Below are 72,089 nucleotides of genomic sequence, written 5' to 3'. Positions count from 1 at the left end.
AATTACCTTGAGTACCTTGACTGTGAATATCCAGTCACCCTTGTTATGATGACTTCCGAGATGGTTATTATGATATTCTCATTGAGATATTCAATTAAGGCAACTATAAGAGGAAAGGCCTTGCTGGAAAAAATACCCCTTATTCGAAGAGCCTTGCCAAAAGGAGGATTATATGATTTATACCTGTACAAAATAAGGAGCACTTGGCTTCTGTCATACACTCATACCCAAAGCCATCTCCTTTTGGAAATCCAAATTAATAAATTTGCTCTTATCTACAGCATCATTTAGATAACATTGTCTTACAATTCTACATCATTCTTGCAGGAAACACTTTCATCTGAAATGGCAGATAGGTGTGAACATACTTCTATGTTCCCAGATTTGCATTGGTTGTATCACTCTCCTAGATCTCCTCACATTCTTGGCAGCACCATTGTAGCTCAAAATTTATTCAGAGATCCCGCCCTGTTGGTACATAGATATTCGTTACAACCATCCCTAAACATATCTTCCTCTTCTGTGATTACTCCAAAGAAGCAAGTACACCCAAGGGAACAAAATCCTAGGTCGTATGCCATCCTGCAAGGAATGTCTCAGGTTATTTCAGCCTCAGTTGTGGCTCCTATTGAACAGGTCTATAGCCTGATGCAATGTCAGAATGAGATGCTAAAATATGGTCATCTTTCGACTCCTTACAAAGGAATGATGGGTTGCTTTAGCAGAACAATAAAAAATGAAGGTGTCCTTTCTCTTTGGCGGGGTAACAGTATGAATGTGATCACACCCTTGACAATTGAGGTGATTCTCCAATTCTCACCATCTATTTTTTGCTGAACAGGCACAGCAGCGCAGCAGAACAGAAATAGCAGCACAGCAAACAACAGAGCAGCAAGTTAGCCTGAACACACAACAACACATCAGCCAGCAGAGCAGCCACTAGCACAAGGCAGCCTGAACAGAAGCAAAACGAATCACCCAGGCAGCTTGAACAGAGCAGAAACACAGCGACAGAAGCAGAACAGCCACAGCCATCAGAGCAGAAACACAGCCACAGCCAGCAGAGCAGCCACCAGCACAAGACCAGGACAGCTAGTTATATGAAATGCAAGAAAGGTCGATCAAAGATAAGTCTAGATTATTTAATTTTTTTTTGGACGAAAATTGTAATATTACAGCCTTTTTTAATGAAAATATGTAACTTTATATATATGTTAATGTTTCTATATCAATTTAAGTGAAAAAACTGCAAAATTTTTTATTTTTTATTTTTTTGGGGTATTTTTGGCACCGGTTTGTACCAGAACCGGTGCCAAAAGTTTTTTTAAATTTTTTTTAGACTTTTGGCACCGGTTCAAAGCAAGAATCGGTGACTAAAGTGGGGTTTTTTGCACCGGTTCTTGCTTTGAACCGGTGCCAATAGTATTGAAAATAAAAAAAAAATCGCGCCATGGTAGTTGGCACCGGTTTAAAGCATGTAGTTGGCACCCGTTAACCGGTGCCAAATCATGTAGTTAGCACCGGTTCACCGGTGCTAAATGCTTTAGTTAACACCGGTTTTGAACCGGTGCCAAATTTTCATGGATTTGGCATCCCTCAAATCCCCTACGGTTCAAAATCGGTGCCAAAGGGGGGTTTAAACCGGTGCCTTTTTACCTTTTTTGTCTAGTGTTGTTTATTTATGAGTACTCATGACAATGGTTTCTATTTATAGCTATTATTAATAAAGAAAGAGTTTGAGTTTCCGTTGCGAAGTATTGGTTTTGGTTAGTAGTTTTGGTAGCCTTGCGTAATCACGCGGCGGTAATACGCCTAAGTCTATCTCTGCGGTATAATTATACGTATTATACTAGTATTTTCATAGAGGGAGATTTGAGGGTGTTACATTGGTTATGGAAACAAATAAAAAAAATACATTATCATCTAGCAACAATAGTTTAGGCGACTTGTTTCTAATGGCAACAATTCAAAAATTCATTGCCTTTGTTTGTTTCTAAATCAATACAAATAAAATATCAGTTGCCATAGTTTGTTGCTATATGGAAACAAGACAAAAATATGATGCCATATAGTAACAATTAGTAAGACAATAACACCAACAAATCAAAAACACGTAGCTTATTAAAAAACTAAAGCATAAAATGTTGCTTTTAATTAGGCAATGAAAAAATTATTTTCGTTGCTATTTAGCAATGTTTTAAAAATCTATTGCCAAACTTAGTTGCTAAAAAGCTTTCATTTTTGTTGTGTTGTATGTATTAATTGACAATTTGTCCCTTGAGTAATAAAATGGCACACCTTTCCTAAAATTAAAAGGCTCACTTTCTTAATTAGCTTCTCGCTTGGCCAAGCTAATATAATTATATATTTTAGCTTCAATAGTTAGCTAAACACTTTTGGTCTTATAACAAGACCTTATCTACACAACCACTAAAACTGCTCTTATTTCTATTAAGTTGTCCCAATTAATGAGCAATTTCCCTATAAAATGTTGATAGACGACTAAGTTATTGAAATATGTTAATTTAACCAATATTTCCCTACATATTGTCTACATTTGCATATTTCATAAGTCATTTTTTTACACGAGTTAGCTAATGGGTAAATTTGTGCCAATGTGAAATACTCATAATATGAACATTTTAAAATTTTATAAATATATAATTAAGGTCATTAATTGGCCAAAGTAATATAGTGACATACTCGAAAATCAAAATGTTGCAAATTAAATAAAAATAAATAAAGTCAAGGACCAACTCCGTAGATTAAAAGTGATAAAATAGTATTTGAAAATATAAATCATCTACTAGCTCTTATTTCGTTTATACGCAGTATATAAGTTTTTCCACCGATAACGTGTCAAATGTTTTCTCGACTCGAGAAACTATAAATTAAGGTCTCAACACCAATAAAAAATCATTAAACTCACAAGTTTAAGTACAAGATCTGATTTGCAATTGAGCCCTGATCTCTTCACCTTAAATAAAAGATAGTAAGTAAAATAAGTTAAGTTAGTAAAAATATGTTAAGCTTAGTAAAAACAAGTTAATTTTAGCAAAATTAAGTTAAGTTCAATAAAATTAAATCTTATTCTAGATTCTAGAAGTTCATAGAAAAAATATAATGACAAATTAATAAAAATAAATTTAATTATTAAAAAACTAATTTAATATTAATAAAAATAACTTAAATTTCAACAAAATTACAGTAAATTGAATTACAGAGTAGACCTCTCCTCTTCTCTTCTAGGGTTTTTTAAAAATTCTTAGTCGTTTAGGCCGAAAGTAGTCTAAGTTCTTCCCTTTTCTTTAGTTTTGCTCTTTAAGTTTTAATAAATCTACACGAGTAGTGTAGATATTTGTCCGTCTTCCTATGGTGGAGTAGTTAGTTTTTATTGGTTTAGTTGTTTGTTTATGTTTAGTTTTTTTTTTATTTTTTTTTTTTTTTTTTTTTTTTTTTTTTTTTATGTGTTAGGGTTTACTAAAAAGGAAATCATCTTTTGCCCTATTATCAGCTCGTTAGTGAAGATTTGTTCGAAATCGCGATGGTTGTCAAGTTTTCAAATATGTTCACGTGAATCAGATGAAAATCATCCTTACGACTACAACAAATTGTTAGAGGGTCTCTCTGAAAATGCTGTATATTCTAGCGATGTGTGCGAGAGATGTATCACAGTGCAAGATCTATTCAATGATTGTAGCTTTGATGAAAAAACCCTTATTTGATTCAATCTAATATTATATAACTAATATATAAAGCTAAACTTTTAGCCAGGTTACGAGACAGTGACACTTGGCGTTTCAACTTTTCACCAAGTGTCGCGCCACGTAGGCAAATATTAATAATTATTTGACATGTAAGATAAAAAAGTTTGATAGATTTTTAAGATAAGAAAGTTAGTCAAGAGTTTTATTTTCGATAAAATTTGGATAGATTTTTAGAATAAAATGGTTGGTTTAAAGTTTTATTTTCGATAAAATTCATATACTTCATATGTTTAAATTAAATTATAAATTTTAATAAGTTTCTTATAAATTCATTAACTTCTCACCATTTCACACACGATAAATAAACATTAATGTGACACATTGATATGTATAATAGTCAACGAAGTATAATTTCAGACAAAATAAAATCAAAATAAGAAAAAAGGTAGGTTATCAAGCTAAAGATTATTGACAAATTGGCAATTATAGTGGAGGATATTGGAGTGCTTGACTACGAGAGATTTTAAGGCAAAAGGGAGGTTTCATGCACAAAGGGTTTATAATTTAAATGTAGTTTTTTTAGGCAAAGATGAGTATAATTTGTGAGTTGGGAGAAGCTACATACGTTGCAATTGTACTAATACTATAAAGTTCACCACCGATTGTTATATTTTACTTCATAATTATTTTTAAATAATTAGTGATTATTATTAAATTAAATCAAGATCCGCCAAAGTTTGAAGATTTTTGAGGGAAATTAGTCATACATATTTATTCCAAATTCATATCAATCTTCCACTTAGTACCATATGGGCAGTCGTATTACCCGCCTGTCAAAATGAGTATAATTAAAAACATTAAAGACAACATATTCTAGAAATATCATTCAATAACATGAAAATAGGTGCAACTCCAAACTGATCGATTTCTTTTAATTGCTGTGACCATGCTACTTGCGTCACTTTCAAGAGCGACTAGATAACCCAAAATCTTTCCCAAAACCACCCACAACTTTATAAGCGGTATTATTAATTTTTATTTTAAAAGTATGATTGTCAAGTGATTATTATTCCATGAGTAACAAAATTCGAATAACATAGATATTTTTTTTTCATAAAGAGCATATATTTCCATAATATACATTGCACTCTTACATATATCAATGGTATCGTACGTCAAAATACCCTAAATCTAATACATAACATTGTTTGTATTTATGATATGTTTTAAAATTAGCTATATAAATAAAAAAATATATTTTAAGATTCAATAAACAACTCGGGTATTGCACGGGTCACAAAACTAGTATATATAAAGGGGAGTTTTTTCCCGAGTTTTTGGAGAGCCACGTAGGATTAAATTTTCTTAACGCGCCATGTAGGATTATAAATTTTAGTTATAGCCAATTAAATAAGAGATTTTTAAATTTTTTTTGGAATTAAATAATTCAAATGTCACGTAAGCAAAATTAGAGAATGAGATTTTAAAGTTTAAATTAATTAAATGTACAATATTATCTTTTGAGATTAGGAATTTTATTAAACTATATAACGTATGAGAGGCAATTCACAATTTATTTTAAAATAAAAAAAATTAAAATTAAATGATATCCTGCATACAACGATGAAAAATAACAAATTTTATCATATAAATACAAAAAATATTTGATTTTAAAAAAAATAATACAAGTAAATCGTGCATCGCACGAGATTCATCTAGTTTTATGTATTTGTTAATTTAGATTTCATTTATAGATATCGTATAACTTTTTATTAATGAATTAAAAAATTACGCAACTAACACCTGGTTTAAAAAATAAATAAAAATCTAACACCAAATGTGGAATTGAACTACCAATCTTATTGAACCAACTCAAATGTTACCCAAAACTCCATAAGGCCCAACGTGATAACTATGCAAAAAGTGTTACTCGTAACAAAGATTAAGCCCAATGAAAAAGATAACGTCTATTAACTATTACTAAAACAAAACATGCTGGTGTCATCAATCCCTTAAAATGTCTTACGTGTCAAACTCTTATTAAAAGTTTTCCCTCCAAATTTACATATGATGTCATCATTTATTTGTTTATTTTTATTATTTTTGTCCTTTCCTTTTATATGCTAAAAACTAAGGACTTAGTTAGGTATGAAACTAAAAATATGAAACTTGACTTTCTCTTCCATTCTAATATTTAATAGATATAGATATTGATTGCTAATTATACTACCTCTAGTCGCTATTATTTGCAACTTTGGAATATTTTATATCTCACAAATAATGCCCCAAAATTGCAAATAATAGCTGTTTCGGGGGTTTTCTGATGTCCTGCGGGAGAGTTACAATTCCGAGACTAGAACCGGACGCCTGTACCTGCAAAACAACGGAGACTCCTTGTGGTGGGAGCTCCGCCTCCAACGGTCAAGTTAGTACTTGATTAAGGAGTAATTAATGCGGAAATTAAAGTGATTGGGTCTCTCTAGGTGAGAGTGTTTAATGTGTGTAATCTGCGTTTTTTTGCGTCCTCTCCCTTAATGAGGATTAAGGGAGGTATTTATAACCTCGGGAAACGTGCCAATCTAGGTTTAGGTTAACCTTGGGCTGATTGGGCTTCCCTCGGAAGTTGGGCCTAGGTGACCGGCTTCTCCATTAGGCATGGAGTATGCCACGTGTCATGACATAATAAGTCCATGGTGGACGAATAAGCGTGTGCCACGTGGCAAGCCCTGAGAGGTCCAACTAGGGGACACTTGGCAGGACCTGATTGGCCCACGTGGCGCATTCCGATTGGTGGGAGCAAAATCCCCTAATCATTTGCCCCTCACAAGTGGCACGTGACTGGTCACGTGTTACCTGTGACAGGTATCGCCCTGTAACAGGCGACGGCCTGCTACAGGTGTCACTCGGCGAGAGGCCGAGAGATTCTCCCGCCAAAATTTTGAATTCTGGAAGTGACCCTTCGCCTATATAAAGGAGTGTTGACTTCGCTCATTTTCACACTTGACAACTTTGTGAGAGAACATTCGGACCCCTGAACTTGCTCTGACATTTTGGACCCTTTCTGCCTACCGCCTGCTCTGACAAGCTGACTGCAAAGGATTTTCAGAACTTCATCAATCGTCACTCGTTCAGGTAACCGTCGGTTCTCTTACTCTTAATTTTCTCTTTACTTTATTCTTTTTTGAAATGGCACCACGGAAGCACCCGACACGACCTAGGTTAGTGATCAGCCGGTCACCGGGGACGGCTGAATCTAGGACTAGGAGTGCCGCCTGCCCTTTTCTGGACCCATCTTTGCCCTTTATACAAAGTCCGACTGTATCTGTGTCTATGCAGAGCATGATGGCCAGAACAAAAAAGACTGCCAGGATCTCAAACTCAGACGGCTCCTCCCACAAGGTGCCGATTAGTGAAACATCTTACCAGGCGCTAGATGTGGAAGTGAAACAAAGCGGCTTGAAAGCCGGCAGTTCTAAGGGAGGAGTCGAAGTGACCCCTTCCCATTTTACAGTTGACAATTCTACATTCTCTCCTGCTCCTTTTAAAGGAGAGGAGGCGGGCCCCTCCGGGAGAGGGGAGGAGTCGTCCTCTTCGGACTCGTCAGAGGACGAATCCGAGTCTAGCTCTTCTGGCCATGCTTCTCTGGACACAGAAGAGAAAAACAGTCGCCTACAAGAGGCGAGGCTTTCTCACGCAGTTGAGAAGGGGGACGATTGGGCGGAGCCATCCGCCTCTCACCGAGAGCAAACTACCCCCTACTACTGCACGGTACCTCAGGGCCGGATCACAGCCATGCAAGAGAAAGTGGAGAGCTTTATCGCAAACCACACAATGGGCCCCGGCTTTTTAGTGTTCGTGCCGGATCCAGAAGACACAGTCGTCTGGCCGGCTGGTACCAGTTATGATGGCGCCTGCTTTGGCTGCTACGAGGCGGCCATCAAGGCTGGGCTGCGCTTCCCACTACATCCGGCTGTTCAACGGATCTTGGATGGGTATGAGTTGGGGTTATGGCAGTTAGCCCCGAACTCCTGGGTCAACGTACTCGGCTATGTGGCCGGGTGCGAACTGCACGGGGTGGAGCCGAACTTCGAGGCTTTCGCCCACATGAACTACCTCAGCCGGACCCCTAAGGCAGGCGGTACCGACTGGTATCAATTGACGAGCCACAGGGGCTACCTCATGACGAGAGGTAAAGCAAACAAATGGAAGGACTAGCGGAGCACCTTCCTTATCATTGAGAGTTCAGACACAGAGCTGAACAAGCGCTTCAACAGGTGGAACAGGAATCCGCCCCTTCTTGCAGGCGGACGCAGCATGCCGCTTGTTCCCCCCAAGGCTAAGAAAGAGATCTTGGATAAAGGACTCTTCAAAGTAGAGTCGAAGGTGAACTCTACTTCAGGGGTACGAGAGCAAGTACCCCTGCACTGCGTCCCGAGCTTCAAATAGCTTTACGACGAGTACTTTTTGGCCGCCTGTGGCCTCAGCAGTCGGTGCTCAAGAGGTAGCCGGCCTGTCGAATACTCTGTTGTTCCGTGCATTTCTTGTTATGTCTTTTATTAACTTTGCTATTTGTTTTCGCAGCGGACGCCATGAGTAAAATTACCGCCTCCAAGACTGCGGCGGCCATGTTGTGGGCCTCCATCATGCAACAGTCTTCAACCGACTCCCCCAACAAGGGGGCACCCTTGGTGGGCTTCGAAACTTTCACCCTCTTTTTGGAGTTGTGTTTATGCATATACTGAATCTTTTCTTCTTTTTTAGACGGGCGCTCCAAGAGCTTCTTCTTCCCAACAGCCGGACCCCAAGGCCCGGAGGACGACTGTTGCGAGCTCTCCTGGTTCTGCCAGGAAACATGCGGCGGCTAAGAAACAGCCGGCCACTTCTTCTAAAACTCCAGCTGGGCCACCTAGAAGTATGAAATTGTCCTTGTAAATTTTAGACTTGCTCCCTCCTTTACTAGGTCTAATCCGTTTATTTATGCTTGATGCAGCCGGCCCTCAGGAGCCTGACTTGGTCGAAGTGGCCAAGTCTATGATCAAGACTGTACCTCCAGCTGAAAGGGAGGCGGTCAGGGGTGTCGGCACCCTTGACCTAGACGGGATTGCAGGGGTCCTTGCTGAGGTATACTTAGCATATTTTTGAGTATTTGAATTCCAGGACGCCTGTTTTCTTTTTTGTTTGGAAACTGACGCCTGTTCCCCTTTTTACTTAGGCCCTGCTCCGAGTGAACGGCCTTCGCAAGCCGCTTGACCGGAAGAACAAAGAGGTAAAGGCTGCAAAAGCTATGGCTGCCTCTGACTGTGATAAGGCAATGTTTCAAATTGCCCAAAATGAAGTTCTGACAATTGATATTCTTTATTATCAGGTGCAGGCTACCGCCGCTATCCAGGCTCAGTTAGAGGCGGCCCATAAGAGGAATAGCGAGCTGGAGGCGACCATCAACAACCTCAAGACCGAGCTGAGACCTCTTCGCCAAAAGATGTCCTCATACGAAACCTTGGAAAAATCCTTGGCGAGCGTAAAGGAACGCTTGGTGACTCAGGAGAAGAGTCTTACTCAGGAGCTCTCGGAAAAGGCCGAGCAAGAAAAGAAAGAGCTGGTCCGGGAGATGATGGAAGACTCTGCTCAAATCCAGCGCATGACTTGGGGCCGCCTCTTCCCCAATGTCGACTTTGCTTCCTGGGAAAAAACGTACCGCCAGTGTTCTGATTGATATAATCAAGAGATCCTGGCGGCTGCTGAGGAAGAGGCGTTGGAGGAGGAGGATCAGCCGGTAGTGGCGCTTGTGCCGCTTGGGGCTAATGCATCGAAGAAGGATGCAGCTGAAGCCGAGTCCAGCAAAAAGAGTGCTGACTAGGCGGCAGCTGCTACTATTGAAGATCTTCCCCCTTCATAAGCTTTATGTCTTCTTTCCCCGGCCTGCGTGCCGTTTGTTTGTATTTACCCGGCCAAGGGGCCGGGGCTCTGAATATTTTGCCGGTCTTTAATGACCGGCTTCCTTTTAATGAATATTTTTGTTTTGCTTCAAATTTGTTTAAGTATTGAATATTCTGATATCCAATTGTACACTATACCGACTGTTTTACATGGCCGATAGTTGCAGACAGGTACGGATAGTTAGTCACGCCGCCTATGCCCCTGGACGACTGGTTGTCTATTTCCAGGCTAGACGATCAGTCGGCCATTTATCCAATCGGTATTCGAACCATTTTAAAGACTGGATCCCCTTTAGGCAGGCGGTCCTGTCATTTGTAAAATTAACCAAGTAGGAAAGTGGTTTTCTACTTGTCATGTTTTTAGGCTAGAGACTTTAGGCCGTCTAGGCCGACTCTTCCCCGCCATATTTAATCTAGTGTGAACAGGTGCTGTATGAACACCTTTTTAGTTTCATACTAAATTTTTAAGGAGTGACCAAGTAAACATGATTGTTACCTAGTCGCCAAGTAACTGAGTAGTAGAGGTATCAAGCGGTGGGTACCGGTTGTTCCCCTTTATTCGCCAATGTTTGTTGGCTTTTAACTCATAGGTTGTTAACCTAGCAGGAGTAGTGGTTGAGAGCCCCTGTTTGCTAAAAACAGGCGGACGACTCATACCTTTTAGGCTCCATACTAAGTTTGAGAGAGTGACTATGAGTTAACTTTGGTGTTACTCAGTCGCCGTCACTCCTGCTTGAGTAGTAAAGGTACCAGGCGGCGGAGGCCGGCTGAACCTTTTGATTCGCCAATGTTTGTTGGCTATTAACTCAAGAGGTACCCCCTGCATTTATCCCAAGTAATACAGGCGGTCATCTGACTCAGATGTCAACTGCTACCACTGGTTTGGTTAGTGATAGAGTTATCCTTGTCTCAAAAACGGCTACGTGGTTGCCCTTGGGGACAGTCGTATAGGTGCCGTGTAATTAGTTTATAGAGCAATGTTCCACCCAAAAGGGAGCTGCTCTCTGCGACGAATTTCATCCGGAGGGATGCCGCCGGACGCCTGCTATGATGTTGGGACAGGTCGTATTAGTTTTGAAGATTGGATCAGTTGGCTTGGCGCCTGGTCTGATCATTCGGCTTGTGGCCTTGGTTAGTTCTTGGTGAACGTAGGTGCTAAGTAAGAGGAGGGTAGCCGCCTGTTTAGGCACAGGGTCGGCCAGGCCCTGATCATTTTTAGCTAAGTATAAGGGGGGTGGCTGTGTGCTTTGGAACCAGTCGACCCTCTTCTATGGAGAGTAGCCGACTATATATCCAGACGACATGCCCCTATGGTGATAGAGTAAAATATTCAATGGAGAGTAGCCGACTGTAAAGGTACAGGCGGCATGCCCCTCTGAAGATAGAGTAAAATACTCAATGGAGAGTTGCCGACTGTAAAGGTACAGACGGCATGCCCCTCTGAAGATAGAGTAAAATACTCAATGGAGAGTAGCCGACTGTAAAGGTACAGACGGCATGCCCCTCTGATGATAAAGTGAAATACTCAATGGAGAGTAGGCGACTGTAAATGTATAGGCGGCCTGCCCCTCTTAAGTAAGAATAAAAATTAAACATGGAGAGTAGCCGACTGTTTGTCAGTAGGCATGCCCCTCTTAAGTAAAAATGAAAACTGAGTATGGAGAGTAGCCGACTGTTTGTTAGTAGGCGTGCCCCTCTTAGTACAAAATTGAATATTAAGTATGCAAACTTTTATTAAGTAGCCCTTGACTATTTATATCATTCAAAAGAAATATTTCTTAAGATTATCTACATTCCAAGTTCGAGGCAACGGTTGGCCGTCTGGTGTTTCCAGACGGTAGGTACCGTCCCTGACCTCTTCACAGATTCGGTAGGGTCCTTCCCAGTTGGGAGTTAGTTTGCCAGACTCATTAGCCCTTCCAACTGCTTCCATTTTTCTAAGTACAAAGTCCCCCACTTTGAGTGGACGCCTGTGTACTTTTTTGTTGTATGATCTAGTCATTCTCAGGCGGTAAATTTCATGGCGCAAGACAGCATTGCCCCTCCTTTCAGGAAGTGAGTCTAATGTCAGGCGCATGGCTTCCCAGTTTGCCTCTTTGTCATATAGCATTACTCGAAGAGTCGGCTCGTAGTGTTCTATTGGAAGAACAGCTTCCGCACCATAAGTTAGGAGGAATGGAGTTTCTCCAGTCGCCCCTTTTTCAGTCGTCGTGATGGCCCAGAGAACATGTGGTAATTCATTCTCCTATAGGCCGCCTGCTCGTTCAATCTTTTTCTTGAGACCGTCTGAGATGATTTTATTAAAGGCTTCTACCTGGCCGTTTGCTTGTGGACGGCCGACAGATGCAAAGTAGTGTGCAATTCCTTGGTCACCCAACCAGCTTTTGAGAACAGGCGTCTCAAATTGGGGACCATTATCAAAAACCATAGACATGGGAACCCCGAACCGAGTGATGACATTTTTCCAAATGAATGAAATTACATCCTTCGTCTTGATTCCCTTTACAGCCTCCGCCTCTACCCATTTAGTGAAGTAGTCGACGGCAACAAGTATGTACCTCCTTCCGCCTGTAGCAGGCGTATATGGACCCAGAATATCCATGCCCCTTTTAGCAAACGGTAGTGGGCTATGAATGGTAGTGAGGTCAGTAGTCGGACGGTGAATTAGCTTGCCAAACCTTTGGCACTTGTCACATTTTTTCACCATCTCCATCGCATCTGCTTCTAAAGTAGGCCAAAAGTAGCCCTGCCGCCTTTCCCGTTGAGCAAGCGTCCTACCGCCTATATGGGAAGCACAGTAACCAGAGTGAAGATTATCTAGTATCTCTCGCCTCTTTTCTGGAGTAACACACTTTAAGAAGGGTTGAAGGCCCCTTTTGTGAAGTTCTCCCTTTATTATTTCAAAACCGGTTGCTCGTTTTTTCAGTGCTGCCGCCTGTTGATGATCATCCGGCAGGGTACCGTTTGTCAGATATGCCCTGATTGGATCCATCCAGGTTGAGCTTCTGTCTAAGATTCCAATAGGGTCTTCCTCAATGCTTCTCCTCTCCATTACTTCCCAAAAAACAGTTCGAGGAGTATCACAGGAGGTGGATGATGCTAATTTTGAAAGTGCATCCGCCTGGTTGTTTTCTGATCTCGGCACTTGGGTCAGATGGAAATCCTCAAGGGAGCCGACTGCTTGTCGGTCCGCCTATAAATACTTGATCATGGCCGGATGGGTTGCTTCGTATTCGCCATTGTACTGACTCACTATCAATTGTGAATCGGAACAGGCGTCTATTTTTCTTGCCCCTGCCGCCTTGCACATGCGGATTCCGGCTAGTAAAGCTTCATATTCTGCCTCGTTGTTTGAGGTCTGAAAACTGAAGCGTAGAGCATACTCGTACCTGTCGCCCTCTGGCGACTGACATATGACGCCTGCTCCACAACCATTTGAAGTAGAGCTTCCATCCACATATACCTTCCAGACTTGGTCTGAAACTTGAGAGTCAGGAGGACGAGTCATCTCAACAATAAAGTCAGCAAAGGCTTGCCCCTTCACTGCTTTTCTAGGCTCGAAGGTAACTTCGAGGCTCTGTATTTCTATGGCCCATTTGATCATTCGGCCTGACGACTCCATGGTGGTCAGTGGCCGCTTGATAGGTTGATCTGTATACACGACGACTGCATGTGCCAAAAAGTAGGGCTTCAATTTTTTAACAGCCATGAAGAGTGCAAGACCAAATTTCTCCACTAAGGGATACCTCAACTCGGCATTTTTCAGTACGTGACTGACAAAGTAGACCGGGAGCTGAAAGCCGTCTCTTTCATCAAGGAGAACAACGCTTAACGCCTGATCAGAGACGGCCAGGTACATGTAGAGTACTTCTTTGGGCAAAGGGCTGACCAGCCTCGGCAAGGAATGCAAGTGAACTTTCAATTTCTGGAAGGCCGCCTCAGCATCCGGCCCCCATTCAAACCTTGCCTTTTTCTTAATTGCCTGGAAAAAGTATAGGCATTTGTCGCCTGATCGGCTTAGAAATCTTCCCAAGGCCTCCAGACAACCTGTTAACTTCTGAACCTCTCGGATGGTACGAGGCGACTGCATGTCGATGACCGCCTGCACCTTCCCAAGGCCTCCACCTTTATTCCTCTCTGATTGATAAGGAATCCGAGAAATTTCCCAGACTCAACTCCAAAGAAACATTTCTTGGGATTGAGCATGACATGGTGCCGCCTGAGTGTGGCGAAAGTTTCTCGGAGGTCCGACAGATGATCTTTCTGAAGTTTAGACTTGACAATCATATCATCAATAAATGCCTCGACATTTCTCCCAATCTGATCAAAGAACACAGTGTTTATCATTCGCTGGAAAGTGGCCGGGGCATTCTTAAGACCAAACGGCATGACCGTGTAACAGTATAACCCCTGATCAGTGACGAAGGCCGTCTTCTCCTGATCTTTCTTCCATAAAGGAATTTGATGGAAACCAGAGTAGGCGTCCATAAAGCTCATCAAAGCATGGCCGGCTGTTGAGTCGACCAGGTTATCAATTTTAGGCAGAGGGTAACTGTCTTTGGGGCACGCCTTGTTTAAGTCTGTGTATTCTACACACATTCGCCAGGTGCCATTCGGCTTTTTAACAAGCACCACATTTGCAACCCAGTCTGGGAAGTAACATTGCCGAATGAACCCTGCATCAAGTAATTTTTTAACTTCGGCGGCTGCCGCCTGACTTCTTTCTTCGCCATGGTTCCGCTTCTTCTGCCGTACCGACTTATTTTTCGGATCCAGGGCCAGTTTATGTACCGCCAGATCAGGACTAATGCCTGGCATTTCATGGAATTCGAATGCAAAGATGTCCTTGTATTCTTTCAATAGTTTGTGAAAGTCGTCACCCAGGTCCCTTAGAGAAGTCGTCCCAACCTTGATTGTTCTGCCAGGACACGAGTCATCTAAGATCAGGTCCGTATGCTCACCAGCTGGCTGAGGGCGGAATTCATCCGACCGCTCCTCTGCCAATGATTGCTATTTTCTGTCTTTTCTTGCGGCCCCTGTCTGGGATGCCTTTCTCTTCTTGCCGCCTGCTTCTTGAACAGGCGCACTCTCCTTGACATTGTCAAGGTCTATTTTTCCACCTCTCGACCCAGTGGCCATAACAGTGGGCTTAACATCCGAGAGATAGCACTCTCGGGCCATCCTCTGATCTCCCCTTAGGGACCCGACTGTTCCATTATCCCTCTCAAACTTGAGCAACATAAGAGATGGGATTATAACAGCCTTGGAATTATTCAGGGTTGGTCGTCCCAGAATCATGTTGTAGGCCGAGAGTTCTTCTACTACCAGGAACCGGACTACCATGTGTCGTCCTTCCCCTTTTTCGCCCAGGCGGATGGGTAAATCCACTCGTCCCACTGGGTGGACGACTTCTCCTCCAAACCCTACTAAAGGGTGGGATGCCGGATGTATGCAATCAGTCTGATATTTTAGCTTCGACATACATTTGCTACTGATGAGATTTGAGGAGCTTCCGGTATCTATGAGGATTCGGCCAACTCTCTGGTTGGCCACTTTACATTCAATAACGATAGGGTCGTCATGCGGCCCTCTTACCCCTCCTAGATCTTCTTCAGTGATGACAATCTCAGGAAATGAATATTTGGAGGGTCGTTCTTGGTGAACGGAATTTACATCTAACTGTCTGATATTGTCTTTGTTGCCCCTAATAGTGGGGTCGCCTCCTGAGAAGCCGCCTACAATGGTGTAGACGACTGCATCATCTGTATCGGAGCTGTCGGCCTGTTGATTCTTTTTGGTCGACCGCTTTTTCGAGGAAGTGTTCCCCGTAGATTTCTTGACATAAGTGTCAAGGTCACCTTGCTCAGCCAGGCGGTCCAGATACCGCATGAGAGTGATGCATTCATTGGTGTGATGACCAACATCTTCATGATAATCACATAAATTTTCTTGGTTCCGGTTGTTTGCAGAACCCTTCATGGGGACCGGCTTCTCAATTGAGATCCGTCCCTTGATTTCCTTTAGGATAAACTGCCTATCCTTGTTAAACGCATACTTTGGGGAGTATGGTTTGAATTCTTTTTTCTTCTTCTGGGCCGGCTGTTTAGAGGAATCAGCCGCCCAGACCTCTTTTCTCTTCTCATCTTTGTTTGACGACTGTTTCTGTCGTCCTTCTCTTTTGTCGGACCTTCTCCCGTCTGACTGTTTTACCGTACTACAAAGATCAGTCGCCTGTATATAGGCTTCCGCTTCAATCAAGGCCTCTTGAAGAGTCGCCACCCTCTTTCGGACCAAATCAAATTTGAAGGTCGACCCATCTTTGAGACCTCTGAAAAAGTCAGTATAGGCTACTTCATCCAGTAACCCTTGAATCTGTATTCTCATCAGGTTAAACCGCCTGATGTAAGAACGAAGCCCCTCCTTCTCGCCCTGCTGAATTGTTCCTAAATCAAGGGTCGTCTTCTTCGCAGGGATGTTCATGGCGAAGTTGGAGGTGAATAAGTAAGCAAGCGTCTTGAAGTTATTTACACAACCAGTCGGCAGGTTGCCGAACCATTGTTGTGCGATTCCTTTGAGAGTCGCTGGGAAACACTTGCACCAAGTGGGATCATCCAACCCTTGAAGGTACATCAGGTTGGTGAATGCCATCAGATGGTCTTCTGGGTTAGTAGTGCCGTCATAGGCGCCTACTAATACATTTTTCACTTTGGCCGGCTGAGCGGCTTCAGTAATTTCCTTGGAGAAGGCCGACGGCTGTTCTGCAAGTCTAAGCAACCGTAGCTGCCAGTCCATAGGTTGGACATTTTTTGCTGCATGTCCACCAAACGGAGGTGGCTGTAAAAAATACTGTTGTTGCGGTACAAACGGTAAGTTTGGTACCGCCTGGTCGCTATGAAAGCCAGACTGACGGGAGGTGCCGCCTGACTGACCCTCATGATACGACTGAGTATGCCTCAGCGAGGTATTTCGCAGACTGTCTTGGAAGTTTGAAGTAGAGGCCGACTCTGACAATCGGTCACTCTTCTTCTGCTCTAGCAGTAGCCGAGCGTCTGTGTATGTTTTCCTCGACCCGTTCGCCTGAATATGACGAACATGTTTCCTATTTCCCGGAGTAGGAAAACGGTATTTTGAGAAATCAAGGGCAGGTGGCTCCCACTTCCTAGATTTAGGATGAGGGGTCGCCTCTCGCCCTTGAACTGGCTTCCTCTTCCGTGAAGTGGAGGGTTTCTTAGCCGACTGCTCCTTGTCCAGAGCAGGCGGCTTCTTGTTGATCAACTCTTGAATTTCTCCCTTGAAGTCCCTCATGAAGGTCATGAGTTCGTTCCTTGTGATGGGAGCAGACCCATCAGTCGGCTGCTGCCGAACAGGCGGTGCGCCTGCTGGCTCGCTTCCAGTTTGAAGATGTTCCCGTTCCCTCCTTTCGGTATGACGGGTACGTCGGGCCCTTAGGGTCCCGTCTGAAGCTGTGTGAGCTTCAACTTCAAATTCATTCTCAGTATCGTGGTCCGACTGAACTTGAGGGTCGTCTAAGGGACGCCTCTCTTCAGGAGTCGGTACAGACGTGGATGCCATCTCAGAAGTACTCTCCCCACAGACGGCGCCAAAATGTTTCGGGGTTTTCTGATGTCCTGCGGGAGAGTTACAATTCCGAGACTAGAACCGGACGCCTGTACCTGCAAAACAACGGAGACTCCTTGTGGTGGGAGCTCCGCCTCCAACGGTCAAGTTAGTACTTGATTAAGGAGTAATTAATGCGGAAATTAAAGTGATTGGGTCTCTCTAGGTGAGAGTGTTTAATGTGTGTAATCTGCGTTTTTTTGCGTCCTCTCCCTTAATGAGGATTAAGGGAGGTATTTATAACCTCGGGAAACGTGCCAATCTAGGTTTAGGTTAACCTTGGGCTGATTGGGCTTCCCTCGGAAGTTGGGCCTAGGTGACCGGCTTCTCCATTAGGCATGGAGTATGCCACGTGTCATGACATAATAAGTCCATGGTGGACGAATAAGCGTGTGCCACGTGGCAAGCCCTGAGAGGTCCAACTGGGGGACACTTGGCAGGACCTGATTGGCCCACGTGGCGCATTCCGATTGGTGGGAGCAAAATCCCCTAATCAATAGCGACCGGAGGTAGTATGAGTACTTCATTCCTTTAGCTTCATTCTAAACGTTTATGCTCAATAGATAAAACATCATTAAATATATTTTATCAAACCATTATTTTTGTATATTTTCAAATAATATAGTAAATATTATGATGTAGTATTAAATAATAGCAATTTAAAAATGACAATGCACATATTTTTTTTACTATATAAATAATTGAGCAAGTTATTTTAAAAAGTTATCAACAAAAGAAAAAAAAAAATGAAAATTTACTTATTATCACCGTACAACGTGCGAGTACTAATCTAGTAAACATCAATTCTAAACTCAAAGTAATACAAGTAGTAGTTTGTAACCAGTTCCAAATCAGTCAAGTTCAACTATAAAAAGAAAAAAAAAAAAAAAAAAACAAAAGTCCAAAACAACCCGAGAAATGAGGCGAACCTCAGTAACAACAATCACTCTCCACCTCCAATCACCAAGACCCACACTCATGACTTTCAACACTTCATCATTTATTACCATCATCATTAACGGTAACCGTAACAAACCGTAACGGTTACATTTCCACCCCTCCCACCGTTACATCTCATCCAACACTTTCATTTACCCTTCACTAAAATAAAACGGATCTTCTATTCTTCCTCACCCCAAAACTAACGTCGTCTCACGTCGTCACATTCTCATCCCCACCTTTAATTTTTTTCTCTCTCCTAAAAAATTCTTTTCTCTCTCTAAAAATGGCCGACGATTTCTCTCTCCTCACCGCTGCCGCCGACGACCACCACAACCACCACCAGTCCAACTCCCATCACCATTATTTACACCCGAAATTACCCTCCACCGCCGCCGCCTCGGAGGTCTCAAACGACGTCGTTAAGATCTCCGGCGCCGATGGAAGCTCCGACAACGGCGTTGTTTACGAGGTCACGTATGAACCGTCGGAGTTCGAGTCGGTTCCGGATCTTGAGTTGGATCCGAATCCGAACAATTCGTCGATTAACATTATGACTGAATCCGCGGAGAAAAGGAAGGAAATTGACAGGGATGACGTCAGCGAAGGGAGTTATAAAAAGACGAAGACGACGGCGGAGATCGCCGGCGCCGGCGAGTATAGGAAAGATCGAGAAGAGTGGAGTGATACGGCGATAGAGTGTTTGCTAGATGCGTACACGGAGAAGTATACGCAGCTGAATAGGGGGAATTTGAGGGGGAGAGATTGGGAGGAAGTGGCGGTGATTGTGAGTGAGAGGTGTGAGAATCAGCATAAGAGTGTTGAGCAGTGTAAGAATAAGGTGGATAATTTGAAGAAGAGGTATAAGTTGGAGAGGCATAGGATGAGTAGTGCCGGTGTTGCGGTTAGCCATTGGCCGTGGTTTAAGAAGATGGAGGCGATTGTGGGGAATTCGGTGTCATTTAAGTCGGTTTCGGATGATGATAAGGTTAGTGGCTCTAGTGGGAGTGCTACTAGGCAGCAGAAGAGGTATACTACATTTTGTTCTTAGCAATTTTTGAAATTTGGAATTTTTATAGTTCTTGTTTTATTTGTTTTCAGGAGTTACTTTGTATGTGACATCAGCTTAAATGAATAGGTAGAGAATGTAAGTAGAGGAGATAGTTGAAGGAAAGAATCTTCAATTAATTAAAAAGGAGAAAAAGGTTTAATTGTGTGTATTCTCTCACTTGAATCGGGTTTTTAACATGGTGGTGGGGTTTATAATGTTCATTTGCTTGAAAGACAGAAGGTAAAGGAGGGATTGAATAGATACATGCTAGAGAATTCTATGGGTCTACCATCACCACAACTGTATTTGATTAATATATTTTCCCTTGAAACTAGCAAATCAATGATAGTGGAAGAACAAATAGGAGTTATACTTTTACATAGAGCATCATAGCCCATCCCCGATGTTGAGAATTGAGAAGAGATGTCAGGGGTGTGAAGATTGAATCGACCAGTTGAACCTTTTGAATCTCTTGCGATGCCAGTAGTTACTAGAATGGGGTCGGTCTATTCTTCATGATAGCATGGAATAGCTTTATGTTATGTGAAGTTTAGGGAGGATGAAACATTAGTATTTCTCGATCATGTTATGTGAAGTTTAGGAACGATGAAACATTAGTATTTCTCGATTATGTTATGTCCTATAACATTGGAACTCTCAATTTCTCAATTATGTTATGTGAAGTTTAGGAAGGATAAAACATTAGTATTTTCTTTTGGGGATGGAGTGGTCAGGGTACTGGGTGTTGATTATCCATTCTGTAAAATATTAAAATGCTTATTCTCTCAGGTATCACAGATTTGTATGTACGCCTTTGAAATATACCCTGGACCTCTTTCTTCTTCCTTGAGATCTAGAACATGTATAATTGTCTTTTGTTTCATTTGTATTTCGAGTTTTATGAGGTAATAATTGTTGGATTCGGTTTTTAACTAAACATTTCGACGTGGGCAGATATTCTGTGGGAACACCAGGCTCGCTTGGTCAGGTCAATAACATGAAGTCAAAATCAATACCTAATACGAAATGGCAGAGAGTTGTTTTTAAGATCAGTGGTGCTGCTTTAGCTGGCAACGGTCCTCATAACATTGACCCTAAGGTTTGTTCCAAGATCTATATTTATTCTTGCTAACCTCACAAACTGCTTAATGCTGTAATAACCCAGCAAATGTTAATATTAGTGTATAATATAGAGAAGGAGGAGAGCCTGTTTATACACCTATATTTAGTTTCCCTATCATGTCTAGGCAATGACAATCATTTCCTTGTTAGCCTGCAGTGGAGTGATTTGGTACTTTCATAGTGTTTTGGATTGACACTGGTCTTTCTAGCTAATTTGTTCTATTACCTTCTCTAATCACTCATTAGGGGCCGTTTGGTTGGGGGTATTCAACAAAGGGAATGGGAATCGACGGGAATCATTCCCTTTGTTGTTGTTTGTTAGGCCACTTTTCCAATTCCCTTTACCCCCTTCATTCCCCCAAATCCCTCCAAGTTCATTCCCCACCCCCCCAAGGTATTTCTATTCCATTCCTTGGCCACCACCATACCACCACCCTCCTACCTACCCGGATCACCGGAACCACCATCACCGTCGTTGTCGCCCTCCCCTCCCCCAAACCACCATCACCGAAACCTCATTCCCCTCCCCTCAAACCACCAACGACACATCACCGGAAACAGCTCCCCTCCCCAAACCCTCTGGCTACCTTCGTCACCGTCGTCGTCGCCCTCCCCTCCCCCAAACCACCATCACCGAAACCTCATTCCCCTCCCCTCAAACCACCAACGAATCTGAACGTTGGAGCAATGGGATTGATACGTCGTCAGAGTTAGGGTTTTTTACGTGGTGGGTAGGAGTCGGAGAAGGGAGAGGGAGCGGTAAGGAGGCCGGGGTTGGTGTCGCCGGCGCAGGGGAGGGGGCTGGGTTGCTGGCAGGGGATCGCCGAAGGCCCGGGAGTGGGGAAAATTTTGATGAAAGAGATCAACAGTGGTGGTGGTGAATCTAGTGATTCCCATTGTTTTTTTACAACCAAACAACATACTACATTTGAGGGATTTTCATTCCATTCCATTTCATTCCCTTTGTTCATTCCATTCCGTTTACCCCGTGCAAACCAAACGGCCCCTTAGTATTTTTCATATGTCTAATTTACTTTGTTGAGTATTTAGTGTGATGACTAGGTGTTCAGGCTATGTTAAGTTCATCTAATTTGAATTTCTTTGATTTGAATCGGTCTATTATAACTAAACGCGGGCCTTATTTTTATACCAATCCTTAAAGGAAAAAAGTTTTCAAATGAAATTTCGTTAGATCTGTATCAATATGTATTTTCCAAACATGAAAAATTCTTAGTTATTTTCTATTATGTAATCAAAGATACTTATCAATAAGCAAATATTTGCTTAAATAAGTAAATAGAACATTTGCTAAAACTGTCGATCTGGGCACTTCCATATAATGTATTGCCCCTACTTCCCCTACAAACAAAAAAGGACTAATGATTTTCAAAATTGCTGCCTTTTGGTATCAGTAAAACCCAGATCATTGTTTTTACTTTTTGGTTCTGCTGCTGGAAATTCTGAAACCTTGGAGACTACTAATCAACTTAAATTGGTGTTACTGTTTACTCAGTCCTGTATACTCATTCTACTAATCTGAAGAAGCATTAGTAGAATGAGTATACAATTCTGAAACCTTGGAGACTACTAATCAACTTAAATCTTAAGAGCCACCCTCATGTGGCCTCAACGAGAGGATCCTAACACATACACCCCTGTTCTACTAATCTGAAGAAGAACGAGTGATAGGCATGCTGGAAGCTAGGCCGAGGAGGGTTTGGCTCTGATACCAGTGATACTGTTTACTCAGTAAACCAAGTCTGACTCTAGGATACTAGAATGGAGACCCGAGCAATTATCCCAGAAAACTAGCCAATATAGAAAGAAGGGCAGTTTGTTGGCAATAATTGAATAACAATGAAGTTAAGCTGATTAACAGAGAGAAAAGAGAGGTTTTGAGAGAGGAAAGGGAATTATATCATTCGTCATAATTTATCTTACATCACAACTTGGCTTATATAGCCTTGATTACAACCACTACTGCTGACTCACATATATGACAAAAGACAGGTAAATGGACTAAGGACATGACAAATTAACGGCTACTGGACTTGTACTAATTCCCTTGATTATTCCCTCCTGCAACTTCTGCACCTTCCTCTGTAATTTCCTGCTCCCAGTCAGCATCATTTTCGATCTTATCTCCCTCTCCTTCTGACTTGTCAGCTGATTCAGCATTCTCAGCATCTCTTGCCAGCTCATTGTTCTGATTGCTGCCACTCTGGCTCTTCAATAGGATAGTCCTTGTATCAATTGGAAGGTCCAATCTAAGTAGGACCTCTACTTAGTGAAATCATCTGCCTAACGAGGCAGATGACGAGTTACGCTTCTTACGTTCTTGAAAACAGATTGTAAATTAAACAACCGATAAGGAATAAATCAGAGCACATATTCTTTTAGCAATTGTTGAGCACTTGTGTTTAGCCGCCTGCTATGGGCACTCTCTCGCAGGGCACAAACTAGAACTTCGGCATCACTTTATAACGGCTCCTTTGACCAAGTCTCATTCACTGCAAATTTCAGCGCTGTTTTCCCTCCGCTGCTTCAGCTAGTTCCTTTGTATTTTTCCCCCTTTGACTTAATTTTCTAGTTGTATCTTGTAGTACACGTGTTTCATTTATTTGTGCAATGTACATATTTGAGTCGCCAAACTTGCAAAACATGATTGAGGGCATTTTTTGAATGCTGCGAGTAGTTGATGAAGGGGATATATATAGATTGGAGAGGAGGGTGGTGTGAATCGTATATTTATAATTTGTTGGTCTTTGAATAATTTGCTGTGTATCTGGTAGCATTATTCATTTCAGCATCTGAATGACTGTTGAAATTTTTAGGTGGTAATGCTAATTGCTAGAGAGGTTACTGTGGCTTGTCGCCTTGGAGTTCAGGTATATATCTTGGTGATTTAATCTCTCGTTTTCTACCACCCCTCCCTACTTTTGTTTTAAGTATTTTTAGTGCTTACAGACTGAAAATTGCTGTTGTGTCGTAGGTAGCAATTGTGATTGGTGGGCGTAACTTTTTCTGCGGGGATACCTGGATAACTGCAACCGGTGCTGACAGATCTACCACATATCATATTGGGTATCCTAAAGACCTGCTAAACATTTAATTTATTCTGTATGCTTTAATAGTTTCTTCATTTTCTTCTTTACCTGGTTCCTGACAATTGGAGTGTACTAGTATGCTGGTTGTATTTTACTTTACTGATTTGTTTCTTCGCACTCTCTGGCTCTCTGCTGTGTTTGTCTCTGGGTGTGTTTGTGTATGTTGAAGGCTTGAAGTGAAGATGATCTGTGTAAAACGCTTGTGATGTTTAGTGTCTTATAGTTATCATTTGTCTGATAAACTGAGGTGGCTGCTTCCTTTAGTCTTCCCATAGGTCATGCATGTTATAGCTCATTTGCATATTATGCGCAAACAACCCTGATACCTAACCCTCTAAGTTCTCTTTTGGATGTTGTTAGTCTCCCTGAAAGACAATTTGATGCTGTTTGAAGTATTTTGCTGCCATTACAGTAAAGATTTATCATGAGAAGGGTATTATTAGGATTAGGTTTTTTATTTATTTAAATTTTTTTTTAAAACATTGGATTTAGCTGACTATTAGATTTAGGTTTATCTTTTTTTTTTTTTTTTTTTTTTTTTTTTTTTTTTTTTTGGCTCAATAGGAGGTGAAAAGCTCATACTGTTGTGATGTGCTTTGATCAATTGTGGTCATTCAAGAAAGAATAACAACTCAAGGTGCTTTAAATTGAAGACGCAATTGTGCTTGAATCATGAAAGGATACGAGGAGAGGAATCCTGCACTATGGCCTCCCCCCCCTCTTATTATTATTTTTTTTCCTTGCAGATTTCTTGAAGCAGTGCTTTATAATTATGAGTACCGCAATTGGGGGAGTTATTTATTGCATTGACCTCACTTCACTAGTTTATTCAGGAGTAGTTCTGAATATACCGTCCAAGTGGAATCTTTTGGTCGTGGCAAGATTTTGGTTTGCTGTTGAGCTTGTGAATTATAGATATTAAAATAATTTCTTTGGCATATTATATCTTGCTACACCTGTACTATGGCATGGCCTGTCTAGCATTTGTAGGAAATGGTCTAGTAGTCACCTTGTTATTTATGTTCTTACCTTAACATTTCCTTATATGATATGTTCTCTGCTGTGTTTGGTAGTTGTCAGTCTTGTCACTCAAGTTGTGAATTTTTCGGGTTGAACTATGTATACTTTAATGTTAAATCTCGTAGTCAGTATGATGGTTGTGAATTATTTTGTCTCACATCAATTGCTCACCCTTGTCAGTATGATGGCAACTGTGATGAACTCAGTGTTGCTCCAGTCAGCCTTAGAGAAGATGGGTGTTCAGACACGTTTACAAACTGCTTTTGCAATGTCAGAGGTGGGTGAGCCATACAATAGACAAAAGGCAATCAGACATCTAGAGAAAGGCAGAGTGGTGATCTTCGGTGGAGTTGGTGGTGGTTCAGGAAATCCTCTCTTTTCAACTGACACAACAGCAGCTTTACGAGCAACTGACCGTATGACTTGATCCTCTCCTGTAATTTTGCTAAAAATTTATGTTTTGGTCATTGCCTTTTGGGGTTGGTGTGTATGGTTCACTGTAGCTTTACAGCTTGGTTCATGTCTTAAGTGTAGTGTTTTGTCCCCTTTCTTACAGTTGATGCCCAGGCAGTTCTCAAAGGCACCAATGTTGATGTTGTTTATGACTGTAATTCAAGTGGCGTTACATTTGAGCACATATCCTTCAGAGAAGCTGCTTCCCGAGGCCCCTCATCTATGGGCGTGATGGCATTGACATTCTGTGAAGAGAATGCTATTCCTGGTTAGTATACTCAGCTTAAGTATTTACTATTCAACAAGCTGATTCATTTATATCTTCCTCCGTCCCTTTAACATTGCAACATAGAGGAGTTGCTTTCTAAAGCACGATTCAAATCTAACAAGAGCCTACATGACTATATTTACCCTTACACATTAATTACAATATGTGATTAAAGAGGAGTGTGTAGATAGTGTTTGCAGACGGTGCAATATCTAAGGAATGGAGAAAAATATGCTGTAACTATCATTAAGGTGACAAACTTTGCCCATTTGCAATAAATGGGTAACCATAAGTTCTATTCATTTCCTCGTGAAAAAAAAAAAATATTATGGTGACAAAGTTCATTCATCGACTAGGTGATAGTATTACTTAAATTTGTTTGCTTTTACTGATTTTATATGATTTTGTAATTCTGCTTCTTATCTTTAGCTTCTTTATTAGACTTTCTTTTATTACTGGTTAACTTCTCATTGGGTTATATATGTGCCTTTCTTATTCCTTTATTTATTTTTAATATATTTAATTTTTGCATCTGTTTTTCCAGTCAGTTTAGATAGTTATCATCTTGTGATTACTGCATTTTTCTGGAAAAAAAGGCCAACATTTGGTGGGCAATGCCTATGCTGGTAGTTATTCAGTGTCTTAAGTTTGGCACATCTTTCTTAAGTAGGCCACATGCCACTTTTAAGGAACGTTGATGGGTTTGACTTGCCTGATTGGCACATGGATGATCGATTGGGATGCTGGGACCAAGTAAGCTGGCTAAAAGCCTAAAAGGCCCCAACTCGGTTGGCTTGGGTTCAGCAGGGGTGGACCAGCCTGATCAAAGGTCAATCTGACAAAGTGGTGTACAAATTGGTGTGCCTGTGTGCCAAATCATGGCATAGAAAGGGTTATCATCTATGTTGCACGGACTCGAGTTTGGGTGTCGTATCCAAGTACGAATCGGAGGATCCGATCCTTCGATTCAAAAAATAGCCGATACGGGGATAAGGTCAAAAGAGTGTCTTGATTAATTTTTAAGACACGGTTGACATATAAAGTGTCGGAATTTTTTTTCAGATACTTATATAAGGAAAAAGAAAATCTATAATATTATCATTTGTACCAAAAAAATAAAAAAGGGTAAACAGTTTGAGAGCAAATAGTAGTTAACAAATACGTAGTATATACAAGTAAATTTTTTTCCTTAGAGTACACAAAACAGTTGTCATTACTCTCACCAAGTCATGAAAAGATATACCTTGTGTACTGACTTTACCTTTTCATAACTTAGGTGAGAGTAATGACAGCTGTTTTCCATTTATTTTTTGTGTACTTAAGGGAAAAATTATACCTTGTATATACTACGTATTTGTTAAATACTACTTGCTCTCTTACTGTTTACCCTTTTTTATTTTTTTTTGGGTACAGATGATAATATTATACTCCCTCCGTCTCATAATATAGTTCCTGTTTGTGTTTTTTCACGGTATTTAAGAAATAGGAGAAGAAAGTGGATGAAGTACATTAATAAAAGTGAAAAGTACAATAATAGAGAAAAGTTACAGGGAGAAGTGGAATAAAGTACAAGGCATGTTTCAAAATTCAAGGATAAATTAGGAAGTACAATGAATAAAGTTAAAAAGTGAGGGTATAATGGTCTTTACATACTATCGAAAAATAGAAACAGGATCAACATTTTGGATCTCCAAAATAGGAAAACAGGAACTATATTATGGGACGGAGGGAGTAGATTTTTTTTTTCTTTTTTACTAACTATCTGAAAAGTTCCCGACACTTAATATGTCAATTGTGTCTTAAAAATTAGTCAAGATACTCTTTTGACCGTATCCCCGTATCGGCTATTTTTTGAATCGGAGGATCGGATCCTCCGATCCCTACTTGGATATGACAACCTTACTCGAGTTTGTGCAACATAGGCCATACCCATCCTCTTCCTCTTTCGTCTTCATATATCTCTCTTTGTTTGAACCTAGGTTTGGAGTGAAAAACAGCCGAAGATTATTTTTGATGTCAAAACTACTCCGTAGAACTTTATTTGCATTGACTTCGAGAGCAAAGGAGTGACAGGTTTTTTGTGGGAGTTGTGGAGATTATGGTGGGAAAAGGAAGGTTTTGAAACTGGATAATGGGCTGTGAATTTTTTTGGCAATGCAATGGTTGCTTTTTGTTAGGTTGTAGATAATACAAGGTTAAATGGAGATGATAATTTGAATGGATTGGTGTTGTGCAGACACAAAACCGCAAAGAGGGTTAGGAAACTTTGGGTGTAGTGAGGAATTGACAAGTTTGGAGCTCTGGGGTTGTTTTCTTTGATTTACAACTGCTGGTGGATGATGATCGTCTGATTGATGTCGTTGTGGGGGTTATGACTGAAGCAAGAAAGGACGGGGAAGTTTGGAAAGGATAGAGAAGAACAACAAAGGGAGGTTTAATTTCAAACGAACGGTTTTAATTTTGTCACATTATATTTTGATTTCAGCAATTATAAGTAATGTGTGTTTTTTCTTTTGTGGAACAGTAGTAGCTCTCGATATTCAATTGAATTGTCAGGGAAGATTGATTTGACTAAAGGTTAAACCTCATGATTCAAAGAAAAATAGTTGTTTCATGTTTATCTTGTGAAAGTATAGCACATATAAGAAACATATAAGAAAACATTCTTTTCTGCTGCATATGCGGAGCTTTTGCCACATTTTTGTGCTTACATCTTCCACTCAATCTGTCTAATTTGTTATCCTAATATAATGTGAATTGGCTAGTCCGTGATCATAAACAAATTGTGTTGTTCTGTGCAGTTGTGATTTTCAACTTTCTTGAACCTGGTAACATATCGAGAGCCCTTTGTGGTGAACAAATTGGTACATTAATTGATCAGACGGGAATGATTAGCTAACATCTATAACATGATATGTATTTTTCCTCATTACTTGTTGTAGCTTCTGTTTGTAAGTATATATATATAGTCGGAAACCAAACCACAAGCCTCTGCCCACTCTCATCTATGCTGGGGTGATCTTGGTTATGTAAAATGCTTGAAGCTACAGTAGATGACTGCTGTATTTAGGGATGGAGCAAATTTTTTGTTGATGTACTAATAACTTATCATCCTTGACCTTGACATACAACTTGGGAGGCTGGAGCTTGGGAGGCTGCCGCCTACTAAATTATGAACCATAGTAATCATGGTTACTAATGCTTCATTTACGGCAGGCTGAACAGCAAGGTATATTAACTCCTGTAGAATATTTCCTTCCCCCTGCCTGTAATTTTGTGGCGTATCTGTATTTATCAATTATACTTAGTATAGGTATTGTGGGGGACTCGTAATGTTGTAGTTCGGCGATGTATAAGTCAAAATTTTGTAACTAATAAAGCTTCACAGTTTTCCTGTTTATGGCAACAATACAGTTTATTTGTGGGGGGTGGATAGGATATGGAAGTACTTGGTATATTTTACGGGTCGAAGAACTAAAGATCTGTTTATGACCTTTTTCAAGATTCAATTGTAAAGGAAGATGGCATTTTTTGTATCAACTATTTTTGCACAAATGCTGTTTTGCTGTTCAGATAGGCATATAATTTATGATTTGTACTATGTATGATTTGTACTATGTATCTCATAGTAGAAAAATTGTTATAAACTTCCAGTGAAATATACGAAGTAATTTCCTTTTCCATAAAAAAAATAATTTCCATTTTTTGCTCCTAATAAAAAAATAGAAACATTATTATTATTCAGATGGTGTTTAGCAGAACTAATAGAAATATGGTGTATGTTTATGCTCCTTTCCGTTATTGAATTATTGATCATAAAGATGATTAAAGGCCATCACAATCGAAGTAATTGATTATAAAACCATTTTTTTTCTTGCAATATGAAGTTTATAGCACACGAAATACACTTAATGATTATCTTACAAAATGTAATTCACATTAGCAATTTGAGTGAAACCTAAGAGAAGATAAAAGATGTTTGCATGTAGATAAATTTTGAGCTTCTTTCAAAAAAAAAAAAAAAAAAAAAAAAAGATAAATTTTGAGCTAGGGGCATTTATTCAAATAGAACGAGTTGAAAATGAAACAAATACACATGGACTTGTGAACATTTGTGCCGGATATTAAATATGGGAGCACACTAGCACTGTCAAATTTTAAATCTAAATCGTTTAACCATTTGAAACCTTTTGATTTAAATGAAAATCGAATTGATAAAAAATTGATTATTTAAAATCGAAAATCGACCACTAATGTTTATATATTGTCGTTTGTAAATACCAAAACCACTAATGGTCATATATATTTATATGGTGCAAATATTATTATTAAGTGATTATTAATTCATGCATAGTACATTGAAATAATATAAGTACCATCTTACTAATATCGTCGATAATTATCTATTAGTATGACATATGGTGTTAAGTAAGCAAAATTAGATAAATTTTTTAGGAAAGAAAAGTTATTTTATAGTTTTATTTTTGATCAAATAAATGGAAAAATTGTCAAAAATAATACAAAGTTTAAGCGGTCCACCAAAAACAAGTCAATCTTTTAATTATTTTTGAATAATACAAACTTTGGGAAGTATCCGTTATAAACAGGTAATAACCAGTTGGTGACTTGATTAGTAGGTATATGGGGCACATGTCGTTATTCTATTGGTTTGACACTTTATTTATTTTTTTATTTTATTTAATGTCTTTAATATTTATTTTTGTTATGTTATCAATATATTTATTTTTTTAAAAAAAAACCTTTACTACCAGCCACCCTTTCTCCTCCTTGCCAACATCCACTTTCCCCCTCTCCCGGGCCTCCGGCAACCCCCTGTCAGCACCCCAGCTCCCTCCCCTGCGCCGGCGACACCAACCCCGACCTCCTTACCGCTCCCTCTCCCTTCTTTAACTCCTACCCACCACGTAATAATCAACTGCGCGAGTCACCGCCACACGACTCGCTGCCGGAACTCAAATCGGAAACGCCACGATGATGATGATTTCCCCCATGAAATCACGGTAACCAATCGTCGATACTTCGGCGAGTGAAAACCCTAACTTTGACGACGCATCAATCACCATTGCTCCAACATTCAGATTCTTTGGTGGTTTGAGGGGAGGGGAATGAGGTTTCGGTGATGGTGGTTTGGGGGAGGGGAGGGGAGGGCGACGGAGGTAGGAATGGTTGGCGGCGAGGTGACTGGCTGGCGCCGCCGGTGATTTGGGGTACTAGTAGAAAAAAGTAAATGACAAGCGGTTCAAACCCCCTAATGGGAGGGGTTTTGAACCACTTCGGCTTCGGGGGCTTCCCATTGCCCATTTAAATGCAAGCGTGTTCAAACTGCTTCCCATTTGTAGTGAATGGAAAGCGGTTTTGGCGCCAAACGCTTCCCATTTTCATTTCACACATGATATGTAAAGTGTAATGGGGAGCGGTTTTGGCGCCAAACCGCTTCTCATTTAGGCTTTTTTTTCCACATTATTATTATTAATAATAATATGATAATAATATTAGTGACCTGTCATAATAATATCAGTAACCTGTCACAATAATATTAATATTATTAATTAATAATAATATTAATATTATTAATTAATAATAATATTAATATTACAAACAATAATACAATAATATATAACATGAAATAATTATATATATCAAAAGTAACATCATTAATATGTTTAATTAACAATAATAATATGTAATTACACCAAAATATATAAAGATAACATTCACAAATACTACGTACTAATTATAATTAATGTTAATATATAAAAACATAACTAAAATGATGTTCATAATACTAATAAGCTCAAGCTCACTAATTAATTTGGTGTGTGTGCACCCACTCCGACAGTTCTAGATGCCATCAAATGTCACGAAAAAAGCCCACATGTCGCGAATTTCATTAATTTTTTTTCTTGTTAACGGGCCTTCCCTTTGAATCTTGCAAACCTTTGGGGGAAAAAAAAACCAAACATTATCATGCGTATTACAAAAAATTCAAAAAATGTATGTCAAATATTTCATAATTAGTCACTAAAATTCGCAAACACTTAGGCATACAAATTCACAAACAAGGCAATATCCTCTCTCTCTAAAAACGAGAGCTCCCCTCACTAAAAGTGAGTCCTTTCAGCCTACTAGGGCTTCTTCCATCTCCTTCAAGGAGGTCGTCCATTCTCCGGATTAGATGTGCTTGTCCTCATAGTATTGTATGAGAGGTTTCTTAGCTATCTTCTAACCCTATTTTGGAGAAATATCAAGCGTTTTCATGTGTCCGTGGCTCTTTTTATCCTCCTTTTTCTTCTTCCAAGACAATCAGGTTCTTGGTTTTGTTGTTTTTCCTCGTTTCCTTAAAAGGTGATACCCTTTTCAGCAGCCCTTTGGTCTTCTCGAAACGGTAGAGGGGATCTTCCTTTGGTTTTCCCACTGTACTTTGCTTCTGGTAGTAATTAACTTCCTCTCATTAGTGCAGTAAGTGATAGCTAGAGGCGGCTATCCTATTAAGTTCATTAATTCATCCAGGTCTGCTCCCCATGCGCATTCTGCTTCTAATTCCAAGAACAGAAGTCCCTCTCTAAATGCAGGGAGTTTAAGGCCTGCATTTCATCTTCCATCTTACATCCTCTTGTCTTTCTTTCTGTCTGTTCTTCTTTCTTCGTCTTGTCTGTTTTAAAAATTCCAATCTCAACCTAATTCTTATTTTGTCTTTTCCCCTTTATTCTTCTTGCATAAATCATGAGCAATAATAGTAATCCTCATGATGAACATCAATTCCAAAATATGCGGGGGGGGGGGGGGGGGGACCTTTATTCCAGCCCCAGAAAATTTTAGTCTTCTCAATATGACTATTAACTTTAACTCGTGTGTTATAGGCTCTTTCATTGGACCCAACCCTCCCTCTGAGCATTTTGTGCAACATATTGTCAACTCCCGTTGGATAAGGAGGGGGGAAATAAGAGTCCATAGATCAGGACAATATTTTCTGTTTGAATGCAGAAATAGTCAAGACCTTGAGGGTCTTATTAGTGCAGGCACATCAATTTTTGACGGGAGAATTATCAATTTCAGAAGGTATCAAGCAGACTTTGTTCCCCACCAAATGAGCTTTACTCTTACGAGGGTATGGGTAAGAGTTTACGGGCTACCCCTGGCCTACCTTACCTCTAGTTGGGCAAGACAAATCCTCCGGCATGTGGGATACTTGGAAGAACTTGAGCAGGAAGGAAATGAGCTCCCTAATCAGGCGGAGCTTAGGGCTAGAATGCTGATCGATCTCTCTATTCCTCTAATCCCGGGGTGCTTCATACCCTTATAATTGAAGGAAATAGAGTGATATGGGTTTACTTAAGATATGAAGGCATCTACAGGTTTTTCAAGTCGTGTGGGTGCGCAGGCCACTCCACATCGCGTTGCACTCTACATGCTGTGGTGGCGAGGAGGAGAGTGAGGCGTAGGTTGGACGAGGTGGAGGCCGATGGTGTGAGGGTGCTATATGGGCCAACGGAATACTCGTTTTATTCGAATTTGATTCGTGGTTTACCAAATTGGTATCGTTTCCGAAATTCGGAGTTAGACCTACACCCTGTTGAGAGACAACAAGACCCTCTGTGCATAGGAGAGGTCCTAGGGTGGGTAGGGATTTTGAAGAAAATCATCATCAATTTGATGAACACTCATCATCACAAGAGAATGTTGATAGTGAGGGGTTTCAGACAGGCGAGGAGGAATGGTCAAATGAAGGCTCGGTGCTGGTTGAAAAGGAGGAGGATCCGGTGAGGCCAGACCTTGTGCTATCTCCGGGAAGGCGTTTTGGTTTAAGTGGAGATCCTTACGCTGATATGGTTCAGGAGGGGCTTCTAAACCCTAATTTCAGCGCACATGGAGGTGGGAACAACCAAGCTCCTTGTGAAGATCAACTCCTAGAATCCGATCTTCATGTGATAGTAAGGGGAAGGGAGGGCTCAAGCCCAGTCAGGTCTACGGTGGGAATGGGTCAGCCTATGGGTAATGCAAACACCTTAGCCTCTCCAACTAGGCCCTTTTTCTTGGGCTCTACGTTTGAGGTTAGAGAGCCTTCGGCACCTCAGTAGGCAGGCAGACAGGGTGGAGGACCAGGAACTATATTCCACACCTTAGGAATTTCAGAATGGGCCTCCTCCCCCTTAGGTTTCGAAAGAAATAATGAGATGGAATACAAAAATATGGAAAAAGCTAGCATGGCTATGACTATCCCTTCAGCAGTAATATCGCAACAAAGGATGGTGAACTCGACAATCATGGAGGCTGGAGGAATAGAAAGGGGGGAACAAATTGAAAGAGGGGAGTATGCGAGCATCATGGAAGAAAGTACGATTTTAACTCTAGGGATCCGAAATGCACGAAGGGATGAAATTCAGGAACTTCATCGCACAGTAAGGGCTGCAACTCCGCCTTTTCTCAGGCTTTCTGCATCGGATTTGGGGGGGCTGCCGAACCTTCCCCTCACTGAATTTGACCCCCTAACACTTTGGTATCGCATCTTAGCTCTTTCAATTTTACAGAGTTATTTAATTATGATGATAGTGCTAATAACAGGAAGCGAGTTAGGGAGGCAGTGGGTCATTTACCGGTTTCATGTGATGGGGACTTGATTCGATACAGTGAAAATGACTACGAGTGGGTGGAGATGAAGAGACTCAAAAGGCTCCATAGATGGTCCGAAAAAGGGGGCTTCTCAATCTGGCTCAAAGATGAAGAGAGGGGCAGCAGGTTTGCTTCTAAGGCCATAACTGATCCTGATATTGCAAGGGAATTCGGGGTGGATGTCGATGGTGATCTTAGGATGAGGGGAAGGAACGAGAGGCAACAAGACAACTCCTCTTCATCGACTGAGTCTTTCAAGAGGCAGAAAAGTGAAGAAGTAACATCGGCTCTTAGGCAGACAAGGGATGATATGGATATTGATCTTCAGCTAACTATGTTTGATTCGATAAAACTAACGGCGGGGAGTGAGCAGCCCCCGACAGGAATATGAATGTGGTGGCGTGGAATTGTAGGGGTTTAAATGATCCACACTCTCTTGCAATTCCCTAAATAGTGTGGCTCTACCGTTCGAAGTTACCTTTATTTATGTTTATTTTAGAAACTAAAATGGATTTTGTTACGGCAGCATCTAGGTTTAGTTCTCTTGATCCTACTTCCTTTTTTGGTTGTAATGCGGATGGAAGTAGGGGGGGTCTTCTTGTTTTATGTTGGTCTAAAGATGTTGTAGAATGCTTGTACTCTTCAAAAAAATTCATCTTTTGTAATCTGAAAGAATCTAATGGAAGTATGAAGTATGTACTGTTTCTTTATGGAGAGCCTCAAGTTGAAAATAGGGGAATAGTTTGGGAACAACTACAATGGTTTTTGGAAGAGTTCAAAAATGTCTTAGTCATAGGAGATTTCAACCAAATTGAAAGTGGGAGTGACAAACTAGGGGGCTCGGTGCGAATAAGAGGAATCGACGCCTTCCTTGATTGACGTTTTAGCAGTAATGTGACGGAAGTCCCTTTTTCGTGTCCCAGGTTCACTTGGAGTAATAAGAGGGAAGGGGACGATCTCATTCTAGAGAGGCTAGATCGTGCTTACATCACGGAGGAATGGTTCAACCACTCTCTGGATGGGAGAATTGTTCATGAACTGATTGTTTGCTCGGACCATGAAGCCATTACTTATCATGTTCTACGTGGGTCTACTACTTCTATTAGGCCTTATCAAATTGAGAACTGGTGTCTTGCCTTCCCGGCAATCAAGGAAATGGTGGGAACTTTGTGGAAGGAGGAAGTTCAAGGATCATTCATGTTCTAGCTTTCAAGGAAACTAGATAGGTTAAGATCAAAGCTTCAATATTGGTGCTTGGAAAATAAAAAAGTTTGGGGGATAAACTGGAGGAAGATTACCAAGGATCTTCGAAGCACGGGGATGAATATTAGCTCTCTACAGGAAGGGGAGGGGTACATCCAACCATATTAACCTTCTTATTCCGGAGAGCCAATTGTGTTTTAATTTTTGGAAACAAAGAATGAAGGCAAACTAAGTTAGGCTCGAGGACTGCCCCTCGACTACTATGTATAGGCAAGTAAAACAGCGACAGCTACAAAATGCAATTTTAACACTAAGGAATGGAAATGATTCATGGGTAGAGGGGAAAAAGGAGGTCGAAGAGGTAATTTTATCTTCAATCAAGGATATCTACACCCCGGACGTGACAGACAACCACGGGGAAGATATTGATCTCTTACTCCGACAGCTGGATATTCCTCTCCTCTCGGAAGAGGATAGACTTTGGCTTGACAGGGATTTTTTGGAAGGTGAAATTAAAAAAGCTATGTTCAATATGCATTGTTCCAAGTCTCTAGGCCCGGATGGTTTATAGTGGATTTTTTCAAGGCTTACTGGAATGAGGTTGGGCAGTTGGTGGTGGATAGTGTAAAGCAGTTCCTCAGAACAGGAAACATGCTTAAAGAATGGAACCAAACTTTGCTAGTGTTAATCCCAAAGGTGAAGGTTCCAGAGCTTGCTAGTCACTTTAGACCGATCAGTTTGTGCAACATGATCTATAAGTGCATATCTAATTGCTTGGACAGGCTAAAGCCGATCCTCCCAAGCCTTATCACGGACAACCAGCATGCTTTTATTCCAGAAAGGTTTATGGAAGACAACATCCTCCTAAGCCATGAGCTCTTGCACCTGAAAAATTCGAGGAAAGGGTCTAATTTCACAGCTATTAGGATCGACATGTCAAAAGCATATGATACAGTGGATTGGCTCTTTCTCTAAAAAGTCTTGCAGGTTTACGGGTTTTCTACCCACTAGATAAGGATGATCTCACAGTGTATCTCGACGGTAAGTTTCAAAACAGTCATCAATAGGAAAACAACCGAACACTTTGTTCCTAAGTGTGGGTTAAGACAGGGGGATCCTCTCTCCCCGCATCTCTTCATTTTTTGCATGGATATTCTTTCTAGAATGTTAAGTCTGGCAGAGGATATAAAGCAATTCAAAGGGTTAAAAGTCTCTCGCAGATATCCTTCGATTTCCCATCTCTTCTTTGCAGATGATGCCATGCTCTTTTTCAAGGCAAATGAGGAGTCATGTCTATGCATCTTTGATATTCTTCAAAGGTTTGGCAAAGCTTATGGTCAACAATTAAATCTTCAGAAGTCTGTAATAAAGTTCTCGCCAGGTACTAACAATTCTAAGAGATTGGCAGTGAAACAAGCCCTTTCTATGCTTGAGACTGAGATTATGGGGATTCATCTGGGAGCTTTGATTGACATTCAAGGAAAGAAAAGTTCTTCTTTCCAATTCCTGGTAGATAAGGTATCGGAAAAAATCATCTCTTGGGCTTCCTTACACCTCTCTCAAGCGGCAAAGTTAATCCTTATCAACACGGTGCTAGTAAGCATGTCTGCTCATGTCATGAAGTGCCTAAAACTCCCTCAGAGCATTGCAACTAAGATTGATTCGTTGATTACTCGTTTTTGGTGGTCAAAGAATGGAAACAAAGGGTTGCATTGGGTGAGAAAAAGTGTGACTCAGCTTCCTAAGAGTATGGGAGGATTGGGAATTAGAAGCTGTTCGAATCTAAACGATGCTCTCCTCTTCAAACAAGAAACAAGGATGCACCTCAACCCACAGCTTCTACTTTTGAAAGTACACAAAGGTTTTCAACCGTGCGGCATATGTAGTATTGCTAGTCCTTATACGAGGAAAGGTAACTTTCAATGGGGAGATCAAGTCTTCAAAGAGCCATTCAATCCTTTAAGGATGGCTTTGCTTGGAAGGTGGGGAATGGGAAAAGTATTAAGGCCATCAGTATGCCTTGGGTGAAAGGGGAAATCCCATTAGTGAAATCAGGCCAAACTCTGAGAGCTGTTTTAAACTGGAAAGTAAGTGATTTTATAGATGGTGTTACTAGAACTTGGAATGCAGGGAAGATAAGGGAATGTTTCGACTGAGATAGCGCTAAGTCAATTCTGTCTATGGAGCTTCCACATTCAATTGAGGACGATTTCCTATACTGGAAGTATCATCCCTCGGGTAGGTACACAGTCAAAACGGGTTACTACTACCTCTTAAAGGATTTGGGGTTAGAAAGAACCACTTTCTTGACAAGAGACCAGGAATTTGTTAAGCTGGTCTGGAGGTTGGACATTCAGCCGAAATGGAAGTTATTTCTTTGGAGGCTTTTTCATGATGGCATTGCAGTCAAGGAGAATATGGCTAGAAGAGGGATCCAAGTTGAAGTAGTGTGTGATCACTGTGGGGTGGACTTGGAAGATAGCCAACATCTGTTTAGGTTCTGCAATCTGGCAAAGGAAGTTTGGGAGTAGGGCTCCCTAACTATTTGCCTTGACTCTCCTGGGTCTAATTCTTTGAAAAGATGGATCCAACACTATATCCTGCTTTTTAATAGCGAGGATGGTAAGCACAGTAACCGGCGTGCTTTGTTTATCGCAACTCTTTGGGGACTATGGCAAACTAGGAATGCAAGATGCTTTCAAGGAACTACAGGGACAACAAGTTTAGTGATGGAGCTTATAAATCTAGCAATGTAAGACCATGAGACCTTTAGACATCAAGGAAGCCCAACAAATGAGGTGGAGGCTACTAGTAGGGATAATCCGACCATCCCCCCAGATATCAATCACGTACATCTAGGAAAGGAAAAGATTGGCTATGATGACTTCATTATGGAAGCCGATGGTTCCTGGGATAAGATGACGATAAGAGCAGGGGTTGGTTGGGTAGTGAAGACTAATCTCCAAGGTTATGCCCTCGAGGAGGGCGGAAAGCACGGAGCAGCTGCGTCAGTCATCCAATGTGAGGCTTGGGCTTGCCTCGAAGCAATGAAATGGGCTCAAGCTAAAGGCAGGATTGGAATTCTTCTCTTATCTGACTCCATTTCCCTTCTGAACAACTTACAGGACAATCCGGGCAAGGAGATTTCGATAACTTGGTTGTTAAAGAAGTTAAGGGAAGTGGGGGCATTGTTTCAAAGATAGATGCACGATTTTAAAAGTTCACAGAGATCAGGTTCAAAGGGCGAATGGCATTGCTAGAAAATGTCTGGGCACCCTTTTAATTTGTTGTAGTTTTTGCTTTTTCTCCTTTGCTATTGTAAAAAAAAAATAAAAAAAATAAAATTCACAAACAATTAGGCACCAAATTCACCAAAATTCACCAAATTCACGATAATTCACTAAAATTCACCAAATTCATCAAAATTCACCTAGGCTGTTGCAGCTGCCTTGGCTGCTGCAGCGGCCTGTGCTGCTGCACCTACCTCGTTAGCTGCCTTGGCTGCTGCCTGGGCTGGTAGCTGCCTGTGCTGTTGCACCTGCCTGGGTAGCTGCCTTGGCTACTGCACTTGTCTGGGCAGCTGCCTTGGTTGTTGCACCTGCCTAGGTTAGGTTTTGTGCTTGTGTTTTTTTTGCTGCAATAATGGAAGCGAGTAATAGATGGAAGAAAATAAAAGCATACCTCATCAAGGTGTTGAGCTTCCGTGCAACTATTGACTATGTCAAGCATAAACCTCATCACGTATAGGGCACAATCAACTCCGTTGTCTTGTTGCGCACACTGTCATGCCACAAAGGTAATCTAATCATGCATAGCCATAACCGAAGCCAAGTTTATTAACAAATCACTATATTAAGGCATTACCTTTGCATATTTCCATGCAGGACCCGCAACAGACCGACAATTTAGCTTCTTCATAACACTTTAGGAAAATAAGTTCAAAGTTAGAAACATAAATACTTAATGACTTAGGTGAGGACATTCTACAATAGGAAGCAATATGTACCTATTCAGTAGGTTCTTCACTAGCATCTTCCGTGGTGGATTCTCACGAGCCGAATCAAAGTGGTAGATTGTGTTATTGGAAACACAAATCTACTTAATAGTTAACTGAATTTTCGGAATTTGAAAAAAAAACACACAACTAAATTATGACGTATTTAGACATACTCCTCAAAGCATAGGGCTAATATGAACTTATCTCCCGCATGCGTTGATTCTTTAATACTGCGCTCAAGGTAATCTTCCACGTCAGGAGGGTTGCATAAGCATCTGGTAAGGGAGGTCTGCTCGGGGCAAAACTACCCATCTGTAGCCTCAAACTTGCATCCACCAATAAGGTGCTCCTGTAGTGACCTTCATGAGAGTAATGTGGGGAATAATTATTGATTGCATTGTTTACATTCGAAAATGAAACAACAATATGATTAGGAATAGTGGCATTGAATTACCTCATGAAAGTTTGAATGATGGAAATGTTAAGCATGGAACCGGTTAGAAATTCCTTTACGTCCACTCTTGTAATAAATGTGATCGCATCCTCATCATAGTGGAACAATGCCTTAGGTAAGTTCACTTCAATAGATCTACCCCTAGGCAACTCACTAACACGATATTGAAGAAAAGTACAAGCTTTAGAGAGCAACTGAAGGACATCGACTTCTACTAGTGGAGTACAGCTCGTTGCAGAACCTCTCGAACTCTTCTTCAATAGGTGTTCACCCTTCGACCCTTGTCCTTGTTCCATGTTCTTTCGAGGTTAGACATCCTTGGATTTTGGCTTCTCCACCTTCTTTCTTTTAGAGGACTGATTTTCCTTTGTAATCTAGTAACATAAAAGCACATGGTCATATTACAAGATATTTGCGATATGTTTTAAAAACAAGATAAGTAGTGTATACTTACCCCTCCTATCAACCTCACCCGATCACGTGGCCATTGCACAAAGCTACGTTTCGCATCAAGCAGCGTAAATAAGTCATATTCCTCTCTAGGCATCGGTAGTGGTAAGTCCTCAAACCCAACTACTATAGAATTAATCCCGATCGAGGTATAGTGGGTACTAGTATTAGACTTGAAATGGACCTTATCAAACGGTTGTGCGCTACCATACCCCATCAACTTCAACTCTCCATCCATGTTTTCCCTGGGGTGAAGAAGCTCACAAGGCGTCTCTTCCTACACATTGATTAGGACATAAGTTACGAACTAATTAACCGACGTATGCCTAATAAAAGCACATTTGATTAGCTGCTGAAGTTTACCTTAACAGCTGGAAAAGGATTAGATGTCGGATTTTCAATCTCCCTTGTGTCTGCATGCGTAGGACTAGGAATCTGCAATAGTAAAATAATTATGCCACATAAGACCTCGTTTGACCAAGTTCATATTTTGCAATTTGATTGTAATGAAATTACCTCGCTCTCAACAAGTGGATTGTCCCCAGCATCTTTTGGGTGACTACATGAGTCCACTGGGGTAATCGAGGGCAACGACAAGCTCGGCAAGTTCATGTGCTTCAAAATGGCATTGAATTGACTTTGCAATTGTTCTTGCACCTCTTTGCGTATCTCTGCCTTAATTGATTCCTTTTCCTTGGCATCCATACGGTGTGGAGAATTAACACTTGATCTAGTTTTTCCTGAGCTAGTGTATTCTAAACCCATAACCTTTTCCCACCCTAGTTGTTTCCCTCTCGAACCAAGAACTTGCCCAGGGTGGTATGGTTTTCCCAAAGCCAAGGTGAAAGGATCTTTGTGTATGCTTGGAGTGAGATTACCTTCAACCACTTACAACGTATGCTTGAACTGTAACAACACAAAAAGTTTCCAGTTCTAAGTTAGATATAGTTTATATGGAAATATTTAATAATAAGGGTGTAATATTAGCATAAGTATCATAGGGTGCTTACAAGTGCATCTACTACTATTTTTGTATCCGGATGCATGATGACATACTTTCCGGTTTTCTTGTCGATCCCATGCATAGCACACCACCAGTCAATTGCACGACTTACCAAAGTTGTGACCGTGGACGAAAGCGGTTTATCAGATGATGATATTTTGGATGTGGGGTATAGACCCTCTTTGATCCACTTTAGTCTACCTTCCGCAAATGTCTTATAACCCATATGATGGCTATACATTTTCTTCTCAGCATTGCTTGTAGCTTGTTCACTTTTTTCCTACACATTAAGAAAAGTTCGCATCATTATTTGTAGTGAACCAAATTTACTAAACAACTCTAATTGATATATAACTATATACAAGTGCAGTAGTAGTAGTTGATTTTTCCACAAACTTCTCCCAGTCCTTCACCGTTATTTGTGGATATCAATCCCACGATTTCTTCTCAGGTTCCTCCTCTCCTCCAGTAGGTTTCACATTTTTCTTCGGTCTTTTCCTTTTTTTCTTATGGATCCATCTTGTTCTCAAGGAACTTTTGAAGTTTTTGAATCTCTCTTGTACAAAATCTTCAAACGATTTTCTCTTGACTAGCTCATCAGGAATATTAAACACACTCTGTACTAATGGCAAACGCCTACGTTAAGCAAGGGCACAATAAAATAAAATAATAAAAAGCAGCCCAGGCAGCTGTAGTAGCCTAGGCAACTGCAGTAGCCTAGGCAGCAGCCCAAGCCCAGGTATCTGCAATAGCCCAGGCAACAGCAGCAGCCCAGGTAGCTGCAGTAGGCCAGCCATCAGATCAGGCAGTTGGAGTTAGGGGTGTACAAAAATTGGCCCGGACCTGAAACCGGACCTGAACCGACCTGAAACCGGACCGGACCTGACCCGGACCTGTTGATTCAAGTCCGGTCCCGGTTCTTAAAAATCCAGGTTCCCGGTCCCGGTCCGGACCCGGTCCAAACCCGGGGTTTTCAGGTCCGGACCTGAAACCCGGGAAAATCGTAATTAAAAAAAAAAAAAAAAAAAAAAAAAAGAAAGAAAGAAGAAAACCAAACTCTGAAAAATTGAAACTGAGTTTTCGTGGACTTATTTGTATTTTCGGTGGACTCATTTGTATTTTTGGTGTTTGAGAATCGGGACTTTATAGACTTTATGTAGTTTTGTAATTGATAATTTTGGTTTGTATGTAATTATTAAATTATGCAACAGGTCTAAAAATCACAAAACAGGTCCATATGCAGGTCCATATGCAGGTCCAACAGGTTTTGTATTAAAAAAAAAAAACGAAAAAGACACAAAACAGGTCCATTCAGGTCCAAACCCGGACCGGACCTGATTTTTCAGGTCTGGCCCGGAACCGAACCTGTTAATTCAGGTCCGGTCCCCGGTCCTCATAATTACCCAATTCAGGTCCCCGGTCCAAACAGGTCCGGTCCAGGTCCGGTCCGGTTTTGGACCGGTGTACACCCCTAGTTGGAGTAGCCAAGGGCAGGTGTATGTTTGGGTTTTACCTCATTCGAATTCATGTAAAACGTTTTTTTGCCAAAAACGCAAATAAAAACCACTTACCATTGTATCATCCCAAAACGTGTGAAGCAACCCTTTAGGTGTCTCGGGCCACTCAAGTATAATGGGTATTTTACAAGTAAGTATGCCAATGTGAGTGGAATATTTTCTGCGCCATTGGCCAGTAAGTTGACCTAACTCGTCATGCTCAAGAACCATGGGAACCCTGAGTTTCTTAAAAGTTTTTGTTGAACCCCTACCCTTTCTCTTCACCGGTGCCTTTACCCCCTCTCCACCACTGGTGGTTTTCACTTGACTTTGCGTGTGAATTTGTCCTTGTGAATCACTTACAAACTCGGAAACAACATTATCCTTAATAGGGGTGCACATTCAGCTGATATCTCATATTCGTCAAGCCTACGTTGCAACTCATCATGAGCTTGGTCTTCTGGTTCACCCAATCTGTCTCCTTATTCATATCATACAACTCGTCATCAAAGTGAGAAATACCACGGTCTTCATCATCCATATCCTCATCATAGTGAAGGTGCTCATCACTACCCATGATATATACACACCTACCATCACAAGCAAAGCAAATAATTAGTCATCACTAAAGACAATCAAAGGTGCTGCACCAAAATAGCCGAACACTTGCCCAACTTCTTTGTTTTCATAACAAATTTACATATAATCCTCTTAACAACTCATATGTAGTGTATTTGAGATGTTTATTAGTTGAAAATGCTTAAAAGTAATTGATTTCATGCAAAAACAAGGTTGTAGGATCGTAAGAAGTTCAAAATGGCATAAATGAGGTTCTAACTTTCCCAACTTCTTTATTTTCATTACTAGTTCACATCTAATCCTTCTAACAACTCATATTTGGTATATATATAACATGTTTTATAAGTTGAAAATGCTTAAAGGATTTCATGCTAATACAAGGTTATTGGAGCAAAAATAGTTTTTAAAAAAAGCCTAAAATGAGCTTCTAACTTACCTAACTTCTTTATTATCATCACAAATACACATCTAATCCTTCTAACAATAGGATTGTTATTATGATTCATAATAAAAGTATCTCATTTGAGTATTCCCTCATTGTGGTCTGTTCGAATATAATTTGTATCATTGTCTACATCATTTGCTACATCAAGTCTAGGGGCAGCGAAAGGGGGTGAATCATTAAACGCATCATATTCTTCGTCGTCTTCAACATCTCCAACCCCTAAAATTCTTCTTTTGCCAGCAAGGACGATGGACCATTTTGGATCGGCTGGGTCGGTTACATAGAACACTTGCTTAGCTTGAGATGCAAGGATGAATAGTTCCAAACTATCCCGCAAGTGGCCAAGGTCTACAAGAGTGAAGTCGTCATATATGACGTTGCGCCTATTATTATCGACCCATTTACACTTGAATAGACCTACCTTGAATTCACGGTAATCCAGTTCCCATATTTCAAAACCAGTAATTTTATCCAAAAATCTATCCAAATTTTATTGAAAATAAAACACTAAATAACTTTTTTATCTTACCTAATATATCTAAATCTATCTAACATTTTTATCCTATGTGTCATACTAATAATTCATTATTGTCTACGTGGCGCGACACTTGGCGAAAAGTTAAAACGCCAGGTGCCGCTGTCTCGTGGCTTGGCTAAAAGTTAAGCTTTATATATTAGTTATATATATATATATAATATGATATGATATTAAATTAATTTGTTTCTGGCGGATCGCTCAAAGTTTGTATTATTTTTGACAATTTTTCCAATAAATTATATCATGTCAACTCGTCAAAAAAAAAAAAATATATATATATATATATATATATATATATATATATATATATATATATATTCTGTCAAAAAAAATAATAAAAAAATTATAAACTTCAATGAATATCTTATACAAGTAATTCTATTATAAAAAAGCCTTTCTCATGACTTCGCGAGGGACCGACGGTGAATGTTAACATATTTCCCCAAATCCCCAATTGCCACCACTCCATAGTTCCCTAATGTATTCGCGGAACAACAATGGAAACCTCTCCTCCTACGCCAACTTCTAAGTGTTTTCCATTAGAGATTGAATCTAATATCCTTTCAAGGCTACCTATTAAAGATCTATTTCGTTACCAATGTGTTTGTAAGCGTTGGCGTGACGAGATCAAAAACCCTAAATTTATCAAGTCTCACACATTCCATGTCGTCAATAACCACACAAATTCAAGAGGTTCCGTTATCTTATTTAGTCGTTCCTCGGCTAAATTATACTCCCTTGATTTCCATTCTCCGGAAAACGTCAAGAAGGTAATTCGATTATCTCACTCTTTTGACTATGATACTCGACTTGTTGGTTCGTGTAATGGCTTGCTTTGTTTCAAGTTAACAGGATGGTTTTTGATTTACAACCCGGCCATCCAGGCGTGTAAGACTGTTTGTGTGTCGCCCTTCGGTACTAAATATAGGATGGGATTTGGTTACGATTGCACGAGTGACGATTATAAGATTTTACAAACTGAAACAGTCAATACTGCGCGTTGTGATGGTCACCCGAAACAGGTTGAATCTCATGTTTATAGCTTGAGGAACAATTCATGGAAAGTCGTCCAAAAACCTTTGATGGTTTCTTTGTCGACTTATTCAAACCGTATGATTCTCTCTAATAATGTGTTGCATTGGATAGATTTAGATTATAAGCCTCGTAACAATATGACGACTGGTTTTATAATGTCAAAAATCATAACATGTTTTGACCTAGGAACGGAAGAATATCATAAATTACCGCTCCCTAATGATGATAATGATGACGGGGTTATTATATCAGAGCTGGCTGATTCAAAGGGTTACTTGCATTTGGTAAAATATAGTATGATTCGGTCATCTTTACATAAAATGGAGATATGGATCATGAAAGAGTATGGTGTGGAACAAACATGGTCTAAATTGGTCAGCATCAAACTCGACGACATTATTGCTGATATAGTTAGACGCCAAGTCCGCAAACCTTTTTTACCGTTGCTTCTTGCATATTCAGAGGACGGACAAGAAATCCTAGTGGATTTAGGGCAATATTCCGAAGATGGTATGATTTTTGTTCAATGTGATATGCGTAGTGGAGGTTTTAAGAGGCTTGAAATACAAGTATGTGATTTGGCTGCTGATTTCAGGGATGGATATGTAGTGATGCCATGGGTTGGTTCCTTTGTTTCCCCCTCTATGTGAATCGAAGTAATTGGTTATATACCCCCGCATCCTATTACAGGAATGGGGGGATGAGGAATTGAACCCCATTACTTTGGGGGGGGGGGGGGCGATGGAGGGACTAACCATCCCTCCATCCCGTAGATTCACTAAATCGGGTTCTAGTACCTACCTCTGTTTATGTGGTAATTTGGTTATTAAGTCTTGTTTCTAGATTTTGTCATAGTTTCAAATGAATTCATACAGGTTTTAATTTGATTAGCACGATTCGGTGGGAAGCCGATCAAGCAAGTATTCTGTGAGAGTTCGTTTAAACTGTTAAAATGAATGAATCCTTTTTATGTAATGTTTTCCTCTCCTACATACTTCGTAGTTCTCTGTTTAGATTAATTGATCAAGAAATTTAATTACTGATATTGTTCCTATCATTACTCATTGCTCTTCATTTCATTGTAATGCAATAAGTGATTTTATGTTTATTCCTTGCTCATTAAATTATGAAGTTGTCTCTTCTTTGATAAGTTGTAAAATTCTGTAAAGGGATAGTATTGTATGAATTAGCACAAATGATTACTGCACGTATAATGCGAGGGTGTGTTTGTGTATCTGGGGGGGGGGGTGCTGTTTTGCAGCCTGCTGGCACCACTCCTTATGCCGGGATGCTCGAGGGAAGTTGCTTGCTGCTGCTGTGAGGCGTGTGGATGCGTGTTGGGGGGCTGATCTTGCAGAAGCTTATGCTGCTAGATTTGGTATGGAGGACTGGAGGTTGCTAGAAGGTTGGGGGTTTATGAAAGTGAACTTAGAATGTGATGCTCTTGCTGCTGTCCAAGCAATCCAGAACAAGAAGATTGGAGCTGCTCCTATTTTACTTCTCTTTGATGATGTGCTGCAAATGTGTAGTGACTTTTCTTATTTCTCTTGCTCTCATGTTAGGGGTTTGGGAACACGGTAGCCCTCTTTGTTGCTAGATGGGATACTAGTTTCTCCAGATCGGTTCTCCGGATCAAATACGTACGAACTTTATTTCCCCAAAGTCTCCAAATTAGTATTAAACTTAAATTGCCTTTATGTTTATCGAGTGTTTTGAAGTGGATGCCTTACTATTCACACATTTTGGAGGTTACTCCGTATGGCAGGGAACCTCATATTAGACCTAAGTATTTTTGGGCTACAATATCTGGCCCACGATTAACATGATTATAGTTTTGATCAATTAATGTCCATTTGGAATTTTAGTCAGTTTTTTTTTTTTTTTTTTTTTTTTTTTTTTTTTTTTTTTTTTTTTTTACTTACAGAAATTAGTAATGTCTTTGTAAAATACTATCAGTAATTCAGTAAATAGAAAGAGAGTTCATTTTTATTCAATTATCAATTGCTATTAAATTAGGTTAATTCAGAGTAGGTCATAGAAAATGTTACAATAGTGAATGCAAATATGCAATTAGATGAATTTATACATTCACCTTGTTCTTTTTGACTCATAACAAAGTTTATGTACATATAGTAAAAGTGTATGTATAATTTTCCTTTTAGATATTAGTTGCTTCAGTTTTGAACTAGAATTTTCCTATAAGCATATTCCGCATCAATTTCTTTGATTATAAATTATTAAAAATACAATTAGACTATTAGAGACACATAATCAAATGTAATCACCAAGGGACAGGCAAATCACACCATTTTAAATTATAGAACCATGGAAATCACTGAAAGAGCCCTACTATAGACATCACTTGCAACAAGACTACGGAAATAACAATCAAATAACAAATCAAACATAGCTTAAGCATAAAGCCACAAGTAATAGCCTTAAATAATTACTGATCAGTATACACCCACGGCCTCCTCGGTGGTGGGGAGCGAAGGAGACGTAGAATTTCTTGATTCATCATAGTCATCACAAAGGGGAGATTGCTCCACTCGAATCTCTTCGATCATTTTAGCCACTTCCATCATAGTTGGTCTTTTCTCGGGCTGTGGAACCACACAAGCCATGGCAACATGAAGCATTGCCACCAACTCCTCTTCAATGTTCTTATACCTTAAGAGTTCTGGGTCAAACACCTCAGCAGTCCACTCATCGCGGACCACAGACCTAACCCATTTGGGTAGATCCACGGATTCTTCATCCTCGAACTCTACATGCATGGGTTGGGATGGTGAAGGGAATTGAGATGGGGCTCGGGCAGTGAGCACCTCAAGCAAAAGAACCCCAAAGCTGTAGACATCAGCTTGCTGAGAGAGTCTTTTAGTTTCAGATTGTTCAGGTGCCTTGTACCCCCCTAGTCTAGCAATAGCATGGGCCGGATTTAACAGAAGTGAAAGGCCAAAGTCTGAGATACAAGCAACTCCATTCTTATCTAGGAGAACATTGGATGATTTTACATTGCCATGAGGAATTTTTGAAGAGCTGTATTCTGCGTGAATTCGAGCTAGCCCACGAGCTGCTCCGAGTACTAGACTGATTCTTGTTGTCCAGTCTAAAGGAATTCTTCCTGGTCCCCTGTTCCCTGTAAAATTCACCATCACAAACTCAGCATGTCATTACAAGGAAAAAAAAAATACATTCTTGAGTTTTCAGACATAGCAATCAATATGATCACACTTTATCATTCATGCAAAAACTCAAATCTTCCTCTCATATGCATCTAAACAAGGCCATACACAATAAACAAATCTAAATGCAGTCAAGTTGGTCATATAAAAATTGGTGTATAATTAAATATGTGGTTCAGATTTGGCATTATGTGAGTTTCAGATGCTTCAGCCAATAAATAAACTATCTAACAGATAGATAATGCCAAATCTATGGTTCCAATTCCAAATCTACAATTTCCAAGCATATTATATACTATTAATAGCAAATCAACACATTTTCCTCAAAAAAAAAAAAAAAAAAAAAGCAAATCAACACATAAAATTGCAAGCATACCATGAAGAAGGGAATGTAAACTTCCATTAGATAGGTAATCATAGACAAGAAGTTTCTCTTCCCTAGCATAATAATAAGCTCTAAGCTTAACAATATTAGGATGCTTCAACCTCCCAATCACATCCATATATTGCTCAAACTCCTTCCTAGCACAAGGATTAGCATCCTTCAACCTCTTCACAGCCACGGTCGCCCCATCATCGAGCACGGCCCGATACACCGTCCCAAGGCTCCCTTTCCCGAGCATCTCAGCCGATGCTCGGAGCAAATCCTCGAGCTCGAATTGCTTCTTTCGATCAAAAAACACCAATTTACTCTTATCTGTCCCATTAGTCTCATCACTCTCAAACCCACCTCCAACACCTCCTGCACTTCCATTACTAGCATAAACCCTCTTCTCACTACCATAACTACTCCTCCTCTTCCCCATTTCTCGCTCCTCCAAATCATCTTCCGTCGAAGAACAACATCTCCTACAACAAAATGCCAGTATAAATGATAAAACAATCACACCCAAAACACAAATTGTGACAATAAGGGCAATAGCACCCCCATTACTTAGATTTAATCCCTTTTTCGATTTTCCGCCATTAAAAGGTGGATTTGAGTTGGGGTTTGAAGGAACTGTTTGAGCAGTAGCAGGGGAAGCTGAACCAGGAGAAGAAGGTGAATCTTCATCACTAGAAAATGAACAAGTTGGTAATGGAGATAACCCACATAATTTAGCATTACCCAGAAAACTATTTTCCCCAAATTTTTTCAAAACCCCATTGGGGACTTTCCCAAACAGTTCATTATTCGATAAATTAAGCTCCTTAAGCTGAGTTAGGGTTTCCGAAAAATCAGGGATAATCCCAGAAATCGCGTTGTTTTGTGCCCGAAAAGTGAGCAACCGCGTGAGATTCTTCAATTCCACCGGCAACCGACCTTGTAGGTTATTATCGGACGCATCTAGCCGGAGAAGACGCTGTAAACCACCGAATTCCGGCGGAATTTCGCCGGAAAAATCGTTATGAGAGAGATAAATAAGCTTCAAATTGGAGCAATTAGAAAGAGGGGAAATGGACCCATTTAAGCGATTATTGGAAAGGTCTAGAAGACGGAGTTGATCGAGGGAGGAGAGAGAAGAAATGGGTCCTCGAAGATTGAGGGAAGGAAGAGAGAGAGAGAAAACTCGGCCATCGGAAGAGCAATTGACGCCGACCCAATTGGCGGCGCAAGCGTCGGAGGAAGACCAGTTGGAGAGGAGGTTGTTGTGAGGGTCAGATTCATGGCGGAATTGGAGGAGTGAAGCGGTGTCGTTTTGGAGGGATGAAGAAGAATTTGGGAGGAGAGAGAAAATTGCAGTAAAGAGGAGAAGAAGAAGTTCCATTGATGGAGGAAGAGGAAGGAGGATGATGATGGCAGGCGGGAAAGAGGTTTGACAAGAGTGTATGTGTTGGCTTTAAAATAATTTTATTTTTTACAAATTTACTTTTATTATTGTTAATGGTAAAAGAAAAATTAAATTCTTTCTAAAAAAAAATAAAAAAAAGAATAATATAATTGGAGTAAAAAGGAAAAGAATGATGTGACAGGCTTTTCAAATCTTTAATTTGCCATTTTTTTAAAAGTTGTTTTGATTTTTAAATTGGAGTAGTATTACAAATTACAAGTCATGAAATTAGTGACTAGATTAATTTGTATGGTTTATTGGTTTGTATGGTCATGAGCATAAAACAAGATTTCTAAAGATTCAAGATCAAAATTACTTGTATTTTAAAATTTAGATTAAGTTACTCGTAGGTTTAATTTTTAAACTAGTGTGCGGCTTGGGCGATGCCCCAAATTGCTAGTTTGTAATAACGTTTGATTGTTTTTCCCATAATGTATTGATAATCATCTTGAGAATTTAATATTTTGAACAAAGATTAGTATTAGGAGAACCATGCATATTCAATATTTGTGTGTTACTTTGTATGATTCAAAGATATTAAACTATTGATTATTGTACAAAAAATTTGTATTATTCATCAAATTGAAAAACAAAACTACAATTTTTCAAACTTCAAAATTACAGTTGTTTAATTATCCTATGAGGACTAATCACCTTATCCAAGTTAACTATAATTTGGTTGGGTAAATTTGCACAATATATGGATTGCTTAGGTGGTAAGATTTGTATCTTAGTACTTGTTGGTCTCAAGTTCAAATTTTTCATCAAATTGAAAAACAATACTACAATTCCAAACTTCAAAATTAAAGTTGTTTAATTATCCTATAAGGACTAATCACCTTATCCAAGTTAACTATAATTTGGTTGGGGAAATTTGGAGAAAATACATGTTTCTCTCAGTAATACAAAAAAGAACTGTTTATCACATGACATTTTCGTAAATAAATCAACAACTTTTTCATTAATGTGGGCTCCACAGTTGATGGCGATTGGATGATATTGTTGATATATTTACAAAATTGCCATGTAATAAACAAAAATTGTTTCTCACTGTGATTAACTGAGGCAAGCTCGTAAATTTGCACAATATATGGATAGCTAAGGTGGTAAGACTTGTATCTTAGTATTTGTTGGTATCAAGTTCAAATCTTGCTATTAGCATTATAGAGCTTAAAAATGTGACACATGACACATATTCTGTTTTAGAAACGCTTTTTAATATATAAGTATAAATAAGTCAAATTTTAATTGGATTGAATACACCCTTAATGTTTTACGAAGATAAATACTCGTAGAAATTCATTTTTGACTAATTTTACTACATATTTCATTTCACATTTTAAAAATTTATAGTTTTATTCATTGAAACACTTGCAAATCTACACACTTGTCAATAGTGACCATTACTCTATAAAAATAAACAATATAAATTACTCCATATTAAAAAGTTGATATAATTAAATTTCATATTAATACCTATTTAACAACATTTTACTTAATACATGATAACATGTATTTTTAATAGACTAGGATAAAAATCTATCATCACATTAAGTTATAAATAAGTAATGTAAAAAGTCAAACTATGTCAATTATTTTGGATTAGTATTATTAGATTTGGTGATATGAAATCAGGATAATTGTTTAGAAGTGTTATATCAGAAATAAATACCAATTGCTTTGTTTAAATCTCCATTTAAGAGTTTTAATCATTTAGTAATTAGATACTTCGTGTCTTAAAGTACTTTTTTTTACAAGTAAGATAAATTTCCCTATCGAACTAAAACTTCTCACAGGTCATTTCGACCGAGTTTGCAAGTTAGACACTTTAAAAATAGGAAGGAAAGGGTAAGGAAAGTTCCTACTTTCAAAGTGCCTCTACTAGGAATTAAACTCCCAACCTCAAGACTAGAAGGCTTAATCTTTAACAATACAGTAATTTTTGCTTGATGTATCTTAAAGTACTTATTATAGAGTTTTTTTTGACATATATCTAGGATATAAATAACTACGCAAAATATTCTCCAATCCTGAATAAAATTTCCCCGTTGATGTTGCAACAACTTAGAGGTGATTGATTAAATCTTGAGAAAATATTTCACTAAACCTTAATAATACAAAAAATTGAAAGTTCTCTAAATTCAATAATGCTTAACCTTTTGACACAAATTTAGTGGTAGTTAGGGGTTACTCAATGTTATTTGATTTGACCTCGAATTGTTTGTTATTCTCTATCACAACCTATGTTTGCTATGTGAGAATTGATAAAAGGGAGGTGATAATAATGAGAGTTACCAAAAAAGAAAGAGTAAAAGAAGGTGTGGGAGGTGCTTTGAATTATTGCTGTTCTCTATCATTCTCTTTTTCCTATTTATTTTCCGAAAAAATTAGTATAAAAGAGAGGTGTGTTGGGGTCCATGGAATCTACGTATGTTTGCCACCATCTTCATTATTTCTTCCTTGCTCAACTTTGATTGTATAATTTACTCCTATATTTGTAATTTTTATCCTCAATTTTCAAGTGTTTGGTTTGACTTCATCTACAACAAATATATGTATAGCTTAGCTGGTTTTTGGGGTTTGTCAAATTATATCCTAAAGTGGTCCCTTTGGTTCCTCTTTTCCTCGAGATTTTGTTTTAGTAGTATTTTGGATTAATTATATAAGTAAAGTTTGAGTTTGAAAATTGAAATAATTTAATAGAGTAAATTCCATACAATTAAGTTTTTCTAGGATTAAAGGAATATTTTAATGTAATTTGATCGGCAGATAAGACACATTTTAATCATTAATATATGTAATTGATTAATTGTATAATACTCCCTTGATCATGTTTTATATAATATGCTGGAAAGAGTTTAAAATATTTTCTTAATTTGTGAATAGAGTTTTAAGTCTAAACAGAAAGAACATGTAGGATCAAATAGAGTAATATATTACGGAGTAGTGGAAAAAAATCAATTCAATGTTAGTGTATACAAAAATGTTAAAGTCAAAGTGTCATTTAAATAAACGAAGAGATCGAAGTATAAGTTTAGAATATATGTTCTCGTGACAAACCAAGGCGATAAAATTACATTACTTTAGTTCCTCTATTATTTTGGATTTCACAAATTCTTATATGTGATCATTCACACCATTAGTTGATGTTGTGGCCTCTTTACATTTAATTATTAATTGAATAACGAGGTTACAAGGGTTACGTCACTGATCAAATTGCATGATGGGTTACCTTGATAAATAAAAGGGTTATTGCAATGCAATTTTTTTTTTTTGACAAAGTTTAAAAGAAATAAATAACACTACTACTCTACTATAAAAAGAAAATTAAATGGACGGCAACCTCTCCTACAATTTAAACACGTTATCTATCTGCCATGTAAATACTGCAGTGTTGAAAGGTGGCCCCTAAAAGTTGTATCTGTTGCACCAACCATAGATAACTGATATCTCCACGCACATCGCCTCGTAGTAGAGTGACAAGATTATAAGAATCCGTAAATATTATAGGCGACTGGATGTTAGAATTAGAAGCCCATTGTAAGCCATACAAACAAGCTAAGGCTTCCGAATGAAGAGATGATGTGCAGAACCCAAAATTACTCCCTCCAATAATCCTCTCATCGAGAGGATCTGTATTATCGAGACACCAACCCATTCCTGCTTGTCTTGTGTCTTTGAACCACGCTCTGTCGATTTGAATCTGAACCAAGTTCGAGCTTGTAAGATTTTTCCCTAAATGAGCTATATGAAACCTTGGTGGGGCCAAACCAACATGAATAGTAGAAAAGAAAGAGGTTTCCATAGCGGCGTCCTCATCCATAAAGATAGTATAAGATTGTAGGATATCCAAAATATGCACTCCAATTGATTTTGTAATAGGTGTATCAAGATTGAACACCCTTTTGTTCCTGAATAACCAAACACCCCAAAGAGTACCAACGAAGGTGCTAATGCTGGGACTCGAAATCCCGTCATGACTAATGAAAAGTTAGATATAATCTTGGATCCAATTTGAGAGAGAAAGGTGTCCATGTACTTCTGAGTGGATGCTCAAACTGCCACCCCTCCATACTGCTCTTGCAATATTACAATCCCTAAACAGATGATTAAATCTTCGAGCTGTAAAAAGAGGTTACTCTTATAAACATGTGAAGCTAGTCTTTTAATAATTAAAATCTAAAGAAGGGTTCCTCAAATGAACAAATGGGGTTGCTTTCTTTTTGATTAATTGATGTTACTCTTATAAATTTGTGGTTACTCTTACTCAAATCATACTAATGAATAAGGGTTACCTTATAACCACACGTGGCCACATTCTGTGGCTGGCCACACACAAAATTTGCTGGTTGAAACTTGAATTTAGTTATATATTATGCATTTTTAAGTATTAATTTTTTTATAAAGAAAGATACACAAATACAATTACGAAATATTACTAAAATTGTATACGGTATATGCTAATATTTTTGTCAGCAATCATTTAGAGTAAATCTTGCTCAAGATAGACAAATGCAGTTTGCATTGACTTCATGATTGATAATGGGAAAAAAAAAATCAATTAGTACTAGATCCTTAAATCACCAAATGATTTAAAACTGCATTATAGATTTTTAAGAAAAAATAAGTGCAAGGAAAGTATTAAGTAAAACCATTAGTATTTTGCAAAACATTGTACCATTGCTATTTACTTGTATAGAAGTATAGTTCAATAGTTGTATCCTTCAATTCGTATAGGAGGACAACATAACCGGTCAAAAAATTTCAGGTAAGCTTTTGCTTGTGAAATTACCCATTTACCCCTACTAATCTTTCCAAATTCTTAAATCATATTTCTTTGGTCTCCCATACCAAAGAAACTTTTTTATTAAAAAACAATATCCTTTATGTTGTAAAATAGAGGAAAGGAAGAAGAAAAGTGGAAGATGTAGAGAGAATATCATATTATCCATCACTTTTATTAGGCAATGACTACTATTTATACATGTACAAGTGAATATAGTAACTCCCTAAGAATAATGAAAAGTCACAATATTGTAGGAGTTACAATGGAAAACAATAAGGCAAAGGGAGTTACAAGGGGTTACTAAGAGATGTAATAATGTTAAGGGGATTACAAAGCTATGTACAATGGACATTCATATAAATATATTTCATAACACTCCTCCTTCGATGTCCATTATTGAAGATTATGTCTCATTAAAACCTTACTAGGAAAAACCATGTGGGATAAAAACCTAGTGAAGAAAAAAGAGTACATCATTCTTCATAATACGCTTGAGATGCTACCTCGTTAAAAACCTTACCAGGAAAACCCAGTGAGACAAAACCATGGTTAAGGGAAAAAGAGTGTAGCGCGTATATTCTCCCCCTGATTTTTACATCACTTTAGATCTTCAATGCAATGAGTCCAATACTGACATAAGCAACTTCTCCTATGTAGCAACAAAATCTTCATTGATAATTGATTTTCCAAAATTTAACTTGTGTCTTCAAATCTTCACTTGAAACGTTATATTATCTTCTTGTCATCTGAATTATGAGAATAATACACATAGAATGTGTAGGGAATATTTCATAACTCAACTTTGAGCCCCACTATGATCATGCATTTAAGCATGGTGGCGTCCAAAGGGAAAGAAGCTAGAGATAAAAGAGTCGCCAACAAGTTTTAGGAACTTGTAAACCGTTCACGGTTGTGAAGGTTACACCCCATTCACGATAACAGAGATCGCTAACTCCATAGTGGTTTGGAACCATGACTGGATATTCGGGGATGATGTACGAATCCAACCTAAAAGATATTGAACTCGCCCTAAATCGGCCTCTACTTAATTCTTATGATATTCATGTGCGCTTTCCGATCAACATACATACATCAAATTAGCCCTAAATCTGTTTAATCTACGTTGGTTGATTGTTAATGCACAATCAAATCTATTATTGGCGAACACTTGAATTAAAATCATATTAACCTAAATCAAATTATTAATTATCTTATTAGGAGTGATTTCAAGTACAAATTCCCTTTAAACCTGTAAGAAAGGGCGTGATCAAGCAATAATAATCAATCATGAATAATCAAGCAATATATAATAATTAATTGAAACAACAATCATCATCATAATCAAAACATGATAATCTCATAAATAGTATAATTAGCAAGATTGTAGACTTGATACTAAACAGATTAATAACAAACTCTATCATGTCACTAACAATAAAGATCAAAGCGTTACCCTAAATATGATACTAGGAACATGATATTTGAAAGGAAAAATTGCTTTAAATAATACGACCTTTAGCCCATCCGCTAAAAACAAGTCCACCTTTTGATTATCCCAGAATAATACCACCTTTGGGGGGGTGTCCGCTTTAAACAGGTTATTTTACCTACAACCTGAGTAACTGGTTATTATTTTTTTTCTTTTTAATAAATTCATTTAACAATGTAATTAATCTTAATAACAACTTTAATTATGATTTTATTAACAATTAAATCAAAAAACAAAATAAAAAAAAACAAAAAAATAAAAATAAAAAATTAGCTCCCTCCTCCTTCCCCCGACCTCCTCCTGCCCCTGCCTCTGCCACCCATCACCCTCCTCCCTTACCACCGCTCCCCCACCACAACATTCTTATCCTACACACATCCACCCCGCACAGCAGCTACCCCTGCTTTTCTCACCCCTGTCATCTCCGCAACACACCGAAACAGAGCCACCAGTAGCCCCTGCGACCTGCACCTTCCCTCCACCAACCCGCACAATAATCCACATCATCTCCAATAGCCCCACCTGCCCTCACCATCAGCCGCCTCTCCCACTCAACAAATCGCACAACCAAAACAGAGCTCCGGCCAGCATAGCCTAACCGCAACCATCAACGGCCGTCGCAGCACCACCAATTAGCAACAAGTTCTTCGGAGCCTCGCAATTTACCCACAAAACCCCCATTTTAGCTAAATCAATTATCATCCCACCGTCTTACTTGGATGGGGCTTGAGATTGCATCATCAGTCCATATAAAACTTCAGCGACCTCAATTTCAATGGCGTCTTGTGTCGACGGCGACGACTTCGAAGACGATTTTGGTGGCCGTTGTTGTTTCGGTCCATTAGCCGCCTTCTACACCGGAATATAACATAGTCAAATCCACAAAAACGAATACAAACATCACTGGAGAAGAAGGGGATGAAATGGGTTGGTTGGGGTTGGGATGCCGGCAGTGGCAGTGGTAGTGGTGGGGCTGGTTTACGGTTAGGGATGGGTTTATTTTTTTTTTTAACCAATATAACAATAATTTTAAAAAGTTAAAAACATTAATATATATATATATATATATATATATATATATATATATATATATATATATATTCAGACCAATAAAATGATGACACGTGTCCATATAACCTATTAATCAGGTTACCAACAAGTTACAACCTGTTTAAAGCGGACACCCCCCAAAGGTGGTATTATTCTGGGATAATCAAAAGATGGACTTGTTTTTAGCGGACGGGCTAAAGGTCGTATTATTTAAAGCAATTTTTCCTACTTGAAATCATAAAAGCATCCTAACATGATACTAGGAAATCATAATCAACATCCTAACATGATACTAGGAATTAAAATAAGATTCTAAGCATGATTTCTATATCAAAAGAATAATTAAGTAATCGAATTACTTACTTTTATGTATCATATCTCTTTCTATCTAAACAATACACATGTTAGTAACTTCAAGAAAGATTAAATCAAATAAATAAATCAAATAAAAATTGAAATATAGATTTGGGACCAAACCCTCAAAACTATCAACCTTTCACATTGAGGTCGAAGGCAACTACGAGATTGGCTTGGAGTATTCGAAGCTCGTGAAGGATGATGTGTGATTAGGGAAAAGTATCAAGGATGTGTTTAGGCTAGGCTAAGAAATCAAGAGAGAGAGAAAGAAAAACTTTTAGCTTAAAGAAGGGATTAGATGATGATTGTTGGTGATCAAGCTTGTTGATGATTGAAATTTGGGGGAAACGACCTCTATTTATAGGGAAAAAAGAGGGTCGAAGGATCCGAAAAGAGTCAGAATTCGACTCGGAGTCAAACAGGCGCTATCACAGCGCGATAGGCTTATCGCTCAACGATGTTTCTATCGCTCAGTGATAATTCCATCGCTCAGCGATATTTTTAGAAGATAGAATCCATACGGAATCCGACTTCCAATCAAATTGGGTTAATCGAATATCCGTACGTATTCTAATTTTATCAGAATTAAAATCATTAAAAAACAAGTGTCTTATTCGAAGTAAAATTCTTAAATCTTTATCTTTTCAAAAATTGGATAAATTAGATCCTTCTAGAGGATTCTAGAAGCTAATAAATCCTAAGGGATTTAGGATTAAAAACAACCTTCTAGAGGATTCTAGAAGCTCATAATAAATCCTAATTGGTTTAGGAATGAGGTTAAGGTTAATGGACCCTCCACATGGTCATTGGGTCGTAGGTAAGACTCGATTTAGTATTTCGGCCATAATTTTTCGTTATAAGTCGGATTTGGGCTTATAGTTAGTTGAAAAGCTCTTTTCAAGCCCCATCCAACTACACAATAATTGGACCAGGATTATGAATCAAAATAATCAGGTTTGGACGTTTTATTAAGAGGATACGAAATGAATGATTTTCAAAGACATGAAATGAATGATTTTTGCTTTAAAGGCACGAAATGAATGATTTTGAATTTCAAACATTTAGAGAAAGGTTAGAAATGGTCAAGGCTAAAGGAAATTCATGAGACTCTTTAACTCTTCACCTAACTCGATAATCAAAGATGACGTGAAAGTTACTCATCACTAGGTTTGGTTTTTAGGGAGACACAATCAGGTGTCTACAAAATGTAATGATGTATATATCTCTTTCTTATGTACCAATGTTTTTGCAAAATTCCATATACATATATCTTGATAATAACCTCATTTTACATGAACATATATCCTCATATAAAAGAAACGATTCTTATCCATTTATATATATTTGACTTACTTTGTACCTTATTTTGGAGGTCATTAATATATAGCTGAAATTTATCAATATTTGATCCAACACTCGTAAAACATATAGTTATCATCCCTGTCAAATAAGAATTATCAGTAACATGAATCATCTCGATTAATGCATCACTTCTAGTTCTTCCGGACCATAACAAAATTATTCACACGGATAAGTATTTCATAATTGCAATTCTTTATACATTTCATATTAATTTGAGAATTCTCTTAAGAATACAAATAATAAAACATTACAACTCTCACATGCTCAAACTTCAGGTTGGGATGTCATGAATTTAGCCCAAAATAATCTTTTATAGTTTTGGATAATATCTCATCAATGTTGCAATATTCAAAAGTAAACTTTTTAAAATAGACATATAACTACACAATGTCTAAGTTCTTAGGAACTCTTCTTAATTAATTTTATTCATGGCTCATAACATGTTATTAGAACATTATATACTTCTAAACCCATTAGCTAGTTGGAGTTTGAATCTCTTCTTATATGCTTTCATAAAACATGTAAATTATTCTTACAATGCTTGGCATGCATATTCATTTATATACCAAAACCATGATTTGGAAGTAATGATAATAATTTAAAATGCAATATGAAAAGTAATGATATATGAATAAAGCAATATCATACAATGATAGACTATAGATGATATATGTATATGACGAATGATGCATATGTACTTCCTATACATGGACATGAATGTAAGACTCAAAAATGCAAAACATTGTACAATGTGGATTTTAAGATCCATATTTTGTTGGACTTAGGCCTATGAGCTCTTTAATTTATCGTAATCACAATTATTTCGACATCAAAATGGACGTATAATTCATATCCCTTCTTCACACGTCCATTACTTAATGCATATGCATTTTTGTCAATTCCATTGAACACTGGTATCATAAACATTATCTTATGTAATATTTGCATGCTAATCAACATTGATTCTAAATACATTTTTCATTGGTACCATCATACTTTGCTCATAATGTAGACCATTTAATATAATTCAGATATTCATTCCACTTTTGGGATATTTCATACAATATCATTTTATCGATGTTTTATACTCTTCAAAAATATCAACTGCACTTTTTTTTGCCACGTATCACATCTTTGTATAAGAACCGATCATATAATCTACACTTTAGGTGTACATAAAGATAAAATTAATAAGTATTGGCAAGATTTATCTCAATGTATGCACATAATTCCACTATGACCAAAATGTATCTTCTACACCCCTGGATGGGTTATAATTGATTACAAATCAAATCATAGAGTAATGCACAACATATTTTGATAATACATAGACAATCGTTGGCCCTACATATAAACTTTTCACATGAACGATTATAGGGATCAAGTAATTATTCCAAATTTTGCCAACTTATTCCATTTCTTCTCCCCCTAAGTTGGTAAAATATTTCAAATATAGGGGCGTCAAATTCTTAACCAACTTAGAATAAAATGTCACGTGCAACAAATTTCATCAAAACCATAATTAACCAAAAAAATTATCTCTTCTAGGGAATAATGTAATTTTTAAATGTAATTTTGATAAATATTTCATGATTTGATTCTCTTCTGTAGAATAATATCAATGGGGAGTCATGAATTGTGCAGTTGTCTCTTTCTTATTTTATTTCTTATGTGCTGACATACGATAGCCCCAATCAAGAGATCCTTTTACTAATAAAATAGCTTGTATATTATAATATATAGCACTATATACGGTGATCTTCAAGTCACCTAATTCTTAGCTACATATATGTTATTATGGTGAACTTCTGGTCACATATTACTTGTTTGCATACAAAGTTGTTCAAAACCAATATTGAATCTCTTGATTTTTTTTCAATCAAACTATGAAAGTCACATGATTGAAATAATGTTCAATCACAATGTCATGTCTTGCCTTTCAATCCATATATACATGTGATATGAAATATAATTAGCACATTATTTCCATATATCAAATAAAAGTTCAAGTTTTAATAATGGGTACTTTAAACCCAGATGGCCTAACTTATTGATAGGCCGTCGTCGAGCCTACTAAAGATAAATCTTAGCTTGGTCTCACTAACTAATAGCAAGGGTAAGAAAGGGTCGAACCCAATAGAGGCATTGAATCAACCATCGAGATACTACCGTTCAAATAAGCTAAATGAAGTCGAAATTAGTTTGGTTTTAAGTAACTTCTACTAGTTCAATTCAACTAAAAGCTAAGAGGAGACTAATAATATTAATAGGAATCTAAGGCTCGGGTTACACCACTCAATTTCATCACAAATCACAATTAACATGCATCAATTAAGGTAAATTAGGGGATAAATTAAGGGAAGTCATCTAAGGCACCCAACTACTCTCTCAAGCTAGAGGGATTACTTGAATCATGAATACAACCTACTCTCGTGGTTACAAAGCATAAAGCAAGTATTAAAGCATAATCACGATGACATAAACATTCCCTTGAGTGGAAATTCCTATTCTCATGGCATTTCAAGTCAATTAAGCATAAGGGAGCTAACTCAAGTTCATCTCTCGATCCTTCGTTGAGAAAGCTTAGATAAATAGTTCTAGCAATGACCATATACAAGAGCTAAACAATGAAACCACTTAAGCTCAACTAATTAACACCCCACAACAACCAAATTAGCACATGTAACAAGTTCTTTGTGACTACATTGAGGGTTTTACCCAAACCCTAGAAATTAGACTACTCACAATCCATGGAAATTAAAGCAATTAAGGATTTCAGACAATTCATGAGCAAGATCAAACTATGAATTAAGCTAATTGACAATCTAGGCATACAAGGATTAAACAAGTAATTAACAACCAAGATGAAGGAAGATAGAAGAGTAAGGAAAGAGAATGTTACTAGAAACTTCAAACTTGAACAACAATGGTGTAACCTTGTCTTCTACCATGATTGAAATTGAGTTTTCCAAGCTAATAATTAAAATTTAACTAATGATTTGAGAGTTTTAATGTTCTAAGATTACAAGCTAAGAGAAAAGCTCTAAAAACTTGGATGATCCTACAAGGGGAGCCAAAGGGGTATATATATTACCCTCTAAACAAAAAGGACGGAGAAAACGAGAAAAGAGCCCGGAAACAGGCTTGCATGGACGTGCCAAATTTGGCATGGCATGCAAGGCTCTGCACGGACGTGCCAAATTTGGCATGGACGTGCAAAAGAGTGAAAAAGTGGGCAGTAATTACTGCCAAGAATCGAGCAGGTCTGCACGGACGTACAGCCTTGCACGGACGTGCCATTTTGTTGCACGTCCGTGCAGAATTTCCTGCCTAGACAGCTTAACTTCGGGAGGCTGTAACTTCTTTGTTTCATTGCCAGAAATGGACTTGTGACTAGTCGTTGGAAAGATCTTGAGATGAACTTCAATTTGAATCACTTTAAAAGGTTGAGTAGATCAAAAGTTATGGTCGGTTGAAGTTGACACTTAAGCATACGACCCTTCAAGGCTCTCCAAAAGCTTTTCATTTCTCTTTAAGGCACTCATCCTTCTTCCTCCATGGCTCTATCAACCAAGCTTGCCCTTCTCCTTGCTCACTCATGCTTGATCACATTCATAGTGCTAAATATAGCTATATTACATCAAAAACACAAACAACCTGTGAAGCATGGATGGTACAAATTTTGCATAAAAATAGGATAAATAATGAACTTTGATGCAGAATAATAAAAAAAACAAGGTTCAAAAGTACCCTAAAATCATACCAAATAACAAGTTATCAATTATAACATCCAATAATTTTTCCAAATCTAACTTCTCATTATTTTAACAACAATAGTGATCACTTATACAAATTGTTCATACATAGCTATGTATATGATGTGATATAACAATGTCAACATGCATTTTTTAGCATGACATACAATCGACTAATTATACTTTATTGAATGATAACTTATTCTAAAATATCAATTGCAATCTTGGTACATGTCAAATTTATTGATCAAACATATTTTATTCTTCAGGAGCATCCTACATATAATCTAGGCATATACCAATTTTTTACTTGATATTGTTGGGTTTCGTAATGTCCGACACTACACGGAATGAAACCCGCCCAAGACCCGCACACTAATTAATGTAACTAAACATGCAATCACATAATTAAACAACAAAAAAGAGAGAAAGAGAAAAGACGATCTTACCCTCGACGCGTGCTTCCCTCGGTTACGAGCTCTTACTTGAAAGTTGTAGCTTCGCAAGTGCGTAAGCTTCTGACGGCTCGCACCCTCAACCTGACCAGAGCGGTCTCTACCCCGAAGGTTAGTCGGGGCTAGACCAAAGAAAAACTAGAGTATTACGAACTTAAAGGTTTTCTCGCTAATAATGAGATGCCTTATTGAGTTCAACTCAAGTGCTTTTTCCCAAACCCAAAACTTAGGTATTTATAAGGAAGGGAGTCTTGATTTCCCATTTCCCATAAATGTGGGAGAATTTTGCTCAATTTATTTTAATCTAAAACAAATTAAAATGCAAATCAATCAACAAGCTCCAAGTGGCATATGGTGAGCAAGGGTAGGTGAGGACCACCAAAAGGGGGGGGGGGACCAAAGCCCCTTGCTCCCCAAGAAATCCCCTTAAAACCGGTCCCCTCCAAATCCCATGAGCTGGCCACGCACAGCTGGCTGCCAAGGCCGCCCAGCTGGCGCCTGGCACCTTGGCTGGGCTAGCAGGCCAGCTCGCACTCGCATGCGCGCAGCAAGCAAGCCACGCAATGCGGACTGCTACTGCTGCTGTGTTGCGATGGCTAGCGATGCCCAATTGCTGCTTATGGATGGTGATGCTATGCTAGCAAGCACGCACAACCACATCACACACACACACACATAGCACGCTGCTTGCGATGCTTGTGTTGTGCGAGTGCAATGCTGCGAGAGGCTCGATGCTAGGCCTAGCACGCTAGCACGCATGGCGCGCCAGCTGCTAGCTTGCTTCCAGCCATGAGCACCATCCCTGCAAGCATGCTCACCCTAGCACGCAATGCATGCTAGGCATGCGCCATGCCCTACGATGGGGTTGGCAGCTTAGGCTAGCCTAGCACTCGCATGGCTAGGCCAATACGAGGCTACGGGCTAGCTCGTATTTGTCGCTTGCTTGTCGAAATCTAAATTCAACTCGACTTATGACGCTCGGTTTCGACGCTCCAAGCTCGATATCCGACGTCTTTGTTCGTAATAATCTAATGACTCATCTAATCCTTCGGATTGATTCGTCGTCTCGGATCAGTTATTCGATTAGGGTGCGACCGAAGGTTCAGCCAAGATTAAGCTATAATATTAATTACACATTAATATTACTGATCGGAAGTAGCCTCCACCTAGGCATCCCGATCACTTAACCTCAATGAAGAATTAGCTTTCTAATAATTCCGAACTCTCTATCAGAATAATACACTTGTTGGAAGGACACCATTCCTTTCAATCTCCCACTTGTCCTTCCGGACAAGTGTGCATTTAGTATATAGCCCATTTCCTATGGCGCTTAATGTCTCTTCATGAACTATAAGGTAAGATTCTTTGTCATCCTTATTACGTCCTGAAGTGTTTCTCGATTTGCGAGTTTGACTGTCAATTTTCTAAAATCCATATGAGCACGGCCATGCATATTCACAGTCTCGTTCGAGAGGCCTTGTAAACAACAAAGACATGTTCCCTATTGTTAATAAGGGGACATTTCTAGTCTTGTATTGTTAGCTTCCCTTACTAAGAGGACCTAGCCGCTCGAGTGTTGCTGTTATAATCCCCATTTACGGCAGACGTTTGACAACATCAAAACGGACTAGTACTCAAACAAGAGAACTTACAATACTCATGGTCGAGGAAAAAGGTTCCGATAGCTATTATGAGAAATATACTTATGACGATTTTAAATCTCTTAAAGTATTCTCATAGTCGGTATAGTTCCCTGTGCAAAAAATTTATGACAATCATGTCCTTGTAGCACAAGAAACGGTGCTATAAATCATACTACACACTAATCTCAAGTGGTCATTAATCGTCCATCATTCAAGTGACCTTGATTAGGGATAATTTTTGATTGAAATATTCAATGTTCACTTAACAGGTGTTTCTTTATGCAAGACATGTTCTTGATACCCTAATTTGAATATTCTCAGAAATCGAATGGACTCATATTTAATTCTAAACCACAATTAAATAGTTTGTGGAATTATTAGTAAAAAAATTATTCCACTATAAAACTTTACAACGTTTCATCTTATGATAAATGGTTTTCCCCAAATGTTTTAAGAGTAATACTCTTGACAAAAAATTAATAGAAATCACACTCATATTTAATATGCTTGATTTCTTTCATGCAATTGTGAATGTTGTCGTTCACTTATTGCATAGGTTTAGTTATGATTACTTTGCAAATCTTATCATCTTCATTATCGAACACTTTCATAATAAGATGATAAAATTTTAGAGTGTTGTGGATTATATGTGATTTAGGATTTATTGTCCAAGTGATGTCTCCCACTCATTTTCATGATTTGAGATCTTCAACTTGACAACCTACAATCATCAACGTTCGACAACAAAATTTCCATTGAACAACTTTCTTATTATTGCCTTTAAGGCAACAATATTCTCAACATATATTTCAGTAGACTTCCTAATGGTTCTTTGCTTGGATTTATTTCCAAACGGCTCACAATGATTTGGGATACCCTAATCACTTGTGATCACATAAATTTACCTTAAATTTCAGCACATTACATATGGATTCGCGTCCATGTTACCATTCTCAAGCCACAACGCATTTTAGCTCGTGCTCATAAACGACTTCCTTGCTAAGGATCTTATCCTTGCTTAGGATGTGCTTGCAACATCAATTTTCAAATTACATTTGTTTCCATGCGTCAAGAACTCATCCCTTTTACTTATCCAAGTACTTTGGATGTTCTTGATCATAATCTAGCAATTAATTACTTAGATTTAAATTGATTGGTATTTTATACTTCTCATGCTCTAAGCATGTAAGTTGAATGACGACTCCATATCATAGCATGCATGATGGTTTCAATTGCAGAATTATTCCCAATTTATTCCATTCATGCGACCTTTTAGCTCATCCAGTTTCACCGAGTCTTGCTAAAATATTTGCTATATGATATGGTTGAAAGTCTCTCCTAGAGTTTTTCTTGTTTGATTTAGTATTAGCCTAGCTTATACTTAGTTCAAAAATTTACTTAGTTTTATACATATGGGTCGAAAGCCTATTCAGGTCCTTCATGTTTAACACGATAAATTCCTTTACTCGTTTAAACATTTTATTAAATCTATACAATAGATCTTAGTTCCCAATATGTACTAAGTATCGTCTTTCGCTTGGTCCATTGTCGAAAAACCTTCAAATCTAAGCATTTAGCATTTGATAGTCATTTCACAATAGTGTTTGTAAACTTCTTGTTGGACCTTACAAGATCGACTCTTGCTCCCACTAAACTTCTTATCCATAAGAATTTCTATGTTTCTCCATAAGCCAAACCTTTTATTAACTTAATGAGAATACAAGTTCCAATTCCTACATGCAATGCTTCATTTAATCCCACAATGGATTTCTTGAGCTTGCTTTCAAATCTAGCATTATTTAAAATTACAAAACCCTTAGACTATTTCCATAGTCTCTTCTAAAATCCCATTTTAGGAAGACGGTTTTGGTGTCTATTTTGCCATATTTCATATGCGCAATTTTGCTAGAATAATCACGAAAAGACTTAAGCATTCCGATTGGTGAACAGGTTTTTATTAAAATCAACGTCGTGAATTAATTGTATCCTTTTCAACCAATCTAGCTATGTATGTATATACATTTCCATATTTGTTAGTTTTCTCCTTGAAAACTTATTTGCGATTGATGGGTCTTTCACCCTTCATGCAAATTAATCAAGTTTCAAACATGATTTTGAAACATGGAGCCTATTTCGGATTTTATGGCCTTTAACCATTATTCGGAATTTTGAATTCGTCGTAGCTAATTTACATGACACTATTCCCTTACCATCTAATAGTAAATATATAGTATGCTTGTAAGTCTTAGGTTTATTGCATACCTATACGGGGTAATTGCATCAAACACTGAGTTTTAAGGTGCTTTTAAAGCCCTTGATTATATTGATCTTACTCCAATACTTCTAAAGTTTTGTGAGGACTGAATTCTCATTTAAGGCACTTGTGAAGTCCTTTGAGTATTCTTGATCAATCATTCCCATGAAGCCCTTCTAAAGTCTTCGGAGATTCTCAGTTTAAGTTTGTTGCTAATCTTGATAGTTATCGAGTTCATTTTCCTCCCGCTTGTCGTTTTGGAAATGTGTTACTTTCCAGAAAGACACCACTTAGAGCAACAAATACTATGTTCTCAATTAGGTTGTGGAAGTAATGCCCGTAGTCTCACTTGAATGCTTACAAAGAGACATGTATATAGTCTTTGGGTAAAAGTTCGTTGTGAAACAAACAGTTAACTTCCACTCGAGCTACCTTAGCCCTTATTGAGCCACTTAGCTCCTACTGAGCCAATGAACTCCCACTGAGCTAAGAGCCCTAGACATATACCTGAAAAGACGCTAGAAACTATTTCTATCCATAACTAAATATGTTTTCCTTTCTTAGCTTTGACAATTTTGTTTAGTGTAACACTAGTTTGTGCAAATCTTTAAGGACTTTATAGGAAGTGATGTGATCCATCATCATTCGTGTCATTTCCAAATGGCATCGAGGTCTCCGTCATACTATATTCTTTGTGGAGATAATTATGAAATTTCAATTTCATAACTTTGATATGATCACTCTTGGCTCAAGCAAACATCGCTCGATCTAATCTAGATGTTTTGATATCTTGCCAAGTCGATTCTATACTTCACTGAACTTTTGAGCTACTCAACGTCCAGTTTGTTCACATTTGATGAATATAGGCATATTCTTTCAAATTCTTGTGTGACATTGAAGTAATGGAATTATCTTTAGCTTTCGGAGTCAATTGTCTATATCAAGCACAATAGCTCCTTTCTCTGTTGATTTCAACAAGTAAGACTTGCTTGTTTTAGAACGATTCCGAATCGATCAACTATCAAGAATCTATCTAATAGAGCCTTGAGTACGTTCTTGTCGATGTGACATTGCTAAAGATGTTTGGAACACAACTCATGTCCATGACTTGAACTTTGTGAGTTTTTATGTTAGGGAAATGTTTGTTTATAATCTAGCATTCTTGACTCATGGCTTAGACAATCATGCCATTCAAATAAAACCCGCAACTATTGCTCTTTTACTTTGAATGTGAGTCTTTTCGTGTGTAAACGGATCGTTTGCTGATTTTGGAACATAATAACCATTATTCGTTCTAGCCTTAGCTTAAAAAGGTCTTTAAACAGAACAAAGGACCTTACAACTAATGTAGCACTACTTGCTTCATTCTAAGCTTGTAAGCCGATAACTTAGCTTAACTTCAATGGTTTGAGGTCACTTTCAAAGTGGAACACTCAAGCAGTATCTGATACTTGTGAAGATAACAAATTGCTAAGTTAACTACAATATTATGAACTCATGGGTAGAAAAGGAATCTTATCCCTTTTTCTTTGTTCCTTGTTTCCTATATTTCTTATCATACATCATCTCATAACTTTAAGAACCATTTCTTTAAGTGTTTTGACTTTTATACTTTGTTAGGCATAATTAAGAATCTAATGTGCCATAAAACAAAGTTCCATCTTTTCTTTAATTCATGCTTGAATTACTACATCAATGAGTCCTACTCGTTAGTGTATGATGTGAAAAGATATGTTGGTTATCAACTATTGACAATATGAGTTTTTCAACTCAATACTTCATGTTCATCAAAACTACCTAGTATTTTGAATACATGATATAATCCAACCGTCCTTTTGGACTTTAGTTATAAAAGTCATTTATGAGAGTTGTATTTTAGAAATGTTTTTCCTTTCTTTGAGAACCATCCTCAAAGATTTCCTTTACCAATCATTGAAAACAATATAATTGATTTAGAATTCTTCAAATATAAGTGCAAAGTATAACCATTTATCAAGAGACTAACATAATAAGTTTGAAATTTAAAGAATACATGCAAATTTTCAATCTTATTACACGTCTTATCCATGCATTAAAAATTGTTCTTTTTAGGCGAGAATAAAACGATTTCAAGATCCCGAAAATCAAAAAGTAATTAAGCATGCTTTGGCTTGTCTTAACACTTAATATTTTAGGGTAAGCAATCCAATACTAATAGCTCTAAGCTACTCTTGGTTTGATAAAACGTCGCATCTAATGCTTCCTTGACGTTTTATCTCCATTGTCACGACATCTAAGGACTCCTTACTGATATCGTTGAGCTTGACCAAGACTAACTTGTATACCTAGTATACCTTACGTTCCTAGGGAAGTAGTGATGCCTCGCTTTGGCGTAGCCCATCACTACGCACATTAGTTCGATAAGTGTTGTTCTTGGAATGGAAAATTTGGCTCAATATTAGAGGGACCTAGGGTTTCTATGTTGGTTGATTTAAGTGAACTTAGTTAATCATCGCAACATTTGAAATCCTAAACATGCATCGATCATACCATTTATATATAAACATAATATATATATATATATATATATATATATATATATATATATATATATATATATATATATATAGAGATTGGATCATGTGAAAACAAACCTAAAGCTGAAAATTGAAAACAGATGATCTAGACCATTGAATTTTCATCTGACGGATTAGATTACATTCGCGTTATTTGTAATCTTGTCCATCCATTCTCTCTGCTCTATTTTTATCTTTCTTCAATCTCACGATCTCACTGTTTCTCTCTCCTTCTCCAAAAAATCATCAAATTTCAGAGGAATTTGCTTAAATCTTCATCAATAATTTGCTTCAATCTTCATCAATTTCGTCTTTAGCTTCAAAGTTAAACCTGAAAAGTGAGTTTTGCGTTTCAACAATCAATTATGCGAGTTAATCATTTTCGTCACTGAATATTCATCCCATTGAAGCAAATTTTAAGCTTTCTCCTCCATTGAAGCGAGTTTGAGCTTTCTCGATCCTCATTGAAGCGATTTTTATCGTTAGTCGATTGTCTAGGTTAAATTGCTTGTTTATTTGATTTTATTACAGTAGTTGTTAATCGATTTGCTAATTATCGCTAATCGATTCGTTGATTATTGCTACTCAATTTTTTTAGTTGCTTATTTATTTGATTTTTTTTTTGTGGGTGTCGGTGGTTGTGGTGGTCTGGGTTTGGGGATTTTGGTGGTGTCGGTGGCGGTGGTGGTCTGGGTTTGGGGTTTCGGTGGTGTCGGTGGTCTGGGTTTGGGGGTTTCTAGAAACCCGGCAGAGGCTGAGCTCTTGTAAGATATTGGGAAGCAGGGGACACACGAGCTTGCTGCTATCTTAGGGGACATTGGAGAATTGCTCAAAGGTTCCTGCAAATTCGAGTTCAGCTATGTTCACAGAGAAGCCAACGAAGTGGCTCATTAACTTGCGCAAATGGCAATTGAAATGGAGGGAGATATAGTCAAGCACAACAACATTCCGACTTGCGCTAAGAATGCTTATGAAAATGATATGGTGGAAAGCTGCATCTAAGCTGACATTGGGTTTTGTTGGATTGAAGTAGAACAAGTTTCTTATTTGCACTCGTATGGTTTTTTTATTTTGGAGCTGCTATAATTGCTCCCTTGAACTCTTTGTGGTTGATTGATTAAGCAATATGATTTTCCTTATTTAATCTTTACGTAAATGTTGTCAAAATTGACGTAGTTACCTTATTTTTATATATAGCGACCTTTATTTTTGTATATAATGACCTTTATGTAAATGGTGTCAAAACTTAGTCGATATAGTTACCTTATTTTTGTATATAGTGACCTTAATGTAAATGTTGTAAAAATTGATATAGTTACCCTATTTTTGTATATAGTGACAAATGTTGTAAAATTGATATAGTTACCCTATTTTTGTATACAGTTACGTTATTTTTATATATAGTGACTCTACGTTATTTTTTTTTTTAAACCGTTAGATCTTGTTAGTAACAATGGATGGTTGAGATTTTCTGTTTTTAGTTTTCACCATAAGCCTGTTTTCAGCGGAACCTCCCCGTATATATATATATATATATATATATATATTATATATATATATATATATATATATATAACATAAGTAAAAGATGCATTTGGCAACTAGCATGACCCCTTGAGTCTTCAAATCTCCATGGGTCTTTGATGCAACTTCTTGGCTTGTCTTCTTAGAATCGCCGTCTTCAAGACATCTCCACTAAATATGCAATTTACTAGCTACTATGACTAGGGTTTATCTAAATATTTAAGGTACAAAAATTCGCAACGGTACGCAGACCGTATTTAGATTTACAAAAATACATAACAGATCGCAGTCCGTATTTACTATCCTAGTCGGGCCCTACTAGTTGCTATTTTCACAAAACCTGTGATACAATATACATTCCATTAATCCATTCACTATTTGTGAATGGCCCATGCATTTTAAAACGAAAAACAAGTAACAATGCATAACACGCGCAAACTAGTAACTAACTTAGGTGGTTAATCCGATTAACACGCCTAATTAAAACTAGTCAAAATTGTTAACCGATTATGTGATTAAAACGCAATAAATTAGCTCAAGGTAATTAATGAAGCTCCCACTAAATTCCGCATCCAACTTAATTAATTCCAATTAATCAAGCCGGTTAACCCATATTTTGCCAAATTATTTTGCAAGTGCTGGAGGAACGAACCGAGGCCTAGCCTCATTAAAATAATTAAATAAATAATTAAAACGGCCCAAATTACGCAAAGCTATAGCCCACCAAATGGCCGGGTGCCTAGCATCCAACCCATGAGGCTAGGCTTGCTAGGCACCAAGGCCTTTGGCTATGCGTGCCTAGGGTGCTGGCC

The 72,089-nt window shown here is 38.5% G+C and overlaps 4 protein-coding genes across 4 annotated transcripts in view; 3 read left to right on the top strand and 1 right to left on the bottom strand.

The window, feature by feature from the left end:
* LOC110729302 (ADP,ATP carrier protein 3, mitochondrial-like) overlaps window positions 1-837 on the top strand; it is a 1,291-nt gene extending 454 nt beyond the window's left edge. Inside the window, exon 2 of the mRNA XM_021909034.1 lies at window positions 328-837. Within this exon, the coding sequence (XP_021764726.1) occupies window positions 328-837 (510 nt within the window). The remainder of the gene's footprint in view (window positions 1-327) is intronic.
* A 17,051-nt stretch (window positions 838-17,888) lies between these two features.
* Window positions 17,889-28,792, top strand: LOC110729407 (uridylate kinase-like). Its single transcript, XM_021909149.1, has 7 exons — window positions 17,889-19,228; window positions 20,205-20,349; window positions 23,207-23,260; window positions 23,365-23,456; window positions 24,680-24,915; window positions 25,056-25,220; window positions 28,022-28,792. The coding sequence occupies exons 1-7, from the start codon at window positions 18,486-18,488 to the stop codon at window positions 28,117-28,119; spliced, it is 1,533 nt and encodes a 510-aa protein (XP_021764841.1). The 5' UTR covers window positions 17,889-18,485; the 3' UTR covers window positions 28,120-28,792.
* An 11,872-nt stretch (window positions 28,793-40,664) lies between these two features.
* On the top strand, window positions 40,665-46,160 carry LOC110729405 (F-box/kelch-repeat protein At3g23880-like; the record flags this gene model as incomplete). The annotated part of the gene is made up of 2 exons (XM_021909148.1): window positions 40,665-40,688; window positions 44,562-46,160. Coding segments are annotated over 2 exons (1,164 nt in total), but the record flags the coding sequence as incomplete, so codon positions are not given.
* Window positions 46,161-47,319: 1,159 nt separating this feature from the next.
* On the bottom strand, window positions 47,320-50,086 carry LOC110729404 (leucine-rich repeat receptor-like protein kinase PXC1). Its single transcript, XM_021909147.1, has 2 exons — window positions 48,613-50,086; window positions 47,320-48,190 (listed from the first exon to the last, which is right to left on the bottom strand). The coding sequence occupies exons 1-2, from the start codon at window positions 49,982-49,984 to the stop codon at window positions 47,505-47,507; spliced, it is 2,058 nt and encodes a 685-aa protein (XP_021764839.1). The 5' UTR covers window positions 49,985-50,086; the 3' UTR covers window positions 47,320-47,504.
* Window positions 50,087-72,089: the final 22,003 nt, after the last annotated feature.

Source organism: Chenopodium quinoa, unplaced genomic scaffold (genome assembly GCF_001683475.1).
Source record: "Chenopodium quinoa cultivar QQ74 unplaced genomic scaffold, ASM168347v1, whole genome shotgun sequence".
Taxonomy (NCBI): domain Eukaryota; kingdom Viridiplantae; phylum Streptophyta; class Magnoliopsida; order Caryophyllales; family Amaranthaceae; genus Chenopodium; species Chenopodium quinoa.
The sequence above is the reverse complement of the archived record's forward strand: the minus strand, read 5'-3'. Positions and strand labels throughout refer to the sequence as shown.

Coding starts and splice junctions, on each gene's coding strand:
- LOC110729407 (XM_021909149.1), top strand. CDS start 18,486: ATGGCCGACGATTTCTCTCTCCTCACCGCTGCCGCCGACGACCACCAC. Junction 19,229..20,204: donor GCTACTAGGCAGCAGAAGAG/GTATACTACATT, acceptor CGACGTGGGCAG/ATATTCTGTGGGAACACCAG. Junction 23,261..23,364: donor CTTGTCGCCTTGGAGTTCAG/GTATATATCTTG, acceptor GTTGTGTCGTAG/GTAGCAATTGTGATTGGTGG.
- LOC110729404 (XM_021909147.1), bottom strand. CDS start 49,984: ATGGAACTTCTTCTTCTCCTCTTTACTGCAATTTTCTCTCTCCTCCCA. Junction 48,191..48,612: donor TTTACATTCCCTTCTTCATG/GTATGCTTGCAA, acceptor TGAATTTTACAG/GGAACAGGGGACCAGGAAGA.